Consider the following 72,089-nt stretch of genomic DNA (forward strand, 5'->3'; position numbering starts at 1 on the left):
AACCTTTCAACAGGAACTTACATAAAGGAGTCAAATGTATATGGAATTATGAATGTCAAAAGAGCATGGATCAGATCAAGAAATATTTGGAAAATCCTCCTATTTTAATGCCTCCTATCCTAGGGAAACCACTTATCCTATACATCTCAACAACAAAATCTACCTTGGGGGCATTATTAGCTCAACTTGATGAACATGGGAAAGAAAGAGCAATATATTACATTAGTCATACTCTTGTTTCATATGAGGTTAATTACACTAGTATTGAGAAAGCTTGCCTCACAGTTGTGTTTATTTCCCAAAAGTTGTGACATTATATGATTGCACACACTATACACCTCATAGAAAAAAAAGATCCACTCAAGTACTTACTCAGTAAGGTTGCCCTCATAGGTAGGCTTGCTAAATGGATGATGATCCTTTGAGAGTTTGACATAGAGTACATTGAGCATAAAGCAATCAAAGGACAAGGCATAGTAGATCAATTGGTTGATTTCCTAGATGAGCACCTCATGTATATGACTAAAAGAACATGGAAGATGTTCTTTGATGGGTCCTTTATGCAAAATGGTTCAAGAGCTAGTGTGTTGTTTGTTTCTCTTCATGGGTACACAATTCCTAAATCTTAAAAGTTATTATTCCCATGTAAAAACAACATTCCTAAATATGAAGCTTTAAAAAATTGACTTAAGATGGCCATAGAATGAAGAATTATAGAGTTACACATCTATGGAGATTTACAGCTGATAATCAAGCAACAATGATGATTTTGTAACAAAAAATGAGGAATTGGTACCTTATAAGAAAATGGTTGATTCCTTGAGACTCTACTTCATATTCATCTCATTTTAGAAAATCCCTCAAGTAGAGTAGCATGAATCAAGATTTGAATTCCTGGTGGAAGGGATACATCACTCTATCTATGATTCTCCACAAAGTCATGTTATTTGTACCCTTGTTGGTCGTGATTCATCTAATTATGGCACCATTTACTCATACCTTCATGATGGAATTATACCTAAAACCTTTAATTGATCTAAACATAGAAAACTTATTTGAAATGCCTCTCACCATTCCCTTATCTTTGGTTATTTGTATAGGAGGGGTCTAGATGGAACACTTCTTAGATGCTTAGAAAAGGAAGAATCTGATCAAGCATTAGTTGACATCCATGAGGGTATCTATGGGGGACATTCTAATGGTCTTTCCATGGCTCGAAGGTTGCTTAGGGTAGAGTACTATTCACCCATAATGCAAACTGATGCAGTAGCTTTTGCAAAGTCATGTGAAAAGTGTCAAAAACATGGTAACCTAATACATGCTCTAGGTAGGGAGCTCATTCCTTTTATTTCTTATTAGCCATTTCAGTGTTGGTCCTTTGATCTTGTTGGGTAGATTCATCCCAAATCATCATGTGGACAATAGTTTGTTATTACTGCAACTAATTATTTCATCAAATGGGTAGAAGTTGTTCCACTTCCTCTTTCCTTAGGCAGGACAATTTCTCTATTTATTTTGAATCATATTATTTGTAGATATGGAGTAACTTTCAAGATTATACTGACAACATAGGTCAATTTAAAAATAAGGACCTTAAGCAACTCTATAAGAAGTTCAAGATAAAAAAACATTGGTCCTCTATTTATTTCCAGCAAGGAAATAGTCAAGCAGAAGCATCAAATAAAACCATTCTTAAAATCTTGCATAGAATAGTTCATAAGAATGGTAGGGATTGGCACATACAAATAAATCCAGCTTTGTGGGCCTATAGAATTAGTTTTCATATTCCTACTGGGGCTACTCCTTTTGCCCTTGCATATGGTGCTAAAGTATTGTTACCTTTAGAGGTTCAGATTCCTTCACTCGGATTTTCCCTCATAGGTCTAGTTACAAATGAAGACTACCATGCCATGAGACTTCAAGAGTTAGAACTTCTATACGAGAAGCATCAAGCATCATTTGACCAAATGAGGGTCTATCAAAATTGCATGTCAAAAGGATTCAAAAAAAATGTTCACCCTAGAGAATTCCCGGTGGGAGATCTTGTCCTGCTTTAAAATCCTAAGAATCAATAGAATAGAGATCAAAAAGGTAAGTTTGAACTAAATTGGCGTGGACCTTACATTATTATAGCAGCTTTTGGTTCTGGTGCCTATTTACTATCTATAGCAAAGGGAGAGTAGCTCCCTGATCTTGTCAGTATCTTGCAGCTGAAGAAGTTCTATCCATGATGTTCATTCTATCTGGGGGCATCTTTGTACATATTTATTGATCCTTAAAAAATCCTAAAAAATGATACATTGTGAAAATTCTAAACATTGAAAAATGTCTTGAAAAATGACCATCTTAGTAATAAGCACTTTGATGTATCTCCAAATTTTTTTTTTAAAAGTTCAAAAAATATATATAGAAAAGGTGCCTTGGTGAAAACCTAGAAATAGGCACCTTGGTAGTAAAAATACAAAAAAAAAAATTATAAGAAGTCCTAAAAAAAAATTAAAAAAATCCAACTAGTGAAAACCTAGAAATGAGCGCTACTTGAGGCCTTTGCACCCCTGTTTCTTAGCATGTGTCCTTGACACTTAACCTTTTTCCATCACATATTGTCCTTATTGCCTTGGTTTGGAATTGGTCTTTTCCTATAGGGCATAATTGTGTTAGCTTTGATCTCTTGGATGTGTTATTCTTTAGGACACCTTGCAAATGGTGTTTTTCAACACCACCCCAATTGTATTTTTTAATACAATACCTAACATCGAGTGTTTTTCAACACTTATCAATTTGGTCTTACCCAATTTTGTGATGTTATCTTCCTTGCTTGTAAGAATTTGATCCTTATCCTTAGAACTCAATATCTATTAACACACTTCAATTTTTTAATGCAAACACTTAATGCTTGACTTATGTCATGACCTTTTCTTTGTGTGCAAAATGTTATTGATTTTTATTGAGTGTCCTTGTCTAATAAGTCTCTCCGAGATGCATAGCTAGAGTACTTAGGGCATGGGGCATATTTTTGTTTATTTTTTACTTGTGGCTATGGTCTTGAAACTCTAGAGTGTCTCTTGTTGTCCCCTTGAAACACTTAGGAGATTTGAGGCATCATCCTTGACTATTTTTGCAAAACCATTCTTTCAGTCATCTTGGCATCTATGCCTTGATGCGAGCATGGTTTTGCTTCATTGAATTGGGTAAGATAACATCAAAGTCATCTTGAACTTTGTGTCTTTGATGCTTATGTTAGAATCTTTCCACATTCTGATCCAATATAAATCACATTCATATTTTCATAGTTGTGCTTGAGACTAGTGATGATTGTGTGATTTTTTGATATCCATTAATAATGGCCCAATGATGAAAATAATTTCTTTTACATTCTCTAATGAATGATGAACAAAAAATCCTATGTTATAGTTTCTCTTTTGCAAGTACACCATTGCATTTTCATGTAGCTTGCATTGTTAGACTTCATCTTAGTTTACATTTTTAGGCGACATTATGAGTTTGAGAGGGTTTTCCCTTCATCTTTCTTGTGGACTTTTAATCAATTGTGTTCACATTTTTATCTTCATTTGCTTATCTTCTTTTTTGATCTCAATAAAAATTTCTATCTTAAACATTTGATTGATTTTGGAGCATTCTATTTCTTATGAAAAATTTTCTTTTCTTCTTTCTATTTCTTTTCATCTCTTCCAAACTTCTATCTTCTGTTTTCTTTTACCCCACTTATTTTCTTCTAATTCAACTTTGGGGCATCATATTTCATGCTTGATAATCTACCTTGGTTCTGTGATTCTTATATCTTTTATCTTACATCAAGAACTTTATATTTTGTTCAATTTGATCAAATTTATCAAATTGTTGTTTCTCCTCTATCTCATTTTTATTTCAATCATGAAGGGGCAGTACCTATCAACTTCAATCCTCGATTCAATTTTATCAATTTTATCCTCAACTTTTTTAAGTCAAAATTTATTTATATTCTTTGTCCTAATGTGTTCCCAAATTGACCACACATCTAGGTTGTTTTGTGATCCCAAATCGATCTCACACTTCAATTTGTTTCTTTGAATACATGTGTTCCCAAATCGATCACACATTAGTCCAAGAGGGGCAAATGTGTGCACCCTTAAATAGTCACCTAGACTATGGGACCCCAATATTCAATTTATTAATTTATCAAATTTCCTAAATTAATAGTTTGTGATATTTTATTAAATCAATTCAAATCAATTTCCTTGATCAAATTTTATTTTATTTTTCTAAGGTTGATCATTTTATCCTAAATCTTGTTTAATTAAAAGAAAATCTCACTTTTATTTAAATAAAATAAGTCCCCATTTAATTAAAAGAAAGCCTCTCTTTTAATTAACTTCATCCACATTTAATTAATCAAGAGAAAAACCCCTCTTTTAATTTAATTAAATATTTATTATTTAATTAAAAGAACTTGCTCCCTTTTAATTAAATAAATCCCACGTGAAAAAGGAAATGAAATAAATAAAAATAAAATAAATTATTTTTTCCTTCCCTCATTTAATTCTTCTCCTCTTTTCTCATTGGTGGAATTTTGTCTCACATGATCAAACTCTATTATCCTATATTGGTTGTGAGAAGCTTCTCACCACCACATTTTTCTTTATAAGGGAAACCCCTTTCCTCATTTTTGACATCCATTATTATGCTATTGTTATGCTACAAGTTTGAAGAGCAATTTTTGAAGGAGTTTGAATATTAAAGCTTTCTTGTGGAGAAATCCTATCTTCTTGTATTATTCTCTCTTGCATCCATGACTTCCGTCATGAGGTTTCATCCTTACATTTGCATTATTAGCTTAGATCTTGCATTGATAGATTAGATCTTGCTTTCATAGATTAGATCTTGCATTGTCATCATTTAGATTAGTCTGCATTTTCATTTTCATGCATTTTGGATCCTTGAATCTCTTGTTTCATGGTGTGCTTGTATGGGAACAAACTAGATCAAACTAAGGGCCTCCATTACAAACCTTTGCACTCAATGAATAGATAGTTATGAGCCACCATTAGAGACCTCATTTTTGAGCAATCTTGGATATAATGACTCATAGAATTGTGCCCACATTTTAGGCATATCATATCATGTTTTAAAACCATACCTAGATTATCACTCTTCTCTATAAAGTGAAGCACATCATGAGTGGTTATGGCCACATCAAGGATTTGACACCCCAAAACAAACCATTTTGGATTTTCCCAATAAATTTATGTAGTAGTGGTTTTAACCTATTCACCACAATTTTAGAAAAGATCTTATAAGTGGTGTTACAAACGCTAATCACTTTGAAATTAGATAGGGCCCCTAGGTCATTGACTGATGGGGACACAACCCAAGAACAAAATGGACACAACAGAAAGGGAAAATTATATTAACTGAGAAAATAAGGTAGTACAATAGTACAGAGAAAATAAACTTCAAAACATGCCCTAAGGGCTTACAATAGCATAAATCTGGAGGTAATTTCTCCTTACAGTACCTCCTCTCAAACTCCACTCCGAACTGCCTTTTACAATGCCAGAAATCTCCTTAAATAGACCCCAGAGGGTTAAGGACTAGGAGTACATTCTAGAAAGTGCTAGTAGGCATCCACCGACAAAATAGAAGGTTCCAAAAGCTGCGTTAGAAGTCAGTGCAAATCTAGAAGAATCCAAAAACGGTAACCGAACTTTTGGGAGGCATAACTTTTGAACCATAGCTCCGATTGATGAACCGTTTACATTTTTGTAAAGCTCTCAAAGCACTCTATAGCCCTATGGACAAGCTTTGCTCATCCCCCATTTTTTGATGCTTTTCAAGGTCATTTAATGCCCCAAACTTGACTTTGAAGCATTCTTAGGAGGTCTCCAAAACCCCAAAAACTACAATAACTTTCAAATCATGGGGCCTATTGATCTGATTCTTTTTTTGGAATGCTCTAAAGCATGATTACATTCATTTGGCCAATTCACACCTTCTAGTTTACCAAAATGATGGCCCAAATACATGCTCCTATTTTTTCAAGATTTTCAAATGCACTGATAGTGGAACTGTGAGAGTTGGAACCTTTATTTGACCCAAATGGGTATCCAAAAATGAAAACACATCAAACAGAAACTAAGTTTAAGTACATTTTTTTGGGTGACACAAGATTGCCCTTATACCTTTGGATGCTCCTGCATCATTGACCTTAGGGATCAGGGCAGTAAACATTTTGTTGAGTTTCTTGAGAAGCTTCCTAGTTTTGAAAAAGTCATAGACATCTCAAAGAAGATCCAATTTAACCATTTCCCATAAGTGTTGGAAGAAAGTCGGGGGTAAACCATCAGTGCCCAAGGATTTATAGGCTTTCATAGAGAAGACAACTCTGCTAACTTCCTTCTTAGTGACCAACTATGTAAGTTACTCATTCTCCTCCACAAAGATCACTATGGAAATGGAATTAATCAGCCATGGTCTATCCTCTTTGATATTTCTATGCTTGTCTTTATAAGAATTTTTGAAGTAAGTAATAGCCCAACTACTTGGGTACAAACATAGATTTGTTTCAACATTTAGGATACCAAAACTTGTTTTGGTCAAATCCCATTTCTCTATCAAAACTCAATTTTAAAAAAAAAACTAGAAATACCCTTTTATAGATCTTAGATTCAATATCATCATTATATAAATTTTTTATTGTTTTGATTAGTTATAATATGCTATAATCTAAAAATATTATAAGTCAATATTTCAACATTTCAGAAGATGCTCCCTCAAAAAAGGAAAAAAAAATAGTAAATCATATTTTAAAAAAATTAAAAATCATATTTATCTCTAGAGGAGAGAATCCTCTTCATGAATATGTAATTTTTTTTTTCAAGAAGGTGTAGATTTAATATGAAAGTTTTGACAGGAGGAAAAAACTATTAGATTCTAATAAGGTCAAACTTGAGTACTTATAACAAAGAAAATATACATAAAAAATAATTATTTCTTTTTTTGTTCCCTAGCTATACATGTCATCTATAGGATATTTTCAAATCAAAACAAGAAAATATTATTTGCATATACTTGTTTGATGGGAACTAAATGCTATATGTTTTACAGTTAAAAAAGGGACTTCAAAATAAAATAAAATGAATCAATTCTTACTCAAAAAAATTATATGCATGAAGTTCACCCAATTCTACAGATTTCATCAGTTTACATCATCTTTGTATTCTAAACACAAATACCATTTTTTTTGTCTTTAATGTTGAACTATCACATTCTAATATCTTGTTTCTTTATAAAAGGTCACATAGGTTTATGCCTTTACCCATCTATATCTTCAGTTTAAGTGAGCCTCACATTATTATCATTTTTGACATCATCAATAGTGTTTCTCCTTTTATGGATGGAATCCAATCGATGAAAAAAAACTAGTATTCCTGTCCCCTAGCTTGAGCAATAAAACCCTTGATCTTTGCTTCCAAAAGGTCTCATCTCTGATCATAGTATCTTTCCAAACCTTCCTATAGTTATCCTCTTCCAGAATCATATCTTCAAAGGATGAGGCCTCTCCCATGGCTTTTTGGATTTCCTCAAACTTCCTTTCCACCTTCTCCTTAATCTTAAAGATATCTCGAAAGAATCTTTTCTCCCAAGGTTGAACATTTCCTCTAACATTGTCCAACTTAGTAGAGAGTCTATACATTGTAGTCCCTTCCACATTAATGCCCCACCACTCTGCCACCTAAGCACTAAAGTTAGGATGAGATTGCCACATTATTTCATATCTAAAAGGTGTTGGGCCCCCCTAAGACACTTCCTTCCAATTAAAAATGATCAGAGCGTGATCTGAGACCATCTTGGGTAATCCCATGAGAGAGGAGAAAGTCAGACCCTCCCAGCCAATTGGGACCAAAAGTATATCATGTTTGGCTTGGAAAAGCTCAACTGCCTTCCTATTTTTTGAATAAGTGAACTTCACTCCATGCATCTCCATATCCTATAAATCATTTATATTGATGAATCGAGCCAAGTCCTTCATACTTTCATTAAAATCCACCATTCCTCCAACCTTCTTTGAGGGGTAAAGGGGGGAGTTAAAATCTCTCATGTAAAAGGTATTTTTATTATGAGAGAGGAAAACAAATGGCTCCTCCCTAAGACAACTTCTTCCTTGTCTTGATTTTGGGGCATACATATTAATAATATTCTAGATCATGTCACCTTTCCTATGTTCAGTAATAAGATAGTTTTTAAAACAATGTATGAAACTTCCTTTACTTGTAATTGGGTTCCAAAAAGTGGCTAGACCTCTTGATGCTCCCTCCACTTCATTATAACAAAAATTAGCACCTGGCCAAATATAACTAGCAATACATTGAAGGTTAGACTTAGTCATTTTAACTTCGTAGATTAGAAGTATATCAATTTTCATGTTAGATAGCTACTACTTGAGGGAACATTGTTTTTGAGGGCTATTCAACCACCTCATATTCTATGATAGAATGATCATTTTATACCTTTTGTTAAAGACACCAGGGTAGGTTGCCTACCACTAACCACCTCTCTTGCCATCCACTTCATTCTCCTGCTATCTTTCCTAGATTTCCCCACATCCATCTTTAGCTCTATCTCCATCTAATTTTTCTTTGATACTCTTGTCTTCCTTCTCTAGGTTTTCCATTTCCCCTCCACACCCTCAAGCGTGTCCAATAGTTCCACCCTCATAGAATCTAGGGGAAGATCTTCACTCCAACAAATTACTCTAGCTATCCCCAAATCTTCTAAGTCTTTCCCTTTTCCTTTCTCTAAAAATTTTCTTTTATCCTCCATACTCCCATATACCTCCTCAATCATCATGTTTCTTGAAGGGGTGCTAAGGAGGTCCTCTATGCCTTGCAAAAAGGGAAAATTCTCCACTTTGTTAAACTCCTCTATCTCACCTTCCTCTAATCCCCCAGAAGGCCCACCCAGTTTATAGGACTTGTCAGAAACCTATGTCATATTATTCTATACCACTCCTTGGTGGGTAGTACCCTCCTCTTCTAGCCCTTTTCTAGGTGAAGGAACCATCTTCACCATCCCCTCCAACCCACCTTCTCCTTTATCCAAACTTACAACTTCCTTCTCTCTAGGTTCCAAAGGAACAAGAACAACTTCTTTCTCCCTTGCTGACATCTCCTTCTCAGCCAACTTATTGTTCTTATTCCAATCAATAAATAAGTTTCCAAATGATGAGCATTTCTAGTAGAAAACCCTCACATTCTCATAGATAATGGGTTGCACCTTCTTACCCCACTTTGAGCTCAAAACAATGGCCTTAGGTAAAGAAGTACCAACCACAACATTCACACTAAATCTTGCAAACACTAGCCTAGACATCTATAAGGTAGTTGTGTCTACCAAAACATAATGTCCAAAGGAGTTCCCAATAGATTTTAGGATCCTCTTATCCCAAAACTCTAGGGGTAGTTCTAAGAGGCTAACCTAGACCGAATCCATCCTATTCAATTACTCTTTCAATGGGTCTAGAGTAGGGTGTCATTTGGCCATTGTGAGACTATGCTTCACATAGGACCAAGACCTGACCAACACCATTGTCATGTCTTCAGTTGCCATGAATTTAAAGCTAAAAAGGCCACACAAAATCACCAAATTAGTTACCCTTCCCTTTAATTTCCATCTCTAACTTACCCATTTCCTGACCACCTCAATTAATGGGTGAAAGGCCACAAACTTGCCAATTAGACAAAGTTTCAAGTTGATAGACACAATATCGACTAGGCTATCTAGGACAACAATTTCCACTCTATCGTCGCCATTGATCACCTTAGGTCCTTCGAGTGTGACATGAGTCATCTACTCTCCAAGGACCATGTCCTTCCACCCTTGAGCCAGTATAGGACTTTTTTAATCCTCCTAACACTCAATAGAAGCCACCATTGACTCCATCACAACCCCATAAGTAGGACAATTAGAATCTACACTCCTCTAGGTAGCCCTAAATGAGGTCAAAATGAGTTGTAGTTTTGGGAAAGGTTCTGGGACATAATTCAACCCCTGGGGGCCATTCCCACTCATGAAAATAAAAAAACCAAAGGAGTGGGAAATCACAAAAATTTATAGAGTGATCTAACTATGTTTTAGCATCAGTGTTTCTAGATCATTATTTGGGTTTAATCTCTTGATCCTTTTTGATGAGGACATTATTTTCAGCTCGGTCATCTAACTCAGATGCTTTATCCTTAATTAGATATCCTTCCCATTTTGCTTCTTTCACATTGTTCCCAATTCCTTGATTCAATCCAGAACTTGAACTTTCATATATATGATACTCAACATCAAGTCAAATTGAATACCCTTCCATAGAAACATTTAACATCCATTTAGTCAACTTGTATTAACCAATTAATTAACAAAAGTTATTTGTTGATAGTTGGGTAATACTAGATTGATCACTCAATTAATACATAACCTCCTTTGATGACCAACCTAACCTATTTAACATTAACTCTCTCCATTGAATTATTGAACTTGGCTTATACTAGCTTCCTTTGATGACAGAATTAACTTGGTTCCTTTTAAATTATGCTTAGATGATACTGAAGTCTTCTATAGTGCCCGACTAAGCTTGACTAATACTAGTTGTGCTGAATTAGAGTTTGACATTTCTATAACACCAATGACAATATAAAATTGAATAATTATTTTCAATAGTGTATATATATATATATATATATATATATATATAAGGCTAGATTTTGCATTCCAAAAAATCACAAATTTAAAATATTTTAACATAACCCACTTAATATTTTATCCTCAAATGCCCTTAGTTTCATTTTAATTATGATCTAAGGTCACCCAATATATCAATTTAAAGTTTCCTTTGTTGAATATTATAGCATACATGGCTAATTTATAAAGAAAGTACATTAATTTTGAGAAGTGCTCAAATTATGATGTAGAAAACAAATTTTAAGCATCTAAATATGTCTTCTCAAATTTTGAATGGCTATAAGGTAGCTAAATTGTCCATATCTAAATTAACCCAATGAGCTAGCATTAAAATTATAAAATTGTTTTGATTAAGTAAAAATAGGTTTTAAAGGACTCGAAACCTTTACATCAACATAAGTTTAGAGATTAAAAAAATAACAAAGCAACAATGAAAAGTATCCAACAACAACATGAAATAGACCTCCAACAAAAACATCCAACAGGTCACAAAAGACAGAGCTGGAAAAAAAATAAATTACAACAAATGAACAACAATTGACCAGCTAAGAAGTATTTATCAAGTCAATAGCCCGATCCACCAAAGTTTGCATTTTTTTAGCATCATCCTTCACCTTGTCTTTCTTATTGATCTCCTCATTCTTCTTAGAGTGAGCATGAGTACATTTTCCTGGTCCCTAAGAGTCAGCCACTAGAGGGGAATCCTGGCCCTTATCAGGCTCATTCCTTTTCAAGAGAATATTCACATTATCCACTAGTTGTTTGACCAATTTGTCCATGTTACCTATCCTCCAGTTTGGACACTTTCTCCTGAATGTTGATAATATCCTTATCCATGACCCTTTGTATAGATTCGATCACAAGGACCTTATGCATGAGATTTTTCACTTCTTCAACATTACCTATAACTTTTGAAAGCTTGTCAATATGCTAGCCTAAAGTTTTCTCCCCTCTAGAAGTTCTGGTCAATTGTTCCATTTCCTTACCCAAAAACTATATTTCCTACTTGAGGATACCAATCTCATTCAGAATAGAACTTGGGTTGCCAAATAAACCCTTATAAGACCCTCTCCCACCTTCAAATTTATCACCCAAGTTTGACATATGCCCCTGTTCTCCGTCATCCTCATTGTCTAAATCCCCATTCTTCTTTTTTTTACTAACCTCCTATCACCTTAAGAATTTTCTTTTCTTCTCCATCCATTGAGCCACATGCTTGTCATTAGAAGGATTAGAGGTCTGCTCATCTTGACAACCTTTTCCCTTTCCTTTGCTGCGACTCCTCTTATTGTAATGGTCTCTAACTATTTCCTCCACAAAGTCACTTTCCCAGTCACAATCAGAATCAACATCTTCAACAGTCTTTTTCTTCTTTTTTGAACTTCCACTTGATCCCTTTTTCAAGCTAACCATACCTACTTCAACTTTGTCTTGCATCTTAGAATCATAACCCTTTTCCTCAATGCTCCCTTTTGTATCTTGATTAGCCCCTTTCAAACTCCTAGGTTTTACTACTTTTTTAGATTTTAAAAAATTCATAATCAAAACCATGAGACCTACATGGTAGACATGCTCTCCATTCAGGTCATTATGAATGGCCTGTGTAGAAACACTTAGAGACTATAGGAAATAAAAAGGGAAATTGATCCTAATATCATGTCAAAAATTATTTGACAACATAAAATGATAGCCATAAAATTTTTTGAGTCTCCCATCTAGTATCAAATATTCCATAATCACAAAGAGAAGAAAATGCCAAGGTCAAGAAACAGAGGTCAAGTTATAACACAAGTTACCTATTTTAATCAGTCGATTCCTCTCCTATTCTATCTCCAGAAAGTCATCAATGGCCTTATCCAAGAGCTTTCTTTCCCTATAAAAAATTATCCCATCCATATTGAACCTTGTTGCCTTCACAATGACCTCTTTGGTGACCTCCATACACTAGTTCTTGACCATCACAGAGCCGTCTTTCCATGATTTAACAAATTAGTGTGTAATTGCAAGGTTATTTCCTCTAAGCCTCTCCATGTACATAGTGAAGTTGCCATGCCTTAGAATGTCCCACACCTCTAGTTTATTATTCCACTCTGTGCAACTAGGTGGCTCCACTCTTTTCCTCTTTCCCCCCATACTCACAAAGTCAAAAAAACTGGTATTCTTTCTCTATAAACCCCAAAATTATAAAATTGTTGATTTTGGTAATTCTAAATTTATTTATTTAAACAAAATATTTATATTTGGTTAATGTAATCCTGGTAGAAAAATAAAATCTATTATTATAAAATTTGTTTTATGTTTTCTTTTAAAATGGAATATCATAGAGATTTATCCAACAAGGCTAAGCTTCACTAAAAGTTAACTACACAAGAAAACAACATTATAATGTGAATCCTTAAGCTTGCAAGGGTTTTATGAGTAGTTTATTTGGGTTTTTTGGTTTACACTCATAAGCATCCAAAATATTTGAAGGCCACACATGGATTATTGTTGCAAACAATAGTTTTCATAACACAAATATAGTGACTATTTCACATCGAGACAGGTGGTTCAATTTAATTATATTTTGAATCATTCTAAATTCTCATATTTCATCATTTGGTGCTCATTTTTTCCTATATACTTTATATTTATTATGAATTTCATAAAAATGATGATTTGTGCATGCTAATGGGATCTTTTGTTTAATTTAAAAGAATGTTCCTTCTTTTCTAAAAGGTAACATTTTTACTTAAATACATAGACCTTTGAAATGTTGAAGGTAGGATCTATTTATTGCATTGATTGCTAGAATTATTGTTTTATCAAATATAATTCCAATGTGCGGAAGACATTTCATTATTCATTAAAGCATAAAGATACAAATATATGCGGTGAAAAAAAAATCATTTTAGAAGGAAAATATATTTTATATGTAGTTAACTATTCAATGGAGTAGAGTCTAGTACTCGAAAAATGATATATTTTCGTGTTTCATTGAGTGATCTATAAGTTTTTATGGAATAATTCAATAATTTAAAATTATTATGAGCATTGATTAACCAAAGTGATAGTTTATAACAGACTATAAACTCTTTGGGTTTTTAGCAGATTCCACATTGTAAATTAGGTTGAGGCCTTTTATCTCTAAATATTTCTTATTTGGCATGTAACAATTTTTTTGTTAAATTTAAAATATGGATATTGAAACCCAAATTTAATCTACATGAATAATTTCTTTTTCAGCAATAAAAGCTAAATACAACAAAATATTTTTTTTTGTGGGTTTGGTAGTAACTATTTTTCATTCAAGTAAAATTATGTTTTTAAAAGTAATTAAATTGATTCTTCATTCTAGTGAAAATTTTTACTATTAAAGGGGAAATATGGCTTGAAATTATCTTTTTATGTAGATTCTAAAACCATAAATGAGAAGACTATGTAGCCAAGTAAATATTCCTATCAGAAGAATAAAGTAAAGGTTATAAAAATATACTTGAACAAAGAGATCTAAAGTGTTTCAATAGGGTTTTCATCTTATAATTCTTTCAATCCTACTATGTTTTCATTAGGGTTTTCATATTACAATTATTTCAATCCTTTCAAATCACATTTATTACAAGATTTACGAAGTCATATTTAGTGGTCACCACCAACATTGGTATAACTATTATTTCTAGTGTTGAAGCATTGGGTTATGCTATTCATGGATCCTCCAAGAAAAAGACAACAATTTTTTTCCAAGGTAATTCACAAGGTAAGGTCTCTATTATGTCTAATATTATTTTGTCTTTGTCATATTTTTGCACAACCTAGGAATGACTTTAAAGTTTTACTTTAATTAGATATTTTATTGGTTGTATCCCTTCTAAAAGTATTTTGGAAGGGTAGGTCACCAAGACTTGGCTCCATAATGGGGTCCACATTGAATGTATTCAAAATTTGAAAAAAGATTTTTCCTATTCCATTTTGGGAACACTACACATGTGGAGGGTTATCTATAAAGGCCTCTTAGTTTATCCATTCTTCTCTTCTTGTTTTCCAACCTTAGTCTTGAAAACTCACTATTATTGATGAAAAAGCCTTAAAGTCTTTTCCTACATGTTAAACTTATTGGTTTCTCCCTTCCTTTTATATATGTTTTGCAAGATATTGGCCATATATTAAGTTGGGTAGTTTTAATAAATCTTGAGTTTTTTTTTTCATTCCTACTCTCATAAGAGGGTTTATATTAAAATTAATCTTTCTAAAGAGCTTAATCATACCATCAATATTTGATTTGGTGGGAAATATTTCTCTTAGCATGTTATGTTGAGGAAGATTGTTGAAGTGTAGAAATGAGGATGTTGATCAAACATATCATGGAACAATCATTATTAAGTCACTAATGTCCAACCTTCTACTTTCTAGAGAACCAACTTCTAATTTGGTCTAAATACTATCATTTGATTGATTGATGAAAGCAATTTGAAAAGAAAGGATAACGAGAGTACCTGGAGAAAGGTTGAGTTATATGTTGTATAAAAGGAGCACTAAGACCAAGTAATACTTTGATGATATAGTGTATTGTTTATCTACTTAAGGCTACAATGAAAGGATAATCGAGAAAAGAAAATAAGAAGGATAAGCAAAGAAACGTGTCTCCCAAGTTTGACCAAGAAAATAGTGGAAGTTGAGCAAGCCAGTATAGGATAAGAAAAAATTTAGTTGCAACTAAGAAAATTTAGTATGTGCCAAGCAAAGAGAAATATAGTAGGTATCAAGAAAAGGAAGTTTAATATATGTCAAGCACCAGTAAGACTTAGTGTATGTTGAGCAACCTAGTGTTGACCGAGCATCAGAAGATAGTTGTTGCCGAGTGCCAATAAAATGAGTTTGATCAAAGATTTAATGAATCTGAGTTGTAATGCTACACTAATCAAAAACAATAAATTGGAAACAAAGAACAAGCATGATGAATGAAAGAAATATATATTTTTATTTAATCAACATATTACAAGAACAAGAACAATGATTGAGCCACTCTCAATTCATAAACCTCAAAATAGAAGAAGATATCATCCAAATAAATTTCTATAATGATGTTAATACATAAAGAGTTTAGTACAATAATGAAGTATCATATCATTCTTAAATGCCTATGTCCAACATATGGACCCTACAAGTAACAAATTTTGTTTCAAGAAGTAACTTCAATAGTCATCCTTAGCTACTTTTTAATCAACTTGAAACACCTGAAAACACACAAAAATGCAACACAACACAAAGAGGGCTCAGTACACACTAAGTTGAAAAGTGTAGTCCACCTACATACATGTTAAAATAAACATAAACAAAACCATAATGCAGATATCTAAACCACATAACATAGTGCAATCCTAAAATTAATATGCAAGAAGTAAACATCTTCTTAACAATGCAAAATTAAACTCACACTAAGAATAACCTGTAAATGAATCATATATATACTGAGGTGTCATCACTATGGTGCTAAGATACTGCATCCATATATGGTAAGCTCATAGACAACACATAGTGGAATTCTCCGTGGTACTCATGAAATGACGTAATAGAGACTTGCCTTGTTCTCCGTACTTAACCTTACTAGTTTAAGTCATAGGTAAGGCCAATTATCTTTTGTATGTAATTAACCCACCCAATTCATCTTAAAATTATCACTGAATTAATTAACTGAATAGGATAAATCGATATTCAACCACCTCGATATATGATCATTACAGCTATCCTTAAAATACACATCAATCATATATTCTAAGAATGTACATGCAAAAAAGAACAAGTCAGTTTTCACATGATATTACATTCTTCATCTATTGAAAATCTCATCTTCTATTGCCAAATTCGAAAGTAAACTTAGATTATTTGAACAACATAAATAAATACTACAATATTATGATCTCGTAAATATAACTAAATGGATACATTAGTATAATGATATTTACCAGTCGTAGTACTATACTATTTACTCCTACTATTATAATAAACTAAACTTATCCTTCGAAATGACCTAAGATAATAAAACAATGTACATATGATATTTTTTCTTTAAATGACATATCATCAAACATATATCATAAATCTACCTCATTACTTGAAATGACTTTCCATTTCAATTATGAACTGAAATACATCTTTATAATAAAAGGATTATGTTTTAAACATCTTATCTCAAAACAATACATAAATGCTATTAAGACACTTCATAGAAAAATTAAACATAATTGAATCCAAGTGCAGCCAATGCTTAAAAAATGCTCATTTACAATGTTATTGAATATTCAAGTGTCTATTGAAGTTATACCATTGTTTGACAATAAGCCACCACCCAGTTATAACTACAGTAGCATATGAAAGTACAATATCTGAAATCAATTCAAAATGTGATTCGCAAATATGCAATGTAGCTTTCATCATGCCAATGACCAAAAGTGATTAGAATGTAAAATCCCTAAGCTATAAGATGCACACTAGCTGTTCACATAATGACCATGTCGATATTGAAATAACAACATCTATCTATGTCTTTGTTTATAAAATAATGCCTTATTCAATTGCGAACAATTTCACAAAACAATAGTTAATTATGACTCAATTTCCATCATATATTAATGGGTAAATTATGTTGTCACAGAGAATTTTCTACTTGATTCGAGATTCCTTTTGACTATTTGACAAAATGTCATTACCATCAGTTGTCATATACTATTCACTATATTACTATTTTTAATATATAATGATCGAGCTTTAGAATTCAAGTGCACTGATTGTTATAATGACTTAACCCTTGCTTCAAGTTGATTAATTCTTAAAACAAAGTGATTGTGCCCTTGATCAGTCATGAGTCTGCAACCTAATGCGAGCTCGTGACTGTGGCCAAACCAAAAATATCTATAAACTCTAAGATATGGGTTCTCTCAAAGCTCAGCCCTGACAAAGTCGAATACCCATAAGTTTAACACAATCACATGCATACTTACTATCGCAAGCATGAGTCTCCGACCAGGTTCAACTCAAAGAAGAAAAAGCATGTTTAGGGAAAAGCCCAAATATATACATATAGCAACACCCAAAATGATATCTTCATACTTCACATTCAAATGTGGATATATATAGGGCTAAGAATTGCACACAGTGCCATGCTCTGAATATATCCATCCTTGAGTGTCAATACACATCATGTAAAATTGATAACCATTTACAACATGCTTATGAAAATAACAATGCAATTGTAAATAGAGAGAGAGTAGGGTAAGAAATTGCCCCTATGTGTAATACAAAAGATGGAAAATTCTCAGTACAATGCTCGTAATAAAGCTCGATGCCAAAGCCCCAAAAGCCAAGTCAAAACTGGTAAACAATCTCCACAATGCTAACACACATAACTTGCAAATAACTTCACAATGGAGTGAAGCAAAAGAACCCAACAATAACAACAGACAACTTCTGATGAGTAACTCCATCATACTTAGCCACATAAGCAAGTATCCCTTTCCAATAAAACCCGTCATTATACCAATACCTCAACAACAAGGGTCACAGATGTTAAGCAAAATAGAGCAATGCGGCCAAGTTTTCAGCCCAAATTCTACAAGAAACCCAACTCACAAAAAGAATTGGCCAACCAAACCTTTAGTGCCATAATTCCTCATAAACATGCACTCAATACACATCATGTATCACAGAGCTGTGCATTTGGCAGTACCAAAACCATCGCCATGAATTTGGCTATGAATAATGCTGATATCCTGTTACATGGTATTCAAAACCCATTTAGGGTTGCATGCTATTTAAGAAATATTAAACCCCTTTTTAATAACATATGTATATACTATACCAACTACTGGTTGTTAAACCTTTTTTTTTTTAAATGAATATAAGTTATGTAATTAAAACCAACCTAAGGTTATATTCAATAAAAAGTATCTAAACCCTTTACATCATATGCCTATATGCTATACTGAAAACAAGTCTAATGCAATAATTCAATCCCTTCTTAATCACACAAATGAAAATACAATGACAAGTTCCAAATACATACAACATATTAACATACAAATGTATTTGCAATGTCAAGTTAACATACTATATAAAACTTTATTTCCAATACATACAAACACAGAATGCAGTTTACAATGAGTTTGAAACTTAATAAACATAATCGATACCCAATTTAACATGCAATTATTTATATGCCAGTTTCAAATCATAAAATCCTAAATCACCTTCAATGCTAATAAAATAGTTCTAAATAGAAAATACGTTCAGCATAAGTCTCGTGTTCCAAAGGACAATAATATAACCAAGTTCTACAGAAATAAAAACATAACATCTAAAAGGAACTTATAACAACAAAGTCCTGATATGTAGAAAAATCAAAGTAGTGGTCAAGCATGACATGAGTCAACAAAGTAGATTTCTAGAATTGTGTGAAGCATGCACAGGATAAGTATGATGAACTATTGGCATAGAAGACAAGATAAATTTTTTTGAGAAAAACTTGAAGAGAATTGTACGAGAAGTTTCTAGAAGGGAGCACAATGGAAAATAGGGTAGATTTAATGAATCTGACCTAAGCTTAAGAGGGACAATTGTAGTTAAACAAAAAAATATCTAAATTATTTATATAATGAGATAATAGGCTAGAAGAAAAGTGTCATATTGCAAACTATAGAGAGAGACAAAGTGTCTTGTAGTGTTTCTTCATTTAGTGGCCAAAGGAAAGAACATGTAGTTGGCATACTAAGCATGAAGGCTTAAATATGTGAAGGCTTGAAGAGTGAACACAATGTTAGATCCAGAGGAGATTAATTGTCAAGTAGTATGTAGGAACAAATAACAAATTTATAATATGCAAGTGAGTTTTTTTTATATTAGATCAAGTCTTACTCTTACTTTCTAAAAATTGTATCAGTCTGGATAAATCCTTTGGGTTAAGGTTGAAGTAATAGTCATGAGTAAATCCTTTAATAGGGTGACATTCTAATGCAATGTTCAAAAGTCCTCTAATAAGGCTCACTCCTAATAGGGTGATTTAAATCCTTTAATCAAGGTCACATTTAGCAATGTGCATTGTAACATTTAATAGTGTTGGCTCCTCACAAAGCTCACTTTAGAAGAGTGAAAGTTGGTAGCGTGTTACTAGTATGTTACTAGTGTTTTTTCCCAAATTGGGTTTCCATGTAAAATCCTTGTATCAAATTGTGTAAATGACTTTTTTTTATTTCATGGTTACATTTCTACAAAGTTCATTTGATCTAGGAGAGTAATATATTATGGTTTGAGATATTGGATGATCAATGCATGCACATCTATTTGTTAAGTACTAAAAAGTTTTACTTATACATTTGGACCTTGGGTAACTAATTCATCCCCCTCTCAGTTATTCTAAAGTATTGCAAAAATTGGTATTAGAGTGTTTGGTTCTTGTGAAGGAAACAATTTGAAGATAATTGAAGGTAAAGATCAAGATGTACAAAAAGGAGGTGCTCAAATTAAATAAGGAAAAAATTCCTGCATGGAAAAGTTTGATGAATCTATATCTAAGAGGAATTGGAGATTATCTAGAGGCACCTATCACCACTAAATATGTTGCATTAGTTGGAGTTCCAACTATTGAACAACTAAAAAAGAAGAAAGAATACAATTAGGAAATGTTGGAGATTGCATCTTCCCTAAGCTATATAGAGTTTGATGGCATCAAAACATGTACTACTTCTAAAAGAATGTGGGATACCCTACAAAAGATCTATGGAGGAGAAAAGAATGTTTTGAGAGCCGAAGTAGAAAGTCTAAGAGGAAATTTTGATGAAATGAAAATGCAAGAAGGTCAGACTATAGTCCAATACTGTGCAAGAATAAAAGATGTTATAAAAGAAATTAGATGATAAAATGGAGTTATTGAAGATGAGACTATGACTAGAAAAGTGTTGAGAACCTTGCTTCATATCTATGCTAATATAGTATTTTCTATACAAGAATTGAAGTATAATCTTGGTAGTGATCTAACTCTTGAAGGACTTGTTGGTAGACTCACTACTTTTGAACTTTCAAATTTTGATAATTTTAAATCTAAGAATATTGATTCTCCTTTCAAAGTTAAGCTAACTCTCAAATAACCTAAAGGAAAGAAAAAGGTCAAGCTTGTTGCTAGTGATAGTGACATGGATGATGAAGATCTAGAAGAATTGGAAGCATTCTTGGATAGTAAATTTCATAGAGGAAAAGGAAAATACAAAGGTAAGTTACCCATCATATGTTTTAATTTTTATGAAGTTAGTCATATTGTAGCAAGGTGTCTTGAGAAAAAAAATAATAGAAATGAAGAGAAATTTAAAGGTAGAAAAGATGAGAGTAAGAAAGGTTATAAAGGTAAGGGAAAGAAATCTTGTTACATTGCTAAAAATGAATGTAATGATGAGTCAAGTGATCATGATGGTGAATGCGTATATTTCAATGAAAGATGATTCAAATGAAAATGAAGCAACTACATTAATATCTTATGTAACCAAAGGTGAAAGATGGATCATTGACAATGGATGTTTTCATTACATGACTGGAGACAAAAGTAAGTTCATTACCCTTGAGCATTATAATGGAAATAGTGTTAGATTTAGTAATGATGCACCCTATCAAGTGAAAGGTAAAGGATCAATAATATTGATAAAAAAGATCATATGCAACAATGCCTACTATGTGGAAGGACTTAACTATAATCTATTGGTTGTGTCACAATTGAATAGTTTAGGATAAAAGGTTGAATTTGAACAAAAGAAAGATAAGATCTATGATGTTGATGGAGAACTCATTGGAAGTGGAGATTAGACTAGAGGTGATCTATTTTATCTTGACATGAATGAAGCTACTTGTCTTGTTGTAAAATTTGATGACATGTGGATATTGAACAAAAGATTATGTCATGTAAGTTTTGACAACTTGGTTAGTATTAGTAAGATGAAAATATTTAGAGGTTTACAAAAAATGAAGAAACCTAATAATATAATTTGCAAATAATGTTAGTTGGGCAAGATGAAAAGATCTAGTTGTAAGAGTAAGGCTCATACTTCAAAAGAAATTTTTGAATTAGTTCATATTGATCTATGTGGACCAATTGATGTACAAAGATACAAAGGTGAGAAGTATTTTATTCTATTTGTTGATGATTACTCAAAAATGACAACAGTTATGATTTTAAGAGAAAAATCAAATGTGTTTCAAATGCTTAAGTGTTATCTAGCTAAATTTGAAAAGGAAACTAGTAAAAGCTTGAAATATTTGAGATGTGATAGAGGTAAAGAGTTTACAACAAAGGCATTCAATAAATTCTAAATTCTAAAATGACAAAGAAATCAAAAGGTAAACTTTTGCACCTAGGATCCCTCCACAAAATGGGATAGCTAAAAGGAGGAGCAAATCTGAGATGGACTATGCTAGAAAATTAATGATGGAAAATAATATTTCTTTAAAATACTAGAGAGAAGTTATCAATACAGTTGTTTATACTTTGAACAATGTAAAAGTCAAAAAAGGTACAAATTTCACATCTTATGAATTATGGTATGGATACTCGCCCAATGTTAAATATTTCAAGGTATTTGGAAGCAAGTGTTACAGTCTTAAGGACAATAGAAATGGTAAACTTGATGCAAAAAGTGAATAAGGTGTATTCCTATTTTATTCCACAAGAAGTAAAACATACAAGTGTTTAAATACTAACACTAAAAAAGTTGTGGAAAGTGAAAATGTAAAATTTCATGAATATACATAAATACATGGAGATGAACAAAAGAAGGAACTTGAGAATTACAAAACCTTTATGTACTACTATGAAGGAATGTCTGCTAATGTTGATGATACTTTAGTTGCTAATAAACAAGAGTCAGTGATTGTCAAGTCACATATAATGGATTTTGTGTTTCATTCAAGAGCTAAGTTACAATTAGAAGCTAAGGTACATTCTAATGTTGAGATCACTTTACATGAGAGGAATGTCAAGTTACTTGACAAAGAAGTGCACAGTGAACCAAAGATTGAACTTCATGAATGTCCTATTGTTGAAAGAAGAATAGAAAAATGATTATCAAAGTATATTATAAGACATCATCCTACAAAAAAATTATTATAGAAAAAGAGGTTGGAGAAATGACAAGGAATAGATTAAGAAATGAGACATGTTTGTTAAGCATACATCAACCTAAATTTGTGAAGGATGCATTAGAAAATGAAGACAAGAATCAAGCCATATAATAAGAAATTGATTAGATTGAGAAGAAAAAAATATGGACACCAGTACCAAGACCAAAGGACAAGAATGTTATTGGAACCAAGTGGGTGTAAAAAAATAAATTGGTTGAGAATGGTTAAGTAACAAGGACTAAGACAAGGTTATGCAAAAAAATAGGGAGTTGACTATGACAAGTCATTTTCCCCAGTTACAAGATTGGAAGGAGTAAGAAATATTCTTTCTTATTCTTCCTATAAAGGAATCAAAATTTATCAAATGAATGTTAAGTCAACATTTATAAATGGTATATTGGAAAAGTAGGTTTACATTGAACAACCTGAAGTATTTGTTGATCCAAACAATAAGAACATGGTGTGTAGACTACACAAAGCTTTATATGGTTTAGAGAAAGCTCCCAAAGTATGAGATGAAATATTACATAATTATCTTGTAAAGATTAGTTTTGAGAAGACTAATGACAACAAAATTATATTTGAAGACAGAAGGAGGTAAAGGAATTTTACTAGCTAAAATATTTGTTGATGATATCATATTTGGAGGACAAAATGTATTGCGTAAGACATTTGAAAAGGAAATGATCAAAGAATTTGAGATGTCTATGTGAGGAGAAATAATTTTTTTTGTTGGATTACAAGTTTATCAGATGAAATATGGTATATACATTACTCAGTCCAAGTATTTAAGGAAATCTTGAAGACTTTTTGTATGGAGAATTCAAGACAAGTTAGTATTCCCATGGTGATAGGACATAAAGTATTGAAAAATAATGATTCTACTGAGGTAAATCAAACATTGTACATGTCTATGATTAGAAAATTGCAATATATAGTTTATAGAAAACTTGACATTGCACTAGCTATTGGGATTATTTTAATATTTTCTCAAAATGAAAAACTTGAATTGAGAGCCTATACAAATGTTGATCGGGCTAGAAACATAGATGACTTGAAAAGTACAAGTGGAGGAACATTTTTACGAGGAAAAATATTGCTTACCTAGATTATCAAGAAATAAAATATTATTTTATAATCTACTATTGAAGTTGAATATGTCTAGGAGGTCTATTGAGTGGTGGTCCTCTCTAATGTATCAACTCAGCCTCATGCTTGCCCTATCCCTCTTCCTGCCTTTGTGGGGGACTACTACTCCTCTCTCTACTTCTGGCCATGCCTCCTCTAGGATCTTGTGCTACCCCTTTGGAAATTTGCTACCCTGGTTGTACTATAGGTGCTATCCTCTGCTAGACTATGCCAATCAATGTCTGGAGGGCATCCAAAATATCCTGATTCGAGTTCAATGGTGGAGGTGGTGTTGGTCTATACTCCCGTCCTGCTCTACCATCTCTTGCCCTATGACCTCTACCTCATCAGTTGCATCGTGTAATAGGAGGCATCCTACACAATTTGAAGTTTAGATTAAGTTCTCAGAAGCATAATGGTTTTAGGTTCCTAGTGTTCTGATACCAAAATTTCATGCCCAAAATATGAGGGCAAAAACACAGGCAATTTTTTTAAAATAAAAATAAAAATTAAAAATTAAACTTAACTCAATAAGTTGATAAGGTTAAATTCATTTAAAACATAGGTACTCTGAAGATGGATACATGATCTCCTATCGATACTTCAAGATTACAATTCAAATTTGAAACACATCTTATAGGAATTAAACAACATATTTAATTTAATTAAAAGACCTAACACCTTACTAGTTTTAATAAATCTCTCTTAAATATTACCTCCTTGGAACAACAGTAAAATGTAATTTACAATAATGTTAAGACCTATTAACATTAATCAAAAATAATCTACTACACGAAATATCAAATAACAATCTACTAATTGATATGGATTTCTAATAATTATAAAACTAATTATTCGAATTGTTTAAAATAACACATTAACTAAAATGACATCTCTCATATAATTACATAAACTTTGTTTTAATAACAATTTATTTAAATCTATATTCTACTTACAAAAAGGAAAGTGCATTTCAAAAAGATAATAATATATCTAAAATTTAATAAACACTAAATCAATAAAAGAGATATTAACACTATTATGTATATAACAAATTGCTAAAAATAAATTTCTGAATATACTAGCTAAACTTGATTGAGAACATACTAAAACAATTTATGTTTAAAACATAACAATTACCCTTTTTAATCATTTAAAATAAGTCTATATTAACCAAGTTTTCACTAACATTAATTATAAATCTGACATCTCTTGATATCAAAAATAAAATCATATCACTAACCACACTTTACTAATTAAATCATACTACTAACATGACATACTGATAACAACTTAATAAAACAAGATAATAACTAATGCTAAAACTATTTAATAATAAAATATACCAATACTAACACATATTAATTAATTTCTAAGAATTTAAATCTAACACACCTAAACTAACTCACTAACTCTTTAATAAAATAAAATAACAACTAAATTTAAACTAAATTAAATATAAACTAACTCAAATTCAAATTAACTTAATTTAAAACTTACTTAAATTAATAACCAATCTTTAAAAATAAAAAAACTTAAATTAAAAAGCTAACTAAACTAATATAATATACACCCTAACTACCCCATACCCCCTTAACCTAACCCTTGTGCATTGAGAGTGCCAGGCTACCCACAATGCTAACCATGGTGCCAACTTAGCCCACATGGGCCCTCTCTCCCACGCACCCCAAACCATCCATACAATGCTACATGAAAACACGTGAAGTGGGGAGAATGGGGGATTAAATCCTAAGGTCTACATGAACAAAACCTATTCCCCCCCCTCCCCTCTCCCCCCTCCCCCCCCCCCCCCCCCCAAATTTTGATTGCTTATCATGACTCACCTACCCCACATGGCACCATTCCCAATCCCCAATCACTTTAATAGTGCATGTGCCAGTCTTAAACTCGCCAACCCCCCTTTTTACATGGGCACAATTTCTTGGGCATAGTATCGGGTAAGATTACCACCGAGCGAGTAGATGTTGCTCCCTAAATTGTCCCATCATTTGCACATGATCCCAAGCACAAACCAAGTGGGATGGGGTTGTACACATCCACAGCCACCCACTAATTTGCTAATAGGAGGATGAAGAGAAAGGATAAGGCCAATGGCCAAACATTTTCGTAGCGAAAGCACCTTTGACTCTGGATTTAACACTAATCTGCCCCAAGTTTCAAACTGATGTACCTATAGGGCTATAATAAATGGGTAACACAATGATTTGGAGACTTAGTGCTAGTTCAAGTGGACACAGATGAAACATGGAAAGATGGATAAAACTTTTAAACGAATCTGCACATTTAAACTTGTCCCTCAATTCCATTCACTAGAACAACTAACCTATCAAATTGTCTTAAATGACATTAGACCAAGCACAATCCTAAAAAGGATTTTTTACCATGCACTTATCTAGAATAGTTATGTGCAAAAGTTTATTTGGTGAGTTTAGGAAGGAAGCATATTTTCTGTGCATTAATTTATTTTCTTTAATACAAAATCTATATATTTTATATTTAGGAAATATGACAATAGAATTTTAAAGAGGATCAAAAAGGAATATCCTCTGTTACTCCAAGGGGAATTAAATTTTTTTCCTCACGCAAATTCTAGAGAGTAATTTTCCTCCTGTAAGTGTTTTTTTTTTGTCAAGCCATCCTTTTTCTAATTGTCTCGCTTTTGTAACTATATCCTTCATAAGGGGTGTGCATATATATATTTTTAAAAATAAATTTACCAAATTGTTTAGTTAGATAAGAAAGTTGAATGATTTGTATTATCAACAATGTGAGATTTTGTTGTATCTCCTAATACATACAAAAATTAATTGAAAATTCAACATAACATAATTTCTTCCTTAGCATATTTGAAAACTTGAAAATTGCATAATTGCAACATCTCCATTTTTTCTATTCTTCCTTACACATATCCATTTACTGAATTAATATAAGAGTCAATACAATAACATTACTTAAATCTTTTTTCTTCTATTAATCAACCTAATTAAAGGCTCCATCGAGAAAGAACCAGTAAGAAAACCCGACATCCTTGCCACTACATCAAAATTTAAATACATTTTTACATAGGATTTCAAAAAAAATTTAGTTCTCTTCTTGGTCCTTAATAAGGGATCCTTTTCAATATCTTCATTACATCCCATTGTTCATGGAGAAGAAAAAAATTGACCTGGAGACAAATTAAACATATCATGAAGAAACGCAACAAGAATTCATTTCCACCTTGATTTGCACAATAGTTTCAACATTGAACCAAACTAGGGAGGAGGTAGATTTTTCCAATAGGAGATGTCAGTCACAACACCTTAACATAGCCTTTTCAAGGCTAAAATCTCAAGAACTTTTGTTCTTCCACAAATGCCCTTTCGAGGCCAATATCACAAGGACTTCCATACTTTCACTTTCTTCAAATTTCAAGATTTCAAAACATGGTATGTGATGACAAGTAGGGGCCCATAACACCCTACCCTCTTTTCCTCTTCTCATCTTGAGAAGAGACTCTAAACTATTGGAGTCCAACTAAAGCCCTTCCCTTATACATGGCCACTTCTTCCCTATCCAAGGGTGAGTAATGCAAAAACAGCCCACATAATCCCTTTGAGATTCAAGCAAAACACAACGAAAAAAAACATTCAAGAAAGCATGTGTCAATCCCTTCCAAGCATACCCAACACACATACAAACATACCAATGAAAAAAAACACAATAACTTATGCATGAACAAACATGGTCAACATGAAGAACATGAGTAAAATGAGCTGAATAATTCCTACCTTCACAATAAGGTTATGGAAAAATGAACAATTTTGAGATGACCTTTTCCTTCCTTCTCCTTCAATTTTTAAAACTCCTCTCTAAAACTAGAGATTGGGTGAACAACCAAAACCTCTAAAAAATGCCTCTAAATATGATCCTAAACTCAACTAGACATGAGGCAAACCTCAAGTTGGAGTTAAAGTCACCAACCCAAGCTGGAAACAAATCAATTTTCACAATCAACCAAAAATGGGGTTTTTGAGTGCCCATAAAAGTCAACCAAAGAGGCTATGAGAGTGGAAAATGCTCCCAACCCATACCCTTACCCCTTGGGTACTTATATTTAATGTTTTAAGGCCTTTAGGATAACTAGGGACATATCAAAAGTGAGAAATTTTTTAAGATTATTTAACAACCTTCAAAAATGTAACTTATGCACTAATTAACAAAAGGTTCAGTTCTGTCTCTCCATTAGGTTTCTTAGGTAAAATATCCTGCACACTCATTGCACAGATTAGTAGTTCAAGAAAATCACAGGAATATATGTATATAACATATAAGGAAAAATAATATAAATTAAAACATCCATCTTTCAAATAATCTATTGTTTATCTCATTCTACTCATATTCTCAATCATTAAAATTGCATAATCAAAGTGTTAGTTCTGCATTCATTTACTTCACCATTATAGATGTTCATAAAGAATTAAATGATGAAATCAAATATCTAAAAGTAAAACATCACACATCATAAAATAGCATAATAATGTTCAGTGCATCAAATAGTGTCCCGACATATCGAGTCATGAATCTCAAAATAATAATGTATCAACTATGCTTCGATGGGTTGGGCCGAGGCCTCACATCCTCCCCCACTAGGCATGAACTTCCTCCTAGAGCTCATCAAAAAGATATAGGTAATGAGATCACATCCATGTAGAATCCTCCCATGAAGGCATGACCTCATCATAACAATTCCATTGGACCCTAAGCTGGTCTAGCTCTCAACCTCAAAGTGCTAGGGTCCGTCGGGCAATACTACAAATAGACTCTAGCACTAACTGGCAATCTGACTCCACCTACAAGGCATCTAAATCTATAATATGAGACTCATCATAAATGTATCCTCTAAGTACTAAAATGTGAAACACATCATGGATGCATGATAGGCTAGGTGGCAAAGCTAAATCGTAAGCAATTGGTCCTATCCTCTCTAGGATCTCAAATGGTCAAAAGAATTAGGATGCCAACTTAGAGCCCTTTCCAAATTGAATTAGACTCTTGTTTAGTTGCACCCTCAAGAAAACTCTATCACCAACCTGATACTCCCGATCTACCCTCTTCACATTAGCATACTTCTTCTACCTATCATGTGCCTTTCTTAGGCACTATCTAATCAGGGTCACCTACTGCTCCATCTCCTTCACTAACAAAGGTCCAATAGATACTTGATGCTCGATCCTATCCCAACTCAAGGGCATCCTATAAGGTCTTCCATAGAAGGCTTCATAAGGTGGCATACCTATCGATGAATGGTGCCCATTATTATAGGAAAACTTGACAAGATGTAGGTATTCCTCCCACTTAACCTAATGGTTCATCACATTCATACATAACATGTCCTCCAAAACTTGATTCACTTGCTCAATCTGACCATCGGTTTGAGGATGGTATGCTATACTAAAATTGAGCCTAGTGTCCAATCCTGCCTGCAACTCTCTCCAAAAAGATGAAGTGAACAAGGAGTCTCTATTAGAGATGATCTTATGAGGAATGCCATGAAGTCTAACAATGTCTCACAAAAACACCTAAGATATGTTCCATATTGTGTATGTAGTACGCACAGGTGAGAAATGGGCAACCATGGTCAACATGTCAATTGTCACCAAAATAGCATCATGACGACGAGATGACATTGGGAGACCAACAATAAAATTCATAAATATTGTGACCCACTTCCACACTACAATCTCATGAGGCTGAAGGAGTCCACTAGGATGACAATGCTATGCCTTCACCCTCTAACACTTGAGGCATCTCAAAACAATGTTAGTAATCTACACTCTCATGCTTGGCCAGTGATACAACTATCTCAAATCTGCATGCAACTTCTTAACACCGGGGTGTGCTACATAAGGTGCTCTGTGAGCTTCAAGTATAATGAGCTTGTGCAAACCCCCAATAGAAAGTACATACATATGTCCTCTATGATTCAAGAGTCCATCAGTCTCCATATATTACTCTAAATACTTCCCTTCCAAGGGTCTCTAAGAATGCACCATCTGATGGCAAGTGTTGTAGGATCGGCTCTCTCAAGTCAGTGCAAGTAGTCATAGATGAAAGCTCATGGCACCTTCTATTTAAGGCATCTACAACTACATCCTCCTTTCCCTTAATGTAATGAACATCAAAATTGTACTCAGAAAGGAACTCCATCCACCTCCTTTGCCTAGAATTGAAGTTCGACTATGAAAATATGTACTACAAGCTTTGGTGGTCAGAATGAAGCTTGAATCTATGACCTAGAAGAAAATATCACCACCTCACTAATGCATGAACCACTATTGAAAGCTCTAGGTCATGAGTAGGTTAATTGAGTTCATGAGTCTTCAACTTCCTAGACTCAAAGGAAATAGGTCATCCATCCTGCATAAGGACTTCCCCTATACCATCCAAGGATGCATCAGTGCACACCACAAATTTTGCAGAAGGATCTGGTACTGCAAGAATCGATACAGTTGTGAGGGCTCTCTTGAGCTCTTGAAAAGCTCTATCACACCTCTTTGTCCACTTGTACTTCTTCCCTTTCTTCTGAAGGGATGTGATTGGGTGTGCTAATCTAGAGAATCCTGTAATGAAGCATCAGTAATATCCTGCTAGTCCCATAAAGCTCCTCACTTCAGTGACACTGGTGGGTGCTGGCCAATCCATGATGGCCCTAATCTTTGATGGATCCACTGAGACACCATTACCTGATATGATATAACCCAAATAATGTATCTTAGGTCTACAGAATGTACACTTTGACAAGCTGACAAACAATTGATTCTCTCTCAACTTCTGCAATACCTGTCTTAGGTGCTCTTCATGCTTCTTCTCATCATGAGAATATATCATAATGTCATTAAGAAAAACAACCGCAAAATTATCCAGAAAGGTACAAAATACTCCATTCATGAGGCTCATGAATATAGCTAGAGCATTTATGAGGCCAAATGATACCATAGTGAACTCGTAGTGACAATACCTCATACAAAATGCAGTCTTGGGGATATCACTATCCATAATCCACAACTAATAATAACTTGACTTTAGATCAATCTTCAAAAACACTTAGGCACCCTATAACTGGTCAAAGAGGTCATCAATTCTAGGAAGGGGATATTGATTCTTGATGGTTACTTTGTTCAATTGTCAATAATCAATACACAACCTAAGTGATCCATCTTTCTTCTTTACGAAGATCACTGGTGCACCCCAAAGTGACACACTAGGTTGAATAAGCCCCTTCTCCAAGAGTTCCTCCAACTGAATCTTTAGTTCACTAAGCTCATGAGTAGTCATCCTGTATGGTGCTTTTGATACTAGCTCAAATCTTTGCATAAGATCAATATGAAAATCCACTACTCTAGGTGGAGACCTACTAGGGAGCTCTAAAGGAAATACATCTACAAACTCCTACAAGATTGGAAAATCATCGAGGGATGGCTCTCCCTCTAAATCTTGGTCTCTATCACTAATGGTGATAGCGAATAACTAACATCCCTTTCCCATGCACTGTCTAAGCTGCATAGCAAAAATCATGCTAAGGGATATGGGTCTCCTTACCCCAAGGATCACTCTAGAGATACCATCTTCATCCACACATTCCACCCTCTTCTATCAATAATCCATCTTGGTGCTATGGGCATAAAGCCAATTCATACCAAGAATAACATCATAAGAACCTAGAGGGGTAATGCATAGAACAGACATCGTGGACATTACCCCAATCTGAATGGGGCAATTATGCACATTGGAACTAACTGACACATTGGCTCTTGAGGCTAAATTTACTTCCCAATTGACATCATATCTAACTGCCACTAGCCTGCAATGCTCCACAACATATGGAGAAATAAATGGGTCAATAGCTCCAGAATTAAATAAAACAGTAACCATACTAACCTGTATAATACCTGTGGCCTCAATAACTATAGCCTGACGCTCAACTTGGTAGTTGTCAATCGTTGTAAAAAACCTATGGGACATGCCCATGTCACCAACTGTAAGCTCTGAAAATGCCCCTTTCTGTCCACTAGATGACTATCCTTGTGGACACTCCCTAGCTATATAACCCATGCCACCATAAGTGTAGCATGGTCCTCGGGTATACAATCATGCACCCTATGTTCCAGACTAATGTGGGCTTCCTAATCTACTAGATCCACTGAAACCACCCTAGAAGACTACTGAGTCTTCAATGATTGAGATTGTGGGGCCTATACCTTTTGATCCTACTTGGGCCCTTGTGACTGCCACTACTTGGGCTTGGGCCCCCGATAAACCTATGAGGGTTTTTGCTACTGCTACTACAATGGTTTCTATTATTGAGACTATTGGCCCTTAGAGGACCCTACTATGTAGTTCTAATTCCCTTTCCAAGGGGGTTTCTACTAGGTAGAGTTTTAGTTCTAAGACCCATCTTGTGACTCCTATCTACCCCAAGTATCCTCTGCAACTAGTGCCACCTCAACTACCTATCTAAAGGTAGTAGGGAAGGCCAAACAAACTAGACCTTGAATTGAGAAATTTAGGCCCATGATGAAATGATGCACTTGTAGTTTCTCATTCTTCATGTATTCCACATACGAAAGGAGCTCAAGAAACTTGCTCTCATACTGAGCTACTGTTAGACCCCTCTGATATACAAAATGAAACTCCTCAATCTGCTTCTTTTTGAAGTGCTCAGAAAGGTACCTCTCTCTAAATATCTCCAAGAATGACTCTCATGTGAGGGTATCCATCCTCACTCCTCCTATAGTCTCCTCCTAATGCCACCAATTAGAGGCATCTCCTCTCACCTGATGAACAGCTAGATGTACCTTCATATTACTCCCATAAGGATATAATCCAAAGCATTAATGAAGATTCTATAATCAGGCCTCTACTACTGTTCCCTCTATGGAACCAACAAAGAGTGGTGGTCTGAGTCATATCAACTCCCTGATATCATCTCCTATATGTCTAGGAGGTCTATCGAGTGGTAGTCCTCTTTGATGTATCAACTCACCCTCATGCTCGCCTTGTCCCTCTTCCTACCTTGGTGGGTGACTCCTACTCCTCTCTTTGCTTCCAGCTCTGCCTCCTTCAGGATCTTGTGCTTCCCATTCAGGAATTTTCTACCCTAGCTATACTACAAGTGTTATCCTCTACTAGACTATGCCAATCAATGTCTAGAGGCATCAAAAATACCCTAATTTGGGTTCGGTGGTGGAGGTGGTGGTGAAGGTGGTGGTGGTCTATCCTCCTATCCCACTCTACCACCTCTCACCCTATGACCTCTGCCTAGTTGGTTGCTTCATGTAACAGGAGGCATCCTAAACAATTTAAAGTTTAGATTAAGTTCTCATAAGCATAACAGTTTTAGGTTCCTGGTGTTGAAACACGGGCTCTAATACCAAAATGTCATACCAAAAATATAAGGGCAAAAACACAGGCAATTTTTTTAAAAAAAAAGAAAAATTAACAATTAAACTTTACTTGCTAAGTTGATAAGGTTAAATTTAGTTAAAACATAGGTACTCTGAAGATGGATACATGATCTCCTATCAATACTTTAAGATTACAATTCAAATTTGAAATACATCTTATAGGAATAGATTGTTCATTTTTAAATGAATTAATTAAATTAAACAACTAATTTCATATAATTCAAAGACCTAACACCTGATTAGTTTTAATAACTCTCTTTTAAATATTACCTCCTTGGAACAATAGTAAATGTAATTTACAATAATGTTAAAACTTATTAACTTTAATAAAAAATAATCTATTAGATGAAATATCAAATAACAATCTACTAATTGATTTGGATGTCCAATAATTATAAAACTAATTATTCAAATCATTTAAAATAACACATTAACTAAAATAACATCCTTCATATAATTACATAAACTTTTTTTTAATAACAATTTATTTAAATCTATAATCTGCTTACAAAAAAGAAAATACATTTCAAAAAGATAATAATATATCTAAAATTTAATAAACACTAAATCAATAAAAGAGATATTAACACTATTATGTATATAACAAATTGCTACAAATAAATTTATGAATATACTAGCTAAACTTGATTGAGAACATACTAAAACAATTTATGTTTAAAACATAACAATTACCCTTCTTAATCATTTAAACTAAGTCTATATTAACCAAGTTTTCACTAACATTAATTATAAATCTGACATCTCTAGATATCAAAAAAAAATGATATCACTAGCCACACTTTACTAATTAAATCATACTACTAACATGACATACTAATAATAACTTAATAAAACAAAATAATCACTAATGTTAAAACTATTTAATAATAAAATATACTAATACTAACACATATTAATTAAATTCCTAAGAATTTAAAATGAACACATCTAAACTAACCCACCAACTCTTTAATAAAATAAAATAACAACTAAATTTAAACTAAATTAAAAATAAACTAACTCAAATTCAAACTAACTTAATTTAAAACTTACTTAAATTAATAACCAATCCTAAAACAAAACTAACTTAAATTAAAAACTAACTTAAATTGAAAAACTAACTAAACTAATATAATATACACCCTAACTACCCCATACCCCCTTAACCTAACCCATGCACATTGAGAGCACTAGGCTACCCACAACGCTAACCATGGTTCCGACTTAGCCCATGTGGGCCCTCTCAACCATTCACCCCAAACCATCCATCCAACGCTGCATGAAAACATGTGAAGTGGGGAGAATGAGGGATTAAATCCCAAGGTCTGCATGAAAAAAACCTTGAACTTGTCCCCTCCCCCCTCCACCCCCCAAAAAAAATAAAAAAATTGATTGCTTCTCCCCACTCACCTACCCCACATGGCACCCTTCCCAATCCCTAAGCACTTTAATAGTGCCTGCACCAGTCTTAAACCAACCAACCCCCCCTTTTGTGTGGGTACAATTTCTTGGGTGTAGGATTGGGTAAAATTACCACCAAGCTAGTAGATGCAACTCCCCATTTTGTCCCATCTGATCCCAAGCACAAGCCAAGTGGGATGAGGTTGTACGCATCCATAGCCACCCATTAATTCATTGACAAGAGGAGGAAGAGAAAGGATAAGGCTAATGGCCAAACATTTTCATAGCTAAAGCACCATTGACTTTGGGTTTAACACTAATCTACCCCAACTTTCAAACTAATGTACCTGCAGGGCTATAATGAATGAGTAACACAATGATTTGGAGACCTAGGGCTGGCTCAAGTGGAGACAGATGAAAAGTGGAAAGATGGATAAAACTCTTAAACAAATCTACACATTTAAACTTGTCCCTCAATTCCATTTCCTAGAACAACTGACCTGTCAGACCGCCTTCAATGGCATTAGACCAAGCACAATCCTAAAAAGGATTTGTTACCATGCACTTATCTAGAATAGTTATGTGAAAAATTTTATTTGGTGAATTTAGGAAGGAAGCATATTTTCTATGCATTAATTTATTTGCTTTAATATGAAATCTATATATTTTATATTTAGGAAATATGACAATAGATTTTTAAAGAGGATAAATAAAGAATATCCTCTATTACTCCAAGGGGAATTACATTTTTTTCCTTATACAAATTCCAGAGAGCAATTTTTCTCCTGGAAGTGTTTTTTCTGTCAAGCCATATTTTTTCTAAGTGTCTCCCTTTTGCAACTATATCCTTCACAAGGGGTGTGTATGTGTGTGTGTGTGTGTGTGTGTGTGAGTGAGTGGGCACACGCGCGCGTGCGCGTGCGCGTGCATGCGTGCATGCATGCGTGTGTGTGTGTATATATATATATGTGAATTTACCAAATTATTTAGTTACACAAGAAAGTTGAATGATTTGTATTATCAACAATGTGAGATTTTGTTGTATCTCCTAATACATACAAAATTTAATTGAAAATTCAACATAACATAATTTCTTCCTTAACATATTGAAAACTTGAAAAGTGCATAATTGCAACATCACCATTTTTTCTATTCTTCCTTACACATATCCATCAACTGAATTAATATAAGAGTCAATACAAGAATGTTACTCAAATCTTCTTCTTTTTTCTATTAATCAACCTGATTCAAGGCTCCATCGGGAAAGAACCAGCAAGAAAACCTGATATCCTTGCCACTATATCAAAATTTGAATACATTTTTACATAGGATTTCAAAACAATTTGAGTTCTCTTCTTGGTCCTTAACAAGGAATCCTTTTCAATACCTTCATTACATCTCAGTGTTCACGGAGAAGACAAAAACTAAACTAGAGACAAATCAAACATATCATGAAGAAACACAACAAGCATTCATTCCCATCCCGGTTTGCACAATAGGTTCAACATTGAACCAGACTAGGGAGGAGGTGGATTTTTTCAATAGGAGACATTGGTCACAACACCTTAACATAGCCCTTTCGAGGCCAAAATCTCAAGAACTTATGTTCTTCCACAAATGCCCTTTCGAGGCCAATATCACAAGGACTTCCATACTTTCACTTTCTTCAAATTTCAAGATTTCAAAACATGGTATGTAATGACAAGTAAGGGCCCATAACACCCTACCCTCTTTCCCTTTTCTCGTCTTGAGAAGAGACTAAAGCCCTTCCCCCATACATGGACACTTCTTCCCTATGTGAGTAATGCCAAAAAAACCTATACAATCCCTTCAAGATTCAAGCAAAACACAAAGAAAAAAAATATTCAATAAAGCATGTTTCAATCCCTCCCAAGCATACCCAACACACATACAAACATACTAATGAAAAAAAAAACAATAACTATTAAATGAACAAACATGATCAACATGAACAACATGAGTAAAATATGTTGAAGAATTCCTACCTTCACAATAAGGTTATGGAAAAATGAACAAGTTTGAGATGAGCTTTTCCTTCCTTCTCCTTCAATCTTGAAAACTCCTCTCTAAAACTAGAGATTGGGTGGACAACCAAAACCTCTAAAAAATGCCTCTAAATATGATCCTAAACTCAACTAGACATGAGGCAAACCTCAAGGTGGAGTTAAAGTCACCAACCCAAGATGGAAACAAATCAATTTTCGTAATCAACCAAAAATGGAGTTTTTGAGTTACCATAAAAGTCAATCAAAGAGGCTGGGGGAGTGAAAAATGCTCCCAACCCATAACCGTACCCCTTGGGTACTTAGATTTAATGTTTTTAGGCATTTAGGATAACTAGGGACTTATTAAAAGTGAGGAAAATGTTAAGACTATTTAACAACCTTCAAAAATGTAACTTATGCACCAATTAACAAAAGGTTTAGTTCTGTCTTTCCATTAGGTTTCTTGGCTAAAATATCATGCACACTCATTGCATACATCAGTAGTTCAAGAAAATTGCATGCATATTTTTATATAACGTATTAGGAAAAATCAGATAAATTAAAACATCCATCTTTCAAATAATCTGTTGTTTATCTCATTCTACTCATATTCTCAATCATTAAAATTGCATAATCAAAGTGTTAGTTCTACATTCATTTACTTCATCATTATACATGTTCATAAAGCATTACATGATGAAACAAAATATCTAAAAGTAAAACATCACACATCATAAAATAGCATAATAATGTTCAGTGCATCAAATAGTATCCTGACATATCGAGTCATGAGTCTCAAAATAATAATGTATCAACTATGCTTCAATGGGTTGGGGTGAGGCCTCACAAAGCCTTCCTTGAATTGAAGATTTGATATTTGAAAATCTCGTTGAACTGAGGATTTTGCAAACCATACATAACAATATACCTATGTTGGCTCCCATGTTATCCATATTAAACACCATAGTGGTTGATATTGAAACACTTACCAATGAACAAAATGATACTCTTCACTAGCACAAGAAATTGTATGTCATGTTTAATGGCAGCTTGAACTATGATGAGGTTGTGACCCTAAATATAACTAAGATGACATAGTTAGCATTTTTGCAAACCCAAAAATTGGTAAACCAATAGATTGCACAAATGAGGCTATGCATGTGAACTTTTAGGATTGTTGGTGGATAGTTTTTGACAACCCTCCACACAAAAATTTAGAGATGCCATTCTATTTCATAAAAATATTGTATGCCAAATTTGTGTTGCACCTCAAGGTGAACTACTAGAACATGAGGACCAATATAGGAGAAAGAGCTTCTCAAAATAGACCCTTTTCTCAGCAGAAGAAAGATGACACTTTTGTCCTGCCTACTAATGTCTCCTCCCATCCTCTAGTGCATCATCCTAATACCATTGTAGGGGCTAGCTCTTAGACTATTAGAGCCATCCATAGATTAAGTAGCCTATTGATATCCTAGGCTAGGTTAGTATTGCCTCCCCGTATTGACAATGTTTGCATGATCTCATCATTAGAAATCTCATCACATGTTTCTATGCCCCATAATTGCATAATGTGGAAAAATATTTTTCTGGGTCCCATGGATGATCTTTTTGAGTATCAATTTATATTTGAGGAGGAGGATACACTAGACATGCATATAAAGGCTACACACCATGATGTGAGAGAGGAGGGGCATGAAGAGGCATGAAATCCTTCTGTGTCAATATTTTTATACATTTTTTTTGTTATCACATATGTGATTTAAAGTTAATATTTATAATAGAGTAACTTTAACCCACATTGACTTATACATGTACATGTGATCTTCATAAATGTTTAGTTGATGACAAAGGAGGAGCTCAGATAGGTTGATAATGTCATGCTCTTAGCTATTTCATTTGGCCTAAAACATCTATGGTAATTATGTTGTGTTCTCATTATTTTTCTATATGATATTGGAGCATATATGGTTTCTAATCTTTCTTTTCTCTTGCAGGCATCACCTATCAGAGTGCGACAGAGTGCAAGGGTGAGGCATAAACCATTGATAAGGGAAAGGTAATTAATTTCTTTTAAAGTGATTAAATATCAATGCATTCTTGTAAAATATTAATGGTAATTAAATTTAATTACATTCTTTTTTGTACAAGGTGTGGCTACTGGTGATGAGTCCAGGAAGGTTCAGTGTCGTAGACCCTTTGGCATTTCCATTCGTAGCGAAAACCCCATCCTATGTATAGGTATCATTTATTTATTATTTTCCTTATTTTCATAAAAAAATTCAAAACTAATTTCCATGATATTAACAACTAGTCTTTTGTATCTCATAGGAAGCACTTAGTGCAGAGGAGGTTGGACATTAGAGTTTTGTATCTTTGCTCATGCAGCCATTATATCTAGAGGAGAAGTTGATAGAGGTAAGTTGTAGTTTGAATTATTGATTATATGTTATAAAATTAGTATTCTATGAATTATAATGATATAGTTTAAGTTATAGATTCATTTGACAAACATACTGGAACATATACATCCCACAATCAACAAGGTTCAATTATTGCCAAGGACATATTGGAGGACATTTGACCAAGGCAAGAGGTCAACAAGAGAGGTATTTATAATGAAAGTTTAATACAATAAATCTTCATTAAAAAAAGGATCAAATGCATTCATTTGATTAATTCAATGTTAGACAAATAGATTCATATAGATTTTGTAGTCTACCTTTGCGTTTTCCTTTTTTGTTTATGTAGGAGGTATCTGATCCACCTAGTGTAGTGAAGAGGTTGCATTTTGATCGTCCACCAGCAACATAGAATAGTATAGTTATCATAGGATGTGTCATGAGACATTTTGAGATGACATATGCCACATTGTATACATAAATATTGATATTATACACAATTTGATGGTATGACTAGACAAATTTTGTATATGGATCTATGCATTTTGATATACATTTACATAATTTATCTATGGATACATGAGCTTTGATATATATTTGGGTAACTTGTATATGGATAGATTTATTTTGATATAAATTTTTTTCATTTATGCACATAATGATATACATCTTAATTTAGTTTACTATTATTAAATTTATTGTGGATCATGTGTATTGTTCATGTTTTTCGAATATCATTGACATCTAGTGTTGGAAATATATTTGATAGGATAAGCTATTGAGAGGGGAGCATTGAATTAGTAACCTATAAAACCTTAATCCTTTATGACTATTTTGATCCAATTGCATGCATGAGAAACTAAAAGCATAAAAGCATTCATAACACTTTGACACACAATTTGGTGACCCAGAAACCTTCCAAATAGAAAGTAAAACTAGGGTGGGGATGATACCCACAAGATTTAGTATTGTTGTATAAAGTTGGCTTGTTAAGGCTTACAATGATCACTTCTAATGATATGCCCTATTAGGAGTAATAAGGACTACTGGGTCCACCTTGCAAAAGGATTTACAAATATAAAATGAAGTATGCACTTGGTAAAGAGATTTACAAAATATTGTTAGGTCTACCTTCTGAAAGGATGAAACAGAAGCTAATCTCTAATCTACAACTTAGTTTGTTGAATGAGATTCCTTGAGTGTAATGATCACCTTACTGTGATATGTCATGCATGACCACTACTTCGGGTTTTTCTGCAAATTAAGACCTTACTGTTATAAGATTTCCTTCAGATGTTATGTTTGTAATTCTGAAGAACTTTGTTATATTACTATCTTTGAATCACAAATCTGATGCTGAACGTATTTTCTATTTTGAACTATGATTTTAGAAATGAATGAGATTTAGGATTTTATAATTTGGAACTGGCATATAAATGATTTCATGTTGATAGGGTATCAATTATGTTTAATATGTTTCAAATTCATTGTAAGCTACATTCTGTTTTATATTGTATGTTAACTTGACATTTCAATGGTAATATGTTGTATGCATTCAGAACTCATCATTGTACTTTCATATACGTGACTGTAAAGGGATTAAAAATTTATATTTCATATAACCTTGAGATGGTTTTAATTACAAAACTTATATTCATTTTGTTTTAAAGGGTTTCAGAACCGCAATTGCATTATATATATATGTATATATATGTATATATATGTATATATATGTATATATATGTATGTATATGTATGTATATGTATGTATATATATATATGTATATACATATATGTATATACATATATATATATACATATATCTATATACATATATATATATGTATATACATATATGTATATACATATATATATATACATACATATACATACATATACATACATATATATACATATATATACATATATATACATATATATACATATATATATACATATATACATATATATATATATACATATATACATATATATATATACATATATATATATATATATATATATATATGTATATATATGTATATGTATATGTATATATATGTATATATATGTATATATATATATATATATATACATACTTGTTTTTATAGGGGTCTAAACACCCTAAGTGGAGGTTAGCATAAACATTTCTATTTGTTTTAAAATGGCTTCATTACCCCTTAAGCATTAAGAAACCCTAAATGGTCATTGATTGCCATGAAGGAGGAAAACCTAGTCATTATGTTGAAAGCCAAATTCATGGCAGTGGACTTGGTACTGCCAAATACACAGCACTATGATTCATATGGTGTATTGAATGCTTGTTATGGGGATTTATGGCACCAAAGGTTTAGTCGGCCATTTTGTGTTCTAAGTTGTGTTTTTTGCAGATTATGGGCTGGATACTGGGCCGCATTGCTCTATTTGGTTTTACATCTATGATCATGTGCTGAGATATCAGCATTATTATGGGTGTTGGTTGGAAGAGAAACTTGCATATTGGGATTAGCTCGATGGAGTTACTTCTCAGAAGTTGTTTGTTGTTGTTAATGGGTTCTTCTGCTTCACCCCATTGTGAAGTCATCTGCGAGTTATGTGTGTTTGCATTGTAGAGATTGCTTACCAGTATTGGATTTAGCTTTTGGGGCTTTTGCATTGAGTTAGATTGCAGAGCGATTTTCCATCTTCAGTATTACAAGTAGGGGGCAATTTCTTACCCTACTCTTTCTCTTTGTTTGCAATTGAAAAGTTATTTCAATTAGCACATTGTAAATGGTTATGAGTTTTACATATTGTGTATTGACACTCAAGGATGGATACGTGCAGAGCATGGCACTGTGTGCAATGCTTAGCCCTGCATATACCCATCTTTGAATGTGGATTTATGAAGACATTAAATTGGGTGTCAATATATTTACAAATTTGGGCTTATCCCTAAACATATTTTTTTATCTCCAAGTTTAACATGGTCGGAGTTTTATGCTTGCAACAGTTATTTAGTTTGTGTTTGTGTTATATGTGGGTACTTGGCTTTGATAGGGCCGAGCTCAGTGAGAACCCATATTTCAAAGCTTACTTGTTATTTGTAGCAAATATGTGAGAGGTTCAACCTCAGTTATGAGTACGCCGTAAGTTATGGGCTCATGACCGTAGTCGAGGGTAGAGGCATTATGTCAAATAACCATTATAATGTTGAATTTACATGTTATTAGCGTAACATCTTTTTCAAACGTATGAAAATTTTCATGAGTAACAACTAATACACTATCTAAACATTGTTGTATAGTTCAAATTTCTTTATGACAGTTACTTGAGGTTGTGTAAACTGGAAACCTGTTATGTTGTGTCGCATTTTGTCTAATTGTATATTGGATATTCTAAATAGTTAATGTGCTGTCCATGGGTTAGAACTTGCAATTTGGTAAAATGGAATGTGTTTGTTTGAACACTCAGTATCATCGATTATGTTCTTTTTGTTTTAAAACAACAACAAAGCTTGGAAAATTTAGTTCACTGTATGCTGTTGGGATTTGTTAGATATGATTTAATTGGATTTGTTTTGAAGCATTTTTAGATATTTCAGAAATATTTATATTATGTTTTTGAAATGAAAATTATATGTGTGCAAATTGGAATTCTATTATGTTGATGATGTTTTTCTGTCCAATATTGAATTGGAGATTATTTTCAATGGAAAAAATAGATTTATGATATATGTGTTTGATGTTATGTTATTCAAAGTGAAAATATCATATGTGCATTGTATTAATATCTTTATCCAATTCGAAGGATAAGCTTAGTTTGTTATAACAGTAGAGATAAGTAGTATAGTACTATGACTGGTAAATATCATTAAACTGATGTAACAATTTAGTTATATTTACGAGATCGTAATATTAGAGTATTTATTTCTGTTGTTAAAATAACCTAAGTTTACTTTCAAGTTTGGTAGTAGAAGATGAGGTTTTAAAAGATGAAGAATGTAAAGTCATGTGAAATCTGACTGTTATTCATTGCATGTGCATTCTTAGAATATCTGATTGATGTGTATTTTAAGGATAGTTGTAATGAACATATATCGAGGTGGCTAAATATCAATTTATCCTATTCAGTTAATTAATTTAGTGATAATTTTAAGATGAATTGGGAGGGTTAATTATAAATAAAAGATAATTGGCTTTACCTATGAATTAAACCAATAAGGTTAAGTACGGAGAACAAGGCAAGTCTCTATTGCGTCATTTCACGAGTACTATAGAGAATCCCACTATGTGTTTTCTATGGGCTTACCATATATGGATGCAGTATCTTGGCACCATAGTGATGACACCTCAGTATATATATGGTTCATTAACTGGTTATTCTTAGTGCGAGTTTAATTTTGCATTGTTAAGAAGATGTTACTTCTTGCATAGTAATTTTAGAATTGCACTATGTTATGTGGTTCAGATATCTACATTATGGTTTTATATATGTTTATTCTGACATGTATGCAAGTGGACTACACTTTTCAACTCAGTGTGTACTGAGTCCTCTTTGTGTTGTGTTGCATTTTGTGTATGTTCTAGGTGTTCAAGTTGAATAACTAGTGCTAAGGAAGACTGTTGAAGTTACTTCTTGAAACTAAATTTGATATTTAAAAAGTCCTTATGTTGGACATATGTGTCTTTGAATGATACTATTCTTCATTATTGTATTGAACTCATTATGTATTAACATCATTATGGAAATTTATTTAGATGATATATTCTAATATTTTGAGGTCTATGAATTGAGAATGATTCAATCATTGTACTTGTTCTTGTAATATGATGATTAAATTTTAAAAAAAAAATTCTATGGTTCTTTGTGTTTGTTCAAGGTTTCCTAGTTTTGTTTTGTTTTGTTTTTTGGAGCATTACATTTCCTATCAAAGCCTAGTTAGAATAACTAGGACTCTTGGGTTATAGGGTTTTTCTCCTCTTCGATGTGTTATTAAGAGTTAATTGTTTTCAAGTTGTTATCACACCTCCCGTCAATAGAGGAACTCGAGGTCACGGAATTCTTGAGGATAACCTTGCTGGCAGAGGCAGAGGTAGGGGTAGGGGCCATGGTAGAGGTCCTAGGCACCAGAGAATTGTTGGGGATGATCAGTTTGATCAGAATGCTAGGGTTGGAAACAACCAAGATAACCGGGTAGATTAAGCTATGGTACTTCAATAGATACTGGAACATCTCGATAATATTGAGAACAACAACCAGATTCCTGATGGGGGGGTGAATGTTAGGATACCTCTTGTGCAAGGTATTAACCTTCCTGTAGAGGATGATCTAGTTGCTAGAGCTTAGCTCAAGGATCTTTCCAAGGTAAAAGGGCCGCTATTTTATGGTACAGAGTAGGGTACAGCAATAGAAGCTTGGCTATTGAATATTGAGTGATGCTTTATCTTACACCATTACTTGAGTAACGTGAAAGTAAGATGGAAGATTATGCATTTAAGGTGATTCGGTTCTTTGTGGTGGGAACAGGAGTTGGAGAAGCTTGGCATTGATATCTCTTTAGTTACTTGGGAGCTCTTTGTAGAGCGTTTCAAGGAGAGGTTCATGTCTGAATATTGGCATCAGGCCCATACAGAGGAGTTCTTTCAGATTATGTAGTCTGGCTCTACAGTGGAAGCTTATGAACATAGGTTCTACGAGCTTAAAAAAAATTTTGGCTGGGGAAAAAATGATAAAGCCATGATACAACATTTCATCAGCTGGCTTATGCCCAAGATCGGGGAGGAAGTGAGAACTTTCAAACTTGTGTCTATGTAAGAAGCTTCAGAGTGAGCAAAGCTGATTGAGATGAAGTCTGGCTATCATGGGACTTCATACCAAACCAGCATGGATCTACCTACCCTGAATGTTAGTAAGGATCAAAAGCATCCTCAGAATAGCTCAAAATTAGGATTTTCAGTTGGGAAATTCAAGAAGAGGAAGTTTGATAAGAACTCCAAGGGTTCAGAATGGCCTAGACCATCTCAACCACCTCAGAGTGTGTAGAGTAATAATCCATCTCCTAGTCTTTTTGGTTAGAACATGGGATTCAGGAAATCTGTTGAGTGTTATCATTTTGGTTTGATAGGTCATTACCAGTCTTAGTGCCCTAACTAGGACAAGCCAAAGGTTGGACCTAAGCCAGCTAGGTCTGAAGTGACAGTTGGTGATTCTGCCAGGAACCACCATGTTTTTGCTACCCTAGATCAGAAGCAAGCCAAACATCAGAACACGGTTATTGAAGCTTAGGGTAATACTCAAGGTATGAAAGTATCTATTTTACTTGACTCTAGAGCTACAGACTCATTTATTTCTTCTACTTTAGTTGTATATAGTCAAATTTCTATGGTTAAGGCAAGGAATAGATGGCAAGTGGACTTAGCATCAGGTTCTAGGGTGAACGCTAATATTATTGCTCCTAACTATAAGATTCAAATGAAACCTTTTACAACTTCAGCGAACCTTAGGGTTATACCTTAAGGATTGTATCACATAGTTTTGGGAATGGATTGGTTAGAACAACATCAAGCTATTTTGGATTGCAAGGATAAGACAATCACTTGTTTGGATGATGTTGGATCAGCTAGGGTTATTACTAGAATCAAGAGACTCATCTCTTTGTGGATTATTTCTGCCAAACAATTGGCAAGGTGTGCTCGAAAAGGCTTCATTTTTTTTGCCATATCGGTAAATGACTTAGAAGATTCCATGGATAAAGGTTCTTCTCTCGATCATCTAGTCTTACAGAGTTTTTTGGATGTATTTGTTGAAGAGATTCTGCAAATACCTCCCAAAAAGAAATTGATTTTCGGATCGATTTAGTGCCAAGAATGAAACCAATTTCCAAGACTCCTTATAGAATGAAAACTCAAGAGCTGGTTGGACTTAAATTTCAGTTGGAGGAGCTTTTGGAGAAAGGTTTGATTCATCCTAGTGTATCACCTTGGGGTGCTTCGATAATCTTTATCAAGAAGAAAGATGGTTCTTTGAGACTTTGCATAGACTATAGACAGTTGAACAAGGTCACTGTTAAGAACATGTATCCTTTGCCTAGAATTGATGACTTGTTTGATCAAGTCAAGGGTGCCCGTGTCTTTTCAAAGATTGATTTGAAATTCAGGTATCATCAACTTAGAATCTAGGAAGCTGATATTCATAAGACAACTTTTCGCACCAAGTATGGGCACTACAAATTCATAGTAGTACCTTTTGGGTTAACAAATGCACCTTCTGTCTTTATGAGCCTAATGAATGGTGTGCTTAGAAATTTTCTAGATAAGTTTGTAGTGGTATTTTTGGATGATATTTTGGTGTATTCTATCACTGCTGAGGAGCATGACCAGAATTTAGAGCAAGTTTTGGAATGTCTTCGTAGGAACAAACTGTATGCTAATCCTGTGAAGTGTGAATTCATCAAATCAAAGATTTTTTACTTAGGTCATATCATTTCAGGGGATGGAATTTCTATAGATCCATCCAAAATTTGGGCTATTGTAGATTGGCCAGCACCTGAGAATGTGTTTGAGGTTCAAAGTTTCATGGGCTTAGCAAGCTATTACTATAGATTTGTATCAAACTTTTCCAGAATAGTGCATCCTATCATGTCTCTTCAGAGAAGAGATAAGAAATTTGTGTGGACAGAGGACTACGAGGTAGAATTTCAAAAACTTAAGGAATGTTTGACCAATGCACTAGTTCTGGCAGTCCCTAATTCAGCTAAGGAGTTTGTGGTTTGTACTTATGCATCTTTGGATGGCATAGGGGTAGTGTTGATGCAAGAAGGATGTGTTATAGCTTATGAGTCCAAAAAGCTTAAGAGTCCTTAGGTGAATTACCCTACTCATGATCTTGAACTTGCAGCGATCATGCATGCTTTGACCAAGTGGGGGCATTTTCTCTTGGGTCAACGATTTGAGTTGCATACTGATCACCAAAGCCTTCAGTATCTATTCACACAACCAGACCTCAACACTAGGCAACGAAGATGGATGGAATTCTTGTGTGAATATGACTTCAAGATTAGTTATGTGCAAGGGAAGAAAAATATTGTTGCTGATGCACTTAGCAGAAGGCAACATGAATTATCTTCTTTGATCCTAACAGTGGATCTTAAGGATAAGATTTTGCAGAACCTTTTTGCAAATCTTTGGTTTCAGGATGTTAAGGCTATTATTGATAGTGGAAACCTCTTGGAAGGGCATTTTAAGGGATATTCAGTAAATTCTAAAGGTTTACTGCTTTTTAGAGGGTGTGTGTATGTTCCTAAGTCGAGTGATTTGAGAAATCTAGTCTTGTTTGAGGCCCACAAAGCACCATATTCAGCTCACCTGGGTGTCAAGAAAATGCATGTTGACCTTAAGTAGCATTACTATTGGCCTAGAATGAAGAGAGACATAGTAGATTTTGTGGCTCAATGCTTGGAATGTCAGTGAGTTAAGGCTGAACATCAGCACCCTATGGGACTATTGCAGCCACATAATATTCTAGAATGGAAATGGGATACCATTTATATATATTTTATTACTAAATTGCCTATTATCGCTCATAGGCATGATGCTATTATGGTGGTAGTGGACCGTTTGTCTAAGGTTGCCCATTTTATCCCAGTTAGATCATCCTATAATGCAGTAACAGTTGCCAAGATATATATGGAGCAGGTAGTTAAGTTACATGGTATTCCTAAAAGATTATTTTTAATAGGGATCCAGTGTTTACTTCATCTCTTTAGAGATCATGCAGCGAGAGTTAGGTACTCAGCTGAATTTCAGTTCAACTTATCACCCAGAGATAGATGGACAAACTGAACGTGTCAACCAGATACTAGAAGACATGCTTAGAATGTACGTAATGGATAGACAGAATAAATAGGAGGAGTATCTACACTTGGTAGAGTTCACTTATAATAATGGATATCACAGTTCCATAGGTATGGCACCCTTTCAAGCATTGTATGGTAGACCTTGTAGGACACCTCTTAGTTCGGATAATTTGGAGGACATGACTCTTTTAGGACCTGATATGTTGCAAGATTTGGAGCAGCAAGTTAAAAGGATTAGAGAGAACCTTATTACAGCTCAAGATAGACAGAAGAAATATGCTGATAAGCATATAATTGACCATCAATTCTTGGTGGGTGATAAAGTGTTTCTCCAGATAAGACCATGTAAGAGTCCAATAAGTTATGGAAAGGGATCCAAGTTAGCACCTCGATTCGTGGGTCCGTTTGAAATTTTGGAACGGGTTGGACCGATTGCCTATAAACTTTCCTTTCCATCGAGTCTTTCATGGATTCATAATGTATTTCATGTTTCAGTTTTGCGTAAGTATATACCTGATATTGCTCAAGTGCTTGATTGGAAAATTTGCAGATTATGGATGGTCAAATCATGTTGGAACTAGTGCAGATCACTCAAAGTAGAACTATGAGTTTAAGAGGGAGAAAAATAAGGTAGGTAAAGGTCCTATGGGACCCCAATGATGAAACATCTACTACCTAGGAGGACACTGAAATGATGAGAGTAGCTCATCCGTTCTTGTTTACTAACTTCCAGGAGAAAGTCAAAGCCTAGTGGGGGAGGGTGTCATGCCTAACCACTACTTCAAATTTTTCTGCAAATTAGGACCTTGCTGTTATAAGATTTCCTTCAGATGTTATGTTTGTAATTCTGAAGAACTTGGTTATATTACTATCTTTGAATCTCGAATCTAATGCTAAACATATTTTTTGTTTTGAACTATGTTATTAGCAGTGAATGAGATTTAGGATTTTATAATTTGGAATATGCATATAAATGATTTCATGTTGATTGGGTATCAATTATGTTTATTATGTTTCAAATTCATTGTAAACTGTATTCTATTTTATATTGTATGTTAACTTGACATTTCAATGGTAATATGTTGTATGCATTCAGAACTCATCATTGTACCTTCATATACGTGACTGTAAAGGGATTAAAACTTTATATTTCATATAACCTTGAGATGGTTTTAATTACAAAACTTATATTCATTTTGTTTTAAAGGGTTTGAGAACCGCAATTGCATTGCATATATATATATATACTTGTTTTTATAGGGGTCTAAACACCCTAAGTGGAGGTTAGCATAAACATTTCTATTTGTTTTAAAAGGGTTTAATTACCCCTTAAGCATTAAGAAACCCTAAATGGGCATCAATTGCCAAGAAGGAGGAAAACATAGTCATTGTTTTGAAAGCCAAATTCATGGCAGTGAACTTGGTACTACTGAATACACGACACTGTGATTCATATGGTGTATTGAATACTTGTTATGGGGATTTATGGCACCAAAGGTTTACTTAGCCATTTTGTGTTGTGAGTTTGGTTTTTTGTAGATTATGGGCCAGATACTGGGCCGCATTGCTCTATTTGGTTTTACATCTTTGATCTTGTGCTAAGATATCAGCATTATTATGGGTGTTGGTTGGAAGGGAAACGTGCATAGTGGGATTAGATCAATGGAGTTACTTCTCAGAAGTTGTCTGTTGTTGTTAATGGGTTCTTCTACTTCACCCCATTGTGAAGTCATCTGCAAGTTATGTGTGTTGGCATTGTAGAGATTGCTTACCAGTTTTGGATTCATCTTTTGGGGCTTTGGCATTGAGTTAGATTGCAGAGCAATTTTCCATCTTCAGTATTACAAGTAGGGGGCAATTTCTTACCCTACTCTTTCTCTCTATTTGCAATTGCAAAGTTATTTCAATTAGCATGTTGTAAATGGTTATGAGTTTTACATATTGTGTATTGACACTCAAGGATGGATACATGCAGAGCATGGCACTGTGTGCAATGCTTAGCCCTACATATACCCATCTTTGAATCAGGTGTCACTATATTTACAAAGTTGGGCTTTTCCCTAAACATATTTTTTTATCTCCAAGTTTAACATGGTTGAAGTTTTATGCTTGCTTATTTAGGTTGTGTTTTTGTTATATGTGGGTACTCAGCTTTGACAGCGCCGAGCTCAGTGAGAACCCATATTTCAAAGCTTACTTGTTATTTGCAGCAAATATGTGAGAGGTTCGGCCTCAATTATGAGTATGCCATAAGTTATGGGCTCATGATGGTAGTCGAGGGTAGAGGCATTATGTCAAATAGATAGTGTGAAACCATTATAATTTTGAATTTACATGTTATTAGCGTAACATCTTATTGAAACGTTTGAAAATTTCCATGATTAACAACTAATACACTGTCTAAACATTGTTGTATAGTTCGAATTCCTTTATGACAGTTACTTGAGGTTGTGTAAACTGGAAACTTGTTATGTTGTGTCGCATTTTGTCTAATTGTTTATTGGAAATTCTAAATAGTTAATGTGTTGTCCATGGGTTAGAACATGCAATTTGGCAAAATGGAATGAGTTTGTTTGAACACTCGGTATCATCGATTATGTTCTTTTTGTTTTAAAACAAGAACAGAGCTTGGAAAATTTAGTTAACTGTATGCTGTTGGGATTTGTTACATATGATTTAATTGGATTTGTTTTGAAGAATTTTTAGATATGTCAGCATTATTTATGTTATGTTTTTGAAATTAAAATTATATGTGTGCAAATTGGAATTCTATTATGTTGATGATGTTTTTCTGTCCAATATTGAATTGGAGATTGTTTTTAATGGAAAAAATAGATTTATGATACATGTGTTTGATGTTATGTTATTCAAAGTGAAAATATCATATGTTCATTGTATTAATATCTTGGCCAATTTGAAGGATAAGCTTAGTTTGTTATAATAGTAGAGATAAGTAGTATAGTACTACGACTGGTAAATATCATTAAACTGATGTAATAGTTTAGCTATATTTACGAGATCGTAATATTATAGTATTTATTTCTGTTGTTAAAATAACCTAAGTTTACTTTCAAGTTTGGTAGTAGAAGATGAGGTTTTAAAAGATGAAGAATGTAAAGTCATGTGAAATCTGACGGTTATTCATTGCATGTGCATTCTTAGAATATCTAATTGATGTGTATTTTAAGGATAGCTGTAATGAACATATATCGAGGTGGCTGAATATCGATTTATCCTATTTAGTTAATTAATTTAGTGATAATTTTAAGATGAATTGGGAGGGTTAATTATAAATAAAATATAATTGGCCTTACTTATGACTTAAACCAGTAAGGTTAAGTATGGAGAACAAGGCAAGTCTCTATTGCGTCATTTCATGAGTACTATAGAGAATCCCACTCTGTGTTGTCTATGGGCTTACCATATACAGATGTAGTATCTTGGCACCATAGTGATGACACCTCAGTATATATATGGTTCATTAACTAGTTATTCTTAGTGCAAGTTTAATTTTGCATTGTTAAAAAGATGTAACTTCTTGCATAGTAATTTTAGAATTGCACTATGTTATGTGGTTCAGATATCTGCATTATGGTTTTATATATGTTTATTCTAACATGTATGCAGGTGGACTACGCTTTTCAACTCAGTGTGTACTGAGCCCTCTTTATGTTGTGTTGCATTTTGTGTATGTTTCAGGTGTTCAAGTTGAATAACTAGTGCTAAGGAAGACTGTTGAAGTTACCTCTTGAAATTGAATTTGATATTTGTAAAGTCCATATGTTGGACTTAGGAATCTTTGAATGACACTGTTCTTCATTATTGTACTAAACTCATTATGTATTAACATCATTATGCAAATTTATTTAGACAATATATTCTTGTATTTTGAGGTCTATGAATTGAGAATGATTCAATCATTGTACTTGTTCTTGTAATATGAAGATTAATTTTTTTTAAAAAATTCTACTGTTCTTTATGTTTGTTCAAGGTTTCCTAGTTTTGTTTTGTTTTGTTTTGTGGAGCATTACATGATAGATAAATGTTTGCTACTCCTAATACTATTGTAGCATTATATTTCTCTCTTCTACTTTTCTTTGCTTGTTACTTACATTACTTCATTCTTTCTCATTGGATGTGATACAATACATTACATATATACTAATCCAATTTAGAAATCAATAAAGTCACCTACAATCCAAGTTTACACAAAATACAAAAAGTTTTCCCAACTATAGGAACTTGGGTTCTTAAGACTAGCTTGGAGAGGTTCTGATACTCAACATCCACTATCAATGCTCAACATCATCTTACACTCGGTAGAAATAGAACGTCAGTCCATACTGATCACTTGCAAATAGTCTTGAACTTGGTCTACCTTGGTGACTCAAAAAATATTGTGAAACTCAACATATAAACTAAATCACTCAATTCATATTGCATAGCTTGGTCAATGCTATCACTACAAGCTTAGTATAAACTGAGTCACTTGGTTAACACTAAGTGGCTTGGTCAACACTGGATTCACATCACTATAACTATGAGCTCAGTAAGAAATGCACAACTTGGTTTACACTAAGGAACTTGGTAAACATTATGAAGCTTATTTTATACTATTGATCACCATTATAGTAGAAACTACTCAGTGCAAACTAAATACTATTTCTTGGACTTGGTAGAAATTGTAAAACTCGGTACAGTCTGAAATGCTTGGTTAAAAATATTAACTATACAATATGCTCGATAGATACTTACAATCTAAATAAGTGTATGTTACTAATAATAAACATAATTGTAATGTCAAAAATCTCCCCCTTTGGCATCAATGAAAAAAATACTTATCAGTCAAAATTGATTTACAAATAAATGTCCAAAAATACCTTTTATTCATCACCTTGTGTCTCCAACTTGGTAGAGTACTCTATTTTTGAGATTTTTCAAAATTGATTTTGTAGGAGATGTATCTCTACATATCTCTACATGTATAATATTATAATGCTCCCCCATACATAATATACAATATAATTTACATCTTTTCACATATGATATATACATTTTCTTCTCCTTTATGTATATTTCCTTTTATTATATCTTCTCCTCTTTACACAATATACATCTTCTCTACAACATACAATCTTATTGAAAATATACAATATTCCCCCCCTTTTTGACATTAATGCCAAAGTTTTATGGTATGTGTTCTATATGGTAATGCCAAAATGTGACAAGAAATCTACATGTACCTTCACGATTAGTGTTATTGTCTTGTCTCGATTCTCTTGCAACACCTTGCATGTGGGCAATGCATTCTGCACTTGTATTTATAGTTCTATCATGTGGTCTATAATTGAGAATTTGTTTTCATGAAGGAGCATTTTCACATGTTCAATATGTTTCTACAATGCATCCATGTGTGGGAGAATCATGCTTTGAATATGTATCAATGTAGCTCCTATTATAGCTTCTTCTCTCAACAATTTTACATGCATATCAGTTAAGAATCTACTCTTTGTCTAGGGGGTAGATCTATAACTTGGGTCAAGTTGCAACTGTTGTGCACTTGCCTTCAGATCTTCATCAATCTTAGAAAGTTTTTCCTTAATATCTTTGGTGAATATTGAAATCTCACATAGTTTAATGAATAGTGAAGATACATTGTTGCAAGAGGTCTTTAGGGCCTAGAATAGTAGATAGTTCTACTTCATGAATAGCAATCTATTGAGCAATAAGTTCCAAAACTTTATTCTCAAATTTCTTCTCAGTTCTCTACAACAATTTATCTTGTCCATTCAAATCTTCATTAAATTTCTAGGATACCTCCACTAACTGAATCAAATTTGGTTGAGAAGTGTCAATCTTTGTGTTTAGTGTATTAGCTAGGATATTTTTTACATCTTAAATTATTTAGAATTCCCTATTTCATTCATCTCTATGCCTCTATTGCTTAGTTTTCTTCTGAAGAAGTTATAGAAAAATATGCATTTGATTAGGATTGAGATTTGAGATGTCCCATTTTGGAATAACAATCTCTTCAACAAGATCTATATCTTCTTCCTTCTCTTTTCCTTCACCCAAAAAAATTGTACTCAATTAAAACTTGGTCTCAACCGTCCTTGCACTTATTATTTGCATGTTAGGAATGGAAACAATAGTAGAAATGGTAGAACTTGCTAAAAAAGCAGATACTGCACTTTTCTTTTTAATACCAATTGTTCAAATACTTGGTGTAACCAAAACTGATGTAGAGAGAAGTGTCATTTGGTCAGTAGATGAAGTGCTTGCCACTTTTGTCAATGAAGTACTAAGCTAGAATGGTGCAAAAATTGATTGAGTTCTTGTGCTTATAGAGATTGACACAATCAATAGTACTATATATTTCTTAGGGTTTGATGTTTTCAATGTCTGGCTTAGAGAATGAGGAAGTGAGGCTATGACCACTGCAACAATTTTCTCTAGGTCAGTCTCCTCAAAGTTCTACACTTTTGGTAAGTCTTCCTCAGTAGCTTCCTATACCTATTCCTCTTCATCATCATCTACATTGTCATAATGAGTAACTTCTTCATCATCAATTTCCTCATGTTTTTCATGCTCATCATCATCCTTGTCACTGACATTGACAACAAAATCACTCTTCTTGTGAAGAACATAAATGTTATTCCATGTGTTGGTAGCATTCCTTACCACATGTTCAATGTCATTGAACAATATAAGACAAGTGTTGAATCTCAAGGTAAGTTTTCCTTCATGCTTCTTTAGAGATTCATTTACCTCCTTTTCATTCAAACTCAACATGAGTTTTCTCAAGGTTTTCTCATATATGTCTTTTATAGGTTTCATGTCATTCCCCCATCTTGGCTTGATCTTCTCCACTAGATCACTCAGAATCTACTCAGCAAGCTGGTCTGGGGAATACTTCCACTTACCCATTTTAGAAATTAATACATCTTCTATTTTCTTTTTCTCCTTTGTAATCCTAGTGTCATACTTTATTGCTTTGAAGTTTGGTATGCTTAAACCCAACTCTATATATTTCAGCCTTTCCTAGAAGGTGGGTGAAGGCCTTCTAAAGATTACATCTCCTCCTTGTTTGTCTAGTTTCTTCCTAGATGATCTCCTTGTAAACATAGTAGTAGATGGTTTGGAAGGCTTGGTTATAATAACTTTTCCTTTTTTCTTTAGTGGCTCTTCTTCCTCTAATTTTTCTTCATCTTCTACTTCTTCATCCTTAATATCATCTCCTTTTACTTTGGTCAATAAAAGAGTGGAGCTAGTTTTCAGTTTAGTGATTCTCTTCTTCCCTTTGTTTACTACCTGAGGGAGTTTGATTTCTAATTTAATTCTAGCCTTGGCTTCATCATAGGTGCCAAAGTATGTAGCTTTAGGGTCAACAGGCTCATTAATTAGTGCATCAAGAATGTCGTTGGCTTCATCTATGTTTATCTCATAACCTAGAGGTTTAACCGATACTATTCTTATTCTAACTTCATGTATATAACTTTCTTACTATCCACCATGAAACAAACATCATCTTTGTAATCATCAACTAGTTTATTTGGAATCCTAAATCTATTATTCATCTTATCTTTGATTGCATCAAAGTAATTGTCCATAATACTCACATAGTTTTCTCTCATTTCAGCTATATATTCATTAATATGATAAAGAATAGGTACATCCTTCATCCATACTACTCTACCTTTAGATGGGAAAACCTTTTGTGCATAGAAAAATAGACAAGTCAAAAGTGAACCGAACTTTATAAGGATTGTTCTTGGAAGTTCTTATGCTATCCATATTCTTGTTGAACTAGTTCAACATTAACTTGACAAGGTCAAGTGATATGTTATTTTTGACTACCTTATATGTGAGACACACTACTTCACATGACACACTTTTGATTCTACTCAAATTGTATACTTTTTGAGCAATGACATGTATCTTGAACTTCAATTCCATGTCTATAACACAGTTGATCTTCATTCCCCTTCCATCCCACTCAGCAAGGGTTTTCTTCTCAAGGTTGACCCAATTATGGTTTTGGTTGCTTTTGATTTTTCCATCATAGGAAAACCAGTGATCCTCTAGATCATCTTCTTGGTTATCAAGATAGGTTGCTCTAACCACGAATGACTATTGTGCACACAACTAAGAATGAATCCTATCCATTTGATTTGAAAATCTTGAAGCATATGTCGAATATGAGTTAAACCTTTTGCTTCAAGATGTTGATGTTCTGGTTTCAACACACATAATTCTTTCAAGGATTCATCCATTTCTAGAGTTCCAATACCTTGAATAGCACACTTAAAATGAGAATGGATATCGTTGATCAATAGTACCTTTGGTGGAATTTGTGATTGAGCTTTGATCAAATCTGTGTTTCAGTGATAGTAAGACTTAGCTTAAAATATGGCACCTTCCATTCCACACCTCAAACTAGCATGTCTGAGCCTTTCTTCAATTTCCTACTAGTGGATGCCATTGTTGCTTAGTAGGGTTTGAGACAACATGAAAATCTTCAATAACACACTTGAATCACTTGAATACTCTAATTTTTTCTCTACATAGATAGCTCTCAAAGATTCATGGTGAGAAATGAAATTTGATGCTATCATTTTATCAATTTTCACCTTTCAATCACCATAAATTCCTAGTACAATTGTTCACTCAAATGATAGACTATCATCCACTTTTCTTGCATTGAATACTTGGTAGAGTCATCCATGACTTGGTAACCACACAAATCTTAGTTCCTCCTGACCTTGTTCGACAAGGTCTTACAACCCAACCTCATTTGGTAAGGTCTGTAACCTGACTTTACTTAGTAATGACTAGCATCTTTGAATACTCGGTGATCCCTTTGCATCTTGTATTCTGATATGGATATTTTATTATGCTAACTATAACTGATGTGAAATATCTTCTTCAAAATCTTGGTTCTAGTTCTCCTTTGAGAGATCAAGTGGAAATGCTCAAGTCACCCAAATCTTGAGTGACATTTTCATTATTGCTCGGACTTGCATTCTCAGTAGATTTTGGAATCCATTGTTGTCTCGTCCTCTTTGTGATGTTAACATCTTTTTCCTTCTTTTCATCTTCTATTCTTCTAGTATTCATATAGTTCTTGGCAATATGACCAAATTCTATACAAATAAATCATCTTTTGGTAGTGTCTCTTGTTCTCATGTGATGTTTTACACAATTCATTCTAATGTGTCCAAATTCTCCACAATAATAACATCTGCACCGAGTGTTATGGTCCCAACCAAATATAGTTGTTACAATCAATTTTGCTAGGTTTAATATCTTAGTTTTGCATTTTGAGGATTTATGCCCATGCATTTTTCATTTGTGATATTTGTCTTCAAGTTTATGCTTGTATTTGCATTCATTAGCTCTATGTCCATGCTGATTGCAATTGTAGCATTTCTATTGAATTTAGTTTTCCCATTTCTCAAACATTTGTTTGATGTATGACCTATCTTACCATAGTGATTGCAAGTAGGTTTTTTATTCTTTTGAGCTCCTTGCTTAGATGATTCACCTTCTTCTGTATATCCTATTCCTACTTTTCCTTTTTTTTCTGTAATGAATTTTATATTTTAATTTATTCATGTCTACTTGATATTTCATCATCCTTTCATTGGTTTATTTTTCAGTATTTAGATCATTCTGCAATCTTTCATTCTTTGATCTTAGATTCATGATTTCTTCATTTGCATTGGTGAGTTGATCAATGAAGTATGTTTTCTGAAGGAGTAGGTGATGAATTTCATTATTCTTACCCTCTATCTCTTCTTTTATCTTATTTTTCTCTTCCATGACTTCACATAAACTAATTGACTGAATTTCTTTCTCTCTTCTCAGCTTTCTTACTTCTTCTTGAATAATACCATTCTTTTCCAGTGGTTCTTTGATTTCTTCATCAACTTCATTTGAATTGCTTCAGTGGATGTCTTCAATTATTTATTTAATGTAGAGTTGGTCATTCATCTCAATTGTAAGATCTTTTCTTCTTTTTAGAGATTGAGAGAGTCACTCCTTTGCTTTCTTGAGTTGTCCAATAGCCAGTTCCAAATCTAGCTTCTCATTATCAATAGCCTTATCAAGTCTAAATACCTCCATAGCCTCTGATCTTAGCTCAAGTTGTTAAACTTGTCTTTGAGAACTACAAAATTATGATACCAATTGCTAAAAATATATGTGATAGGATAAGTTACTAAGAGAGGAGGGGTGAATCAATAACCAATAAAACTTTAATCCTTTCTGAGCATTATGATTTAATTGCATGCATGAGAAAATGAAAACATAAAAGCATTCATAACACTTTGACACACAACTTGGTAACCCAAAAACCTTCCAAATAGAAAGTAAAACTAGCATGGTAATGATACCCACAAGCTTTAGTACTATAGTATAAAGTTGGCCTATTAAGGCTTACAATGATCACTTTTTATGGTCTACCCTATTAGGAGCAATAAGGACTACTAGGTCCACCTTGCAAAATGATTTACAAACATAGAATGAAGTATGCACTTGATAAAGAGATTTTCAAAATATTGTTAGGTTTACCTTGTGAAAGGATTAAACTGATCCACCTATTAGGATGAAATAGTAGTTTATCTTTGATCTACAACTTGGTTTGTTGAATGAGATTCCTTGAGTGTAATGATCACCTTGTTGTGATAGATAAATCTTTGTTGCTCCTAATAATACTACAGCCCTGTATTTTGCTCTTTTTCTTTTCTTTTATTTTTACATTACTTCATTCTTTTTCATTGGATGTGATACAATACATTACATATATACTTTTCATGCTCTAAATTTAACAAGGCAAAACATAACCAACAAATTTTTAAATTTTTTTAAATTATTATATATATATATTTTAAAATTTAATTATTCCTCTTTTCTTTTTTTACTATAATTCTTAGGGTTTGCATAAGGAACTACATACTAATTTACTTTTATAGGATAGTGTTGGATAGGTATAAACTAACCCTTAGATGTCTATGTGCACTTAGATCAATTTTTACTTAGTTATCAATAAAGTTATTAGTTCTTATCTTTGGGTTATATCAAGTCTTATTCAATTTAGTCATCTTCCTTAATTGTTTGTTACATATAGATCAAATATAGTTCCACCATTACATAATGTAGATGACAAGCTTTTATCTGAAGGCAACAACATTCCTCTCATTATTTAATCCAGCATGTCATCCATTCATCAGTTGAGGTAACAATCCACTACAGAAGTGTTGGGTTATTGTTAGTGGCCAATGAGTCATTAAAGGCATCTTTTTATGGGTGTTGGCCTCTACTTATTTGATTTCAATGAGATATTAAAATCATGACACTTGATTTTAGGACATCCAATATTTAGACAAATTTGAATCCATGATATTAACCTTGATGGCCATAATCATCTATAATATTCCTTACAATTAGCTCATGGATTTTATATTACTTTACTCTCCATTTCTTACCTTTATAAGGTCATGTCATTGTTGTTTACCATATAATTTATTTCATTATTGTTCTTTTAGAACTCCGGTCTATACTATTCTCTAATACAAATGTTAAATTTGCATCCTCAATTTATTCCTACAAATAACTACATTTTTTTTTTTATACTAAATTTAATCCCTTTAATAGCCTAGATTATAACTTTTAATATTCTAAACTATTAAGAATTTAAGGTATCATATTTAAATAATATTTCACATACAATACTATATAATACTAATATGTTCTTTCTTCCATTATAAATCACTAACTTACATTGTTAGGATTTTATCCTAATTTTATTTCTTTGTGTCTAAAAAATTCCTATTTCATCTAAGCCTTGCTTATTCCTCCAACTATCCAAACTCATTAAAACATTTCATAAATCTACTCCCCCACTTTTCAAATTACCTTTATACACTAACATATCCTTTGCAATCTCCACTTGCCACCTTCCTATCTACCCATTAATTCCCTTACTTCCAAACACTAGAACTCATTGCCTTGGTTCACATGTTGCACCCTTCCTCCCAATTTTTTTATGACCATGCACTCCCTCCAATGCAAGATTAAGACCCATATACAAAATTGACTATGGCTGAATTGTTTATATATTTTCTTGTTTCACTCAACCTGGCCAACCTCCCATTTTGCCTAGGTTTGTGTGAGCATAGTCAATGGTCTTGGATAGGTGGTAGACTATCCTAGGAAATTAGGACTCCACCTTCCTAAGAATGTACCTTCCTAAGAGTCACATGATCAGCAGGAGAAAAAGACTTAGCATGCAAATTTCTTTTTTTGATTTGCATTTTTTGCTTTAGTGTATGATTGCATGTGAGTGGGGTCAAGTTCAAAAGGATGTGGTAAGGTAGCCCTTTTCTTTTATAGTCATCCACATATGTTCTACTAACCTTGGTTTAAGAAATTTATATTATTTTTTGGTTTGATACATGCCTAAAGTGACCAATCCACATCATGGGAATCCCATGTTTAGTCTCCTCACTAGATTTATGGATTATTATTTAGATTAGTCTATTGACTATTAACATTATTTTCTCTCTCTTCTATGAAAAATATTCTTAGGAATATTGTTGAATTATTATATTGATTAGTGTTGTGGACTAACTATGTGTTGCTTTATTTTTAATTGCCATAAAAAGAACAGAGAATTAGGGAGTACATCTATAGCTTGTTCCTTTCTATGATATTCCCTACTATGTTATCTATTTTTTCCATTAGCTATATTATGATAGGTCTTGGTTTAATGGTGGTATAATGTTAATTGATGCTTCCATATTAGTGTCAGATTTACAAAGTTATTTGTAATCTTTTGAAAACGATGTCATTATTCAAGTAGTACTATGAAATGTAGTCTAAGTATCTCTTGGAATCTCTCATTTTCATTATTAATTAAATCCACATAACTTTATTGTTGAATTAATGAATAGTAAAACTCTTTCATGAAAAAAAAACAATTTACTTCTATTGAAAACACATAGATTTCATGCACACAATACATATACACCACTTAAATTTTAATTGATATAGTTATTTTAATAAATCTCCTTCACAACAGCAACCTATAATAACATATATATTATGTTAATTCATGAATCAACCTAAAAATAGGCTCTAACTTTCAATAATCACTACATGAACATTAAATCAATGACTATTCCTTTTTATGAACCCTCGCCTTTTTTTTTGGCCTCATTTACAACTAGTATGATAAATCTGCTTTTTGTTTCAATACCACTAAATATGTAACATTTAAATCTTAAAATAAAAATGTGTATGATAATAACCAATTTTCTTTATCTCATTCATGGTACAATTCTCCCCAATTACTCACTTAAGGTAAAAATCTCACTATTACAATGAAATATTCATGGACATAAGTGAAGGATCCTATCCTTACAATGAAATTATACTATATATGGAGAATAATTCCCATCCCCTCAAACACATTATGAAATGAAACATCCATTTTCTTGTTTCATCAAAACATGAGAGACACCAAGCTTTTCTCTTGGATCCAATAAGCACAAAAACTACAACAAAATTTAACACAAGAACCATGGAGGCTCACCTCCCATCCTAGGCTTCTATGAAGCCACCTACTGAGTACGGGAAACAAGAACTAAATGGGTTACACACATACATCACTTGCCATTACATGAACACTACACAAACACAAAACAACTCCCTCCCATGGCTTGCACAATGATTCACCATTGGAATCATCTGACATTGGGTGAAGGTGGACTCTTCAAAGAGGAGTTGCCATAAGAAAACATAAACAACATATTTCCCATTGCATTTTTCCTCTCAAAGCCATCATAAACATCTCCTCCTTATTCACACAAAACCTCTTGTATCTCCTAGAATGATAAAGGTATATGGATTCAATGGAGCCCGTACTCCATGAAGTAAAACAAATCCTCATCATGAGGTAACTCTCCCAACAACAATGTTGAGCCCAACTATGCCTTTCACCCAAGGCTTGTCTTCCCTACCAAGGGTGCATGAAGCCTTCACACCCATGAACCCATCAACACTCACATTCAAAAATAGAATCAAGAGGGCAAAAAAACGAAAAGGAAATCTTCAAGAACACATAACATAGTTACATTTCCTCAAAAAAATGCCAAAGTCCACAATTCAAGATTCAAAGCCCAATGCATGCTCCATCAACAAAAACTTCACACTTGTAGATTTCTTTTCCATACTAAAAGAAGAAGAAAGGAAAGTGAAGCATAGTTGAAAAACACCAACCTTGGTCCAAGCTAGGGTAATGATAGTTGTAATAGAGCTCCCTTAATCTCCCTACAAACCTAACTGTCTCTAAAATTAGAGAGTGGATGAACAGCCCACTAATTTGTCACCCCTCCACTAAAAAGACTGGGTAGTAACCCTTTTTTTACTAGGAACATCAAGCCTCCCCTTTCTTACATTGTTGCCCCACCAAAATAAGAATGTTGACCAAGTGGAATTGTGAGGGTACTCTCACGGGGAAACTCAAAATTTCGAATTGGTTCAAGAGGGCTTTGTTTAAGGGGTCCCCTAAGTTAGGTAATCTCTAAAATAGTTGAATTTAGGCACCTAAAATGTTATACTACCATTAGGGTGGCTTTTCATCAATAAAATGACACTTTAGTATCCCATATAGGCCCCCTAAAATCCCTAACAAGTTTGAATTCAAAAATCAACATGATGGTGACCCATCCTAACACTCTCTCCCAAGTGGGTGTACTTAAACATTAATTGAGTTTTTAATTTATTAAGTTACATATAGATTAAATATATATTAATAAACTAAAATATTATAAAATAATTAATTTCAATGAAGGGAAAACTAATAATAAAATTTCATTTATTATTAATATAATAATTAGCAACTATTAATATAATATATATACATAATATATAATATTATTATTTATGATAATGGATATATTAAAAGTCGATAACATATATATATATATATATATATATATATATATATATATATATATAACATAAATATTTTTATAAAAGGAATGTAATCAAATTAAAAAGGACTTCGCTGTCGATTTATGCAGTTGTCATGATGTGACATTCCATCGCGGGTACTCTGCATATGCAGGTACCCTATGACTTATGCATTAAACAATGCTCTATCGTGGGTACACTACGTATGCAGGTACCCTGCGACTATTAAAGGCACTAGGGTATGGGGGTGTAACCCGCCCCTCTCAAATATTTATAAATTTTTTTTAATACAATTTGAAATAACATTTTTTATAAAACGTTCCTATCATATGTGATCTAGATTTTTAATATATATCTGAATATTATAAGCAACATTTTTTTTCAATATACATATATATGTATATATGTATATATGTATATGTATATATGTATATTTATATATACATATACATATATATATATATGCATATATACATATATATATATATATGTATATGTATATATACATACGTATATGTATATATACATATATATATACATACATATACATATATATACATACATATATATATATATACATATATATATATGTATATATATCTAAATTTTTTAAACAAATAGGGCTTTTTAATTTTACAAATTAGGAATTCTCCCTATAATGATTAATCTCTAGATTTACCTATTAATCTTTCTAATAGGTTTGCCCATAAAATTTTAAACCCTAGTACATAGAATTCTCAGATCTAGGCATAAGGGGGTTTCTCATATGGCAATTTAGATATCCATGAAAAAATTGCATATAACTAGAACATCCACGCATATAATCCTCAAAAAGCATTCAGAAGACATGAAGAAGACATGAAGTGCAAGAAGCGAAATATCACATGCAAAAATCACAAGTGTCTACCTTGACACTGATGCTAAATCACTTCTCCTCAGAATCTGCAGAGCAAGCTCCTTCCTTCTCCCACGTTCCTGGGTCCTCTAAACATGCTCCCCGAGCTCCTAGGAGTGCCTGAATATAAAGAACTCTCAAGAAGCACCTAGAATGTCTCTAGAAACAACCAGAAGGTGTTGACAACTAAGCACGAGTCTTTTCCAACCTTTTGGATGATTCATAAGGTTGTAGACACCATGTGCTTAATTTGTGTACTAACTACTGTGTTGTTGACATATGTGCAATCAAGAGGTGCATTTTCTCCTAGGCAGACTTATAACTTTTATTTTAATTATTTTATCTTTTCTATTATTATTATTTATTTATTATTTTTATTATTATTAATTTTTAATTTCTTTTATTTAATTATTTTTCTCAATTAATTCCCATTTAATTAATTAAAATCAAAATATCAAAATATCATGATATTATATTAATTTTCCTCAAAATAATTAAATTATTAAATAAATCTTTTAATTTAATGACTTAATTAATAGAAAATTCACCATAGACCTCCAAGATAAAATATGAAAACCCATCATAAAAAAAAATCCATACAAAATCAGTCTAAAAGGGTTAAAATCATGAATTATGTCATTTGACACATTCGAAAGGTAAAATATCTTGGATACTTGTCCTACCTTTCTAGGACAAATGGTTTAAGGGTTTAGGATTTAGACTTGAGAATTTATCTCCCCTCTCCTACCATTGAGATAGTGCAATAGGGTATGCTCATCCTGGCAATTCAGGGAAGTCGATACCTGGTACCTGCAACCTGCATAAAATCCATGCATGTACATACAATACATACATACATAAATATATATATATATATATATATATATATACATATATATATATATACATATATATATATGTATATATATACACATATATATATATATACATATATATATGTATATATACATATATATACATATATATATATGTGTATATATATACATATATATATGTGTATATACACACACACACACACACACACACACACACACATATATATATATATATATGCTAAGCTAAATAGGCAATGGTAGGAAGTCATGCATCGTGTAGATCCCGACTAGCAGGTGACTACGACTCCCTTCCTTAACCACATCAAAAATGCCATCCAATAAGAGAACAAACAGGCACACCATACACATGCAAGTATGGGATAAGTATCCATAAGAAAACACATGTGATAATAAACCATCTAACTAATAATCATAATGCATACATGAAATGTAGATTCTACGTAATCACATCATATATCAACTGAATCTGTAACACAATATTTGATAGTCTCAGAACAATGCTACTAACCATCAACAAAAATCTGGCCTAAACAGAGTTTGACCATGATAGAAAAAATGTATCTAGAAAAAAAAATGTAAACGAGGGCAGGCACTACACTTAAGGTAACATTCAATTTACATATTACTTCATGGACCCATTAATGCCTAGTGTTGTGAAACTAGGCTTTGATACCAAAATGTCATACCCTAAATTTTACAAGGAAAAACATAACCAACAATTTCTTTTCTTTTTTTTATTTACATTTAAAAATAATAATAATAATTCTTCTTTTCTTTTTTTACGATAACGCTTACAATTTTCTTAAGGAACTACATATTTATTTATAGGATAATGTTGGATAGGTGTAAACTAACAATTAGATGTCTATGTGCACTTAGATAGATTTTTACTTAGTTATCAATAAAGTTATTAATTCTTCTATTTGGCTTGTATCAAGTCTTATTCAATTTAGTCATCTTCCTTAAATGTTTGTTACATATACATCAAAAATAGTTCCACCTATACATTATGTGGATGATGGGCTTTTATCCAAAGACAACAATTTTCCTCTCATTATTTAATCCAACATGTTATCCATTCATCATTTGAGGTAGCAATCCACTACATAAGTGTTGGGTTATTGTTAGTGGCCAACAAGTCATTAAAGGCATCTTTTATGGGTGTTGGCCACTACCTATCTAATTATAACGAGATATTAAAATCATGACACTTGATTTAAAGATCTCCAAAACTTAGACAAATTCGAATCCATGATATTAGCCTTGATATTCATAATCATCTATAATATTACTTACAATTAGCTCATGGATTTGACATTACTTTACTCTCAAAATCTTATCTTTATAACCTCATGTCATTATAGTTTACCATATAATTTATTTAATTATTACTCTTTTAGAACTCCAGTCCTTACTATTCTATAATACAAATGTTAAATTCTCATCATCAATTCATTCCTCCAACTATCTACACTTTCTTTTTAATTACTAAATTTAATCCCTTTAATAACATAGATTATAACTTTTAATATTCTAAACTATTAAGAATTTAAGGTATCATATTTAAATAATATTTCACATACAGTACTATATAATACTAATATGTTCTTTCTTCCATTATAAATTACTAACTCGCATTGTTACAATTTTATCATAATTTTATTTGTTTGTGTCTAACAAATTCCTATTTCATTTAAGCCTTACTTATTCCTCCAACTATCTAAACTCATTAAAACATTTCCTAAATCCCCTCTCCCACTTTTCAAATTACCTTTATACACTAACATATCCTTTGCAATCTCCACTTGCCACCTTCCTATCTACCCACTAATTCTCTTACTTCCAAACACTAGCACTCATTACCTTGGTTCACATGTTGCACCCTTCCTCCCAATTCATTTGTGACCATGCACTCCCTCCAATACAAGATTAAGAACCATATACAAAATTGACTATGGCTGAATTGTTTATATATTTTATTTTTTCTTTGAAACTAGCCAACCTCCCATTTTACCTAGGTTTATATAAGCATAGTCCATGGTATTTGATAGGTGGTAGCATGTCCTAGGAAATTAGGGCTACACTTTCCTAAGAATGTACCTTTCTAGGAGTCACATGATCAACAAGGGAAAAAGACTTAGCATGCAAATTTCTTTTCTTGTTTTGCATTATTTTCTTTATTGTATGATGGCATGTGATTGGGGTCAAGTTCTAAAGGAGGTGGTAAGGTAGCCCTTCAGTTTTTAGTCATCTACATATGTTCTTGTAATGTTGGCTTAAGCAATTTATTTATTTATTTTTTAGTTTCATGAGACTAAAGTGACCAATCCACATCACAGGGCTCCCATGTTTAGTCTCTTCACTAGATTTATGAATTATTATTTAGATTAGTCTAGTGACTGTTAACTTTATTTTCTCTCTCTTCTATGCAAAATATTCTTAGCAATATTCTTGGATTATTATATTGATCTCTATTGTGGACTAACTTTTTTTTTTTCTTTAATTTTCAACTGTCATACAAAGAACAAAGAATTAGGAAGTGCATCTACAACTTGTACCTTTCTATGATATTCCATACTATGTTATCTATTTTTTTTCATTAGCTATATTATGATAGGTCTTGGTTTAATGGTGGTATAATGTTAATTGATGCTTCCATATCAGTGTTAGATTTACAAAGTTATTTGAAATCTTTTGAAAACAACATCATTATTCAAGTAGTAATATGAAATGTAGTCTAAGTATCTCTTCAAATCCACATAATGTTACTAGTGAATGAATGAAAAGTAAACCTCTTTCATGAAAAAACAACAATTTTCTTCTATTGAATACACATACAAATTTCATGCACATAATACATATACATTGCTTAAATTTTAATTGAAATAAATATTATAATAAATATCCATCACAATAGCAACCTATAATAACATATATATTATGTTGATTCATGAATCAACCTAAAAATAGGCTCTTCATTTCCATAATCACTTCATGAACATTAAAGCAATGACTGTTCCTTTTTATGAACCCCTTTTTTTTTGTTGCTCGTTTACAACTACTATGATAGATCTACTTTTTGTTTCAATACCACTAAATATGTAACATTTAAATCTTACAATACAAATGAGCTTGATAATAACCACTTTTCTTTATCTCATTCATGGTACCATTGTACCCAATGACTCACATAAGGTGAAAATCTCACTCTTACAATCAAACATTCAAGGACATAAATAGAGGATCTTATCCTTACAATGCAATTATACTATATATATGGAGAATAATTTCCATACCCTTAAACACATTACAAAATGAAAATCCCTTTTCTTGTTTCATCAAAACATGAGAGACACCAAGCTTTTCTCTTGGATACAATGAGCACAAAACCTACAACAAAATTTAACACAAGAACCATGGAGGCTAACCTCCCATCCTAGGCTTCTATGAAGCCACCCACCAAGCCATCCTATCATGCCTGACTCCTTCTATTAGTTATTTGTTAGAATCTTTTAGAATAACTGAGAGGGGGGGTGAATCAGTTATTCAAGGTCCCAAATGCCCTAATAAAACTTTTTTTTTTTTCACCAAATGTAGTGAACTCATAAACCTTTTAACCGTCCAAGCTTAAATCAATCATATTAGCAAGTTACAGTAAATCAACATGCAAAGATAAAACATGCAAGATCAACACATGACACAATGATTTACGTGGAAACCCAATTTGGGAAAAACAACCAGTAACATGCTACTTGATTCTCACTCTTTAGAAGTGATTCCCTGTTAAAGGCCTGCCCTGTTAAAGGCTTACAACACACTGTTAAATGTGACCTTGTTAGAGGATTTCACCAAACTGTTAGGAATGGGCCTGGTTAAAGGACTTTAGAACATTCACTCGGAATGTCACCCTGTTAAAGGATTTATCTCATGGCTATCAAACAAACCTAAGTCCATAGGATTTAAACTAATTGTTACAATTGCTAGAAAGTAACAACAATGAACTTTTGATCTGATATAACTTACAACATACTTTGCAAATTTTAGATCATACTTTTAGTTTAGTCCTTATGCTTGGCTTTTATCTCTTCAGCTCTAACTGCTTGTCATCTATTCAAGCTTCGTTTCCTTGAGTCTTCTAACTCACTGTACTAATGCATCCATATCAGGGGTCTTCTTACTGAAATAGAGTAACTATGCTCTCTTTCCTCTTTTCCACCTTCTTCAGCACTTTACACTTTCATGCTTGACCACCCCTCTCTCATTAATTTTTTTCATTAACTAATGACTCCTTATATAGAGATCTAATATGCCTTTGCCGCTCAATTCTCCCTCTTCACTTTTAGGGTTTCAATATGGATTAGGTAAAATACAATGTATCTACCCCATATCTTGTTCTCTTCTAGAAACTTTGCCAGCTGTATCCTCAAAAATGTTTTACATGGTGTTCTGTGCCACTAGCTCATCATTCTTATCTCCTATTTAATTTACAAACTTCTAAGTAATAACCTTGTCGGCTTAGTTCTGGCGAATCTTTGATCTTTGAAATAATGCAGCAACTCGGCATTATTTGTTTTACTGATGCTTGGCATCTCAGTGTTACTCGGCATCTACACAAAACTGTGTTACTCGGCACTTATAGAAAACTGTGTTACTCGGCACCTACAGAAAACTGTGTTACTTGGCACCTACTCTTTACTCGGCACTTAAAGATCACTCGGCTTATATGATATACTCGACACCTTCTCTTAGTTGAGCTTTGTAAAAGACTTAGCTAACACCTAACCTCTTTAATATGTTTCAGTGTGCCCTTTTTTCTATATCTTATAGTATGTTATCAAATACACTTTTTCATCAATGGCTTAACTGATCCTAGTACTTCATTACAACATCATAACTTCAACCTTTCTCTAGGTGTTCTAGTTACATCTTATTGATTGCCACCACCTTGTCAACCAACTAATTGATAGTATTTGGATCACTAAAGCAATTGTCATTCTTGCAAGTAGCAAGTTTGACATCAATGACAAAACAATGATTGAGAACATTCTTTATCATTCCAACAACTCTTATTATCAATTCAATCATTTCTAACAATCTCCCTCTTTGGCATTGATGGCAAACCAAACTGATCAATGGATCAACTTAGTTACCACCAAAACTGATTGTATATATTATCTGCTTCTTTTCTGTGCTGTTGCATGTTTACTATTGATCTCAAATATATCTCCCTCTTTCATATATATCTCCCTCTTTCTTTGCATAGATCAGTTTCGTCATATTTCTCCCTCTTTGACATAAATGCCAAAGATGAAGCATCTTTATCATGCAAAATATAAGCTTTGGCTTTTTCTTTGTCTTTCTCCCTCTGTCACCATGCTTGTGACTGATTTGGAGTTTCTGTTCCTGCTGTCATCCTTTGCATCAACCTGTTACTATTCCAATGTTTGATTTCTGTTGATGCAAGGCAGCTTCCTTGTTGCCTTAAACTACTTGAGTTAGGGGTATTACCCCCAACTTGCCTCTAAGATATTCATAAGCATCCTTGGGCAATGGTTTGGTGAAAATATCTACAATTTGTTCCTTTGTGTGAATGTACTCCAGCTTCACTTGTTTGTCTTCTACCAATTCTCTGACATAATGATACTTGATTGCAATGTGCTTGGTTTTTGCATGCATTACTAGATTTTTTGATATGTTTTTAGCACTTGTATTGTCACAATACAATATCACAGGTTTGGTTACCTCTTCTTTCATTCCATTCAATAGATGTGTGAGCCATACAATGTTTGTGCAATTGACTGCAGCTGCCACATATTCTGACTCTGCAGAGGACTGGGATGTGCATGTGTGTTTCTTACTAGTCCAGGTAACTAGCCTTTTGCCTAAAAATAATGCACCTCCACTTGTGCTTTTTCTATCATCAATGTTTCCTCCCCAATCTGCATCAGTGTATGTATTGAGTTCAAATTTCTCACTCTTTTTGTAGTATTGACCAAAGTTATCAGTTCCTTTGAGATATCTCATTATTCTTTTTACTGCTATAAGATGGTTTTCTTTAGGATTAGCAGAGAACCTAGCCACTATTCCAACTGCTAATGCTATGTCTGGTCTACTATGTACTACATACTATTTTCCAATCATGGATCTGTACATTGTTTGATTTACTTCAGCTGACTCATCATTTTTGGACAGCTTATTTCCTATGGCCATTGGTGTGCTGACTGGTTTGGATTCCTCTAGTCCAAACATTTTAAGAATCTCTTTGATGTACTTTGATTGTGTAATAAATATTCCATTTTTGAGTTGATGTACTTGTAAGCCAACAAAAAATTTGATTTCTCCAAACATAGACATCTCAAATTCATGTCTCATTTTGTCAGCAAAGCCTTTGCAAAGTACTTCCTTTCCACCAAATACTATGTCATCCACAAAAATTTTAGATACAATAATGTCTTTACCTTCTTCTGCTTTGATATACATGTTGCTATTATCATCAGTTCTTTCAAATCCAATTTGCACTAGATACTTGTGAAGTCTCTCATACCATGCTCTTGGTGCTTGTTTCAAACCATAAAGTGCTTTGTGTAGTTTACACACCATATCGTTGTTGTTTTTATCAAAAAATCCTTCTGGTTGTTCAATGTAGACTTCTTCTTCTAGTATACCATTCAAGAAAGCAGATTTTACATCCATCTGATAGACTTTAAAATTTTTGTAGGCAGCATATGCAAGCAAGTTTCTTACTCCTTCCATCCTAGCAACAGGAGAAAATTTTTCTCCATAGTCTATTCCTTCTTCTTGAGCATAACCCTTGCATACTAGTCTAGCTTTGTTTCTGGTAATCTCACCATTCTCATCTAGCTTGTTCCTGAATACCCACTTGGTGCCAATCACATTTTTTTCAGTTGGTCTGGGAACCAAACTCCAGGTTTTGTTTTTCTTTATTTGATCAATTTCTTCTTCCATAGCTTTATACCAGTCATCATCTTGTAATGCACCATACACTGTCTTGGGTTCAGATGTGCTGATTAGACATGATTCATGTCTTAGTCTGTTCCTTGTTATTGGTCTTGCATCTTTGTCACCAATTATTTGTTCAGCAGGGTGATGTCTTTTTACATATTTGGATAATCTTGGCTCTGTCCTTGTTTCCATGTTTGATCTTTCAGATTCTAGATCACTTTGCACTTTGTTGTCTGGTTGTTCTTCATCATGTATTCTGTCTTCAGAATCAGATTGTTCATTTCCTTCATTCTACAACTTG

The sequence above is a fragment of the Cupressus sempervirens genome, chromosome 3, assembly GCF_028749045.1.
Source record: "Cupressus sempervirens isolate cs-2001-9-10 chromosome 3, ASM2874904v1, whole genome shotgun sequence".
Lineage (NCBI taxonomy): Eukaryota > Viridiplantae > Streptophyta > Pinopsida > Cupressales > Cupressaceae > Cupressus > Cupressus sempervirens.